The 70,524-nt window shown below is 47.4% G+C and overlaps 3 protein-coding genes and 1 long non-coding RNA gene across 5 annotated transcripts in view; 2 read left to right on the forward strand and 2 right to left on the reverse strand.

The window, feature by feature from the left end:
- The first annotated feature begins 3,616 nt into the window (after nucleotides 1-3,616).
- Nucleotides 3,617-24,639, forward strand: ube2m (ubiquitin conjugating enzyme E2 M). The gene is made up of 6 exons (XM_048521653.2): nucleotides 3,617-3,858; nucleotides 12,616-12,710; nucleotides 16,259-16,297; nucleotides 17,361-17,464; nucleotides 20,717-20,780; nucleotides 23,844-24,639. The coding sequence occupies exons 1-6, from the start codon at nucleotides 3,750-3,752 to the stop codon at nucleotides 23,982-23,984; spliced, it is 552 nt and encodes a 183-aa protein (XP_048377610.1). The 5' UTR covers nucleotides 3,617-3,749; the 3' UTR covers nucleotides 23,985-24,639.
- A 5,097-nt stretch (nucleotides 24,640-29,736) lies between these two features.
- Nucleotides 29,737-43,854, forward strand: chmp2a (charged multivesicular body protein 2A). 2 transcript variants are annotated; one of them, XM_048520971.2, is made up of 6 exons: nucleotides 29,737-29,858; nucleotides 34,853-35,034; nucleotides 37,350-37,529; nucleotides 40,146-40,276; nucleotides 40,812-40,873; nucleotides 42,753-43,853. In XM_048520971.2, exons 2-6 carry the CDS (start codon nucleotides 34,867-34,869, stop codon nucleotides 42,869-42,871), a joined length of 660 nt encoding a protein of 219 aa, XP_048376928.1. In that variant the 5' UTR covers nucleotides 29,737-29,858; nucleotides 34,853-34,866; the 3' UTR covers nucleotides 42,872-43,853. The 2 variants fall into 2 exon arrangements, with proteins under 2 accessions (XP_048376928.1, XP_048376929.1); XM_048520972.2 differs by having other exon boundaries at nucleotides 29,738-29,858; nucleotides 34,858-35,034; nucleotides 42,753-43,854.
- A 3,514-nt stretch (nucleotides 43,855-47,368) lies between these two features.
- On the reverse strand, nucleotides 47,369-61,665 carry LOC125447255 (uncharacterized). Its single transcript, XR_007246523.2, has 3 exons — nucleotides 61,447-61,665; nucleotides 52,490-52,587; nucleotides 47,369-47,595 (listed from the first exon to the last, which is right to left on the reverse strand). It is a non-coding gene; the product is annotated as an uncharacterized LOC125447255 (long non-coding RNA).
- A 6,394-nt stretch (nucleotides 61,666-68,059) lies between these two features.
- The window catches only part of LOC125447099 (ferritin heavy chain A-like), a 2,662-nt gene continuing 197 nt past the window's right edge, over nucleotides 68,060-70,524 (reverse strand). The window contains exons 2-4 of the mRNA XM_048521217.1: nucleotides 69,110-69,256; nucleotides 68,841-68,966; nucleotides 68,060-68,215 (exon numbers count right to left, since the gene is read on the reverse strand). Of these exons, the coding sequence (XP_048377174.1) occupies nucleotides 68,060-68,215; nucleotides 68,841-68,966; nucleotides 69,110-69,256 (429 nt within the window). The remainder of the gene's footprint in view (nucleotides 68,216-68,840; nucleotides 68,967-69,109; nucleotides 69,257-70,524) is intronic.

Genomic DNA, 70,524 nt, shown 5'->3' on the forward strand with positions numbered 1-70,524 from the left:
ATGTACTCATCTAAATGTCTTTTAAACATTGTAACTATATCCACATCCACCATTTCCTAGAATCATCAAGTCATACAGCATTGAAACAGACCCTCCGGCCCAACCAGTCCAGGCCGAACATATCCCGAACTAAACTAGCCCCACCTGCCTGTTCCTGGCTCATATCCCTAAAAACCTTTCCTATTCATGTATCCATCCAAATGTCTTTTAAACATTGTAATTGTACCATGCATCCACACTTCCTCAGGAAGTTTATTCCACACGCAAACCACACAGCACGTAAAACGTTCGCCTCATGTCTTTTTGAAATCTCTCTCCTCTCACTTTAAAAATGTGCCCCTTAGTCTTGAAATTCCCAATCCTAGGGAAAAGACAACTCCATCAACTCTATCTATACCTCTCATTATTTTATAAACTTCTATAAGTTCACCTCTCAACACCCTACGTTCCAGTGAAAAATGTCTAAGCCTATCCAGCATTTCTTGTAAACAGCTTGATAATATCGTTCCTATAACTGGGCAACCCGAACTGGACACTGTATTTCAGAAGAGGCCTCACCAAAGTCCTGTACAATCCGAGCATAACGTCCTAACTCCTATGCTGAAATGACTGAGCAATGAAGACTAGCATGCCAAGTGCCTTTTTAACCATCCTCTCTATATGTGACACAAACGTTAAAGAATTATGTACCTGCACTCTAGGCCTGTCTGTTCTACAACACTACCCAAGGCCCTACCTGTGTTTGTTGTACCAAAATGCAATACCTTACATTTATCCAGATTGAACTCCATCTGCCATTTCTCAACCCATTAACCCACTTGAACAAGATCCATTTGTAATCTTAGAAAACATTCTTCACTGTCTACGATGCCACCAATGTTGGCGTCATCTGTAAACTTACTAACCATGCCTTCCATATTCTCATTCAAATCATTTATATAAATGACAAACAAAAGAGAACCCAGAACTGATCCCTGTGGAACAGTGCTGGTCAAAGACCTCCAGTCTGAAAAACAACCCTCCCACCATCACCCTCAGTCTCTTGCTGTTCAGCCAATTTTGTATCCAATTGGCAAGATCACCCTGAATCCCATGTGATCGTGCTTGACCACTTAGTATGCCATGTGGAACCTTGTTAAAGGTGTTACTTAAGCCCAAGTAAACAATGTGTACTGCTCTTCTCTCATCAATCTTCTTAGTTATTTCATCCAAAAAACTCAATAAAGTTTGTGACACATGATTTTCCTTGCACAAAACCATGCTATTACTATTCATTCCTTGCCTCTCCAAATGCACATAAATCCATATAACTCAGTTAGCTCAGTTGGCTGAACAGCTGTTTAATAATGTAGATTGATACCAACTGTGTGGTTTCAGTTCACATATGGACTGAAGCTACCATGAAGCGTCCTCCCTTGCCTGGGGCATGGTGATCCTTAGTTTAAAATATCACCAATCTTGTCTCTCTCGAATGAAAGAGTGGGACTGTGGTGACAACTTTTCCACCCACTCAACCCGAACCCCACCCCACGTCTGTTATCAGCATAAATACCTCTACCCACCTGTGGCTTTCTCTGCTGAAGAAGGATCACTGGACTGAAAATATAACTCTGCTTCACTCTCCACAGATGTTGCCAGACCTGCTGAGTTTCTCTAGCAATTCTGGTTTTGTTTCAGATTTCTAGTATCCACAGGTCTTTGTTAAATATAGGCCAGGACTGGTGATGTCTCCCTTGCTCTCCTTTGAGATAAGGGAAATGGAAGCTTTGACATTTATCTGAGAGGGCAAGAGATGGCATCTGCAACCTTCATTGTTAATGTGGGTATTTATGCTTAAGTCTCTGGAGTGGAACGCACATTTCTTTGACTCAGGGATGAGTATGCTCCCAGCATGGTACATCTGCTATAGAATAAGGAAAAGAAAATGTCTACACACACAAACATAAATGTGAATTGCTTTGTCACGCGACTGACCTAACTGACAGATAATCCCATTATCACGTTGTTTGTGCCTGCTGTGTTTCCCACATGGCAACAAGTGTCTATGCTTTAAAAAGAACTTTAAATCGCCTATATAACAAAGCGTGAAGCTGGATGAACGCAGCAGGCCAAGCAGCATCTCAGGAGCACAAAAGCTGATGCTTTGGGCCTAGACCCTTCATCAGGGCTCTGATGAAGGGTCTAGGCCTGAAACGTCACTTTTGGACCCCTGAGATGCTGCTTGGCCTGCTGTGTTCATCCAGCTTCACACTTTGTTACCTTGGATTCTCCAGCATCTGCAGTTCCCATTATCACTTTAAATCGCCTGTGATGTGTCTGGAGCCTCGTGAGCCATTCAAGCCCCTTAAGTGTGTCACTCACTGTCTCTTGTGTCACCATCCACAGAATGTGTCGCTTATTGCGAAATGTGTCTCTCATTTCCCACCTCTGTGCGTAACCCATCTTGTAAGCGTTATAAGTTCTGAGAAAGGATCACCGGACCCGAAATGTTAACTTTGTTTTCTCCGTCACAGATGCTGCCAGACTCGCTGAGCTTTTCCAGCAGCTTTGTTTTTGTTCCTGATTTACTTTCGGTTTTTATTTTGCAAGTGTTTCACCCATTGCCCCCCATCATGTGATGCCCATCTCCCCTTGTATGGCACCCATTTTCCCCCCATCGTGTGACACCCATCTCCCCTTGTGTTATAGCCATCTCTCCTTCTCCTGCACTGCTCAAGGTGCAGTTGTGTAAGAACCGAAAGAACTGTGGATGCTGTAAATCAGGAACAAAAACAGAAATTGCTGGAAAAGCTCTGCAGGCCTGGCACCATCTGTGAAGGAAGAGACAGAGTTAATGTTTTGGGTCCGGTGACCCTTCCTCGTGCGAACTGTTCATCCACTTCACCAACCACTTCCATCCCAACCTAAAGTACTTAGGTTTTTGTGCAATGATAATGGGAACTGCAGATGCTGGAGAATCCAAGATAACAAAAGTGAGGAGCTGGATGAACACAGCAGGCCAAGCAGCATCTCAGGAGCACAAAAGCTGACGTTTCGGGCCTAGACCTATCTAGGTTTTTGTGCAGTGGTGTTGCCGTGTGAAATGAGCAGGAACTTGAGCATTCAACACAGTGCGCCAAACTGCAGGAGATCCGCCTCTCCCATTCAGCCCCGCCCCATTCACTCGACCACGCCCATGTCACTCACCTGGCCACGCCCCCTCAAATCAGTCCCGCCCATTTGCAACCTGCCGCGCCCCCTTTTCGGCCCCTAGACTTTGAATAGTCTCCTCCCCCATCATTCAGCTCCGCCCCTCCTGCACCGGCGCCCTCACCTCTAAATTCCGCCTTGTCACTTAGCCACGCCCACCTATTGTGACCCGCTTCACGTTTTCTCGCTCCGCCCCCCCAATGTATCCATACTCACACAACTGACCCCGCCCATATCCTTCAGATCAGCCCTCTCCCATGTAGCCCCGCCCCATTCTTTAGTTCCGCCCAGTCACATGTAGCCGCGCCCACGCCGGTAACAGCGCCCGCGTCCTCTAGACCCGCCCCCAACGCTATTAGGCCCCGCCCCAACGCCTTAGCCGCACCCATTCCCTTGGCTCCGCCCAAGCCCGCTAACCATCCACGGGCTGACCCCGCCCCCTTGCCCTCTGACCCGTTCCGCTCCCACGCTGCCCCGCGCTCTGCTCCCTGCCCGAGCGGCGGCTCCGTGTCTCCCTCCGACCCTCAGCCTGAGTCCCGAGGCCCCGCCGCCGCCGCATCATGATCAAGCTCTTCTCGCTCAAGCAGCAGAAGAAGGAAGAGGACGCCGCCGGAGCCGCCAAGACCGGCACCAAGAAGGCGTCGGCCGCGCAGCTCCGCATTCAGAAAGGTAACGGGAGGCCGGGGGCTCGGCGAAGCCAGGGCCCAGGGGAGGGTGAAGGGATCGGCGGGCCAGGCCTCTCTGAGGCACCGGGGCAAGGGGTACTGTTGTCGGCGGGGGTTGGAGACCGGCCTCTGACCCACAAGGAAGGCCTGGAAGCAGCTAGGCCTTAAATGGAGCCTGGGATCCGATTCGACCGGCTTGCTTCATGTGGAGAGGGCTCTGCTCCGAGGTCAGGACTGCGAGAGACCCCAGGATTGCCGGCGGGCAGAGACAGAGGAGAGGATCTGGGTGCTGGGCTCCTCAGAACGCCCTTCCCCAGGGTTGGGTGCAGTTGCCCCCACCCCTTTCCTCCCCTCATTATGGCCTGACTGTGGGGTGAGGAGAGGGTGTCAGGGATTTCCCCCAGGTTCAGTGGGCTCCTGATGAAAGCACTGATCTGCCAGGGTGAGGCAGCTACAGCCAACTGCTTCCTAACTGCCTGGTAACTGGTACCAGTTCTGGTCTTTGACCACCGTGTTGCCGTCTCTTGAGGGGAACCGCAGTTGCAATCTGTCACCTCAGCCCATCCGTCACCCCCTCCCTTCGACACTGATATAATCCCTACCCTCTCAATGCCTCCACTCTTGTAATCTGCCACCGACACCAATTCCAGGGTTACCATTCCTTGGACTCCTGAACCGGTTGTCCCAGCACCCAAGAAGTTTGAAATTTGCCAACAAAATATCAGGTTTCTTCTCCAAAGCGTTAAGACAAAGAAGGATATGTAGTCCCATACTTGCAATGCTAGTTTGAAATTGGGGCTAGATGGAGTTTTATTAAAATCACAAAACATCAGTTGCAGAAGGTGGTTTTCACACATTGGCAAGTTGATGACTATGCTTGAATGGGATGGCCTGTGGGGGCAAGGAAGAAGTTGGAGGTTCTCCAAACATAGTTGTTAGAGTGTGCTGCGCTGCACTCTGGGGAATATTTTATGTTATCATTTAAGAGGAAGCTGGGGAAGCCTTTGAAAGGCTGCAATATAAAATATTTCAAGGGAAAGTAACTACATAGCTCCTGTTGAAGTGCTCTTATTGACTCGAAGGCAAAGTGCTGTAATTTCTAGATTTTATTTGGCCTGTACACTTGGAATGTACTGCTGCTGACATCCATCCACATTGGAAATCTCCTCACATAACCAGTCATCCATTTCTAATCTTTGACAAAAGGTGGCGGCAGTAGCTGGTACTCCAGCTAGCCATTCATCATGCCCACTCATGGACAGGCATTGGATTTCTGAATGCTGTTTCACTTTCTTTCCTAAGCCTTTATCCAGCTGATCAGTCATTGGTTTTGACCCAAGGTTGACAGGGATAGGTTGGGGGATGTGTCTGGGTCAGATGCAGTTCGGACGGTTGATATGGACTCGTTGGTCCAAACGGCCTGATTCCACAGTGTGGGGATTCTATGAAAATGTGAATGCCATCCCCAAAATAACTGCTGCTCTGCAGAATTCTGTCATTACCTGAGCCCCACGTATTTTTGGATTGTGTAAGGGGACACATGTTGGGAAATGCTTTATCCAGTGTCAACGATTTACAGATCACTGGACCATGGAATGCTCTGACCCAGACGGCAGTGGAGGCCAACTCTCTGGACAGTTTCAAGAAAGAGATAGATAGAGCTCTTAAAGGTAGTGGAATCAAGGGTTATGGAGATAAGATAGGAACAGGATACTGATTGTGGGTGATTGGCCATGAATGGTCGTGCTGGCTCGAAGGACCAAAGGGCCTACTCCAGCACCTGTTGTCTATCATGATAGGGGCAGGAGGAACGGACCATTACTCACAAGAGGACCTAAGGTAGGGAAATCCTGAGGTTGTATTGATCAGATAAGGAGAAAGAAAGGGGAACTGACCAAATACAAAGAGAGTACAGGTGCTCTTTCTACATAAATATGTTTTTAGAATATTTGTCAGTTCTCCAAAATGTTTTGAAAGATTTATATTGGAAAATGAGCACTGTTCAGTCAATTTCAAGGTTACTTTATTTTCTAAATATCTAATAATTTGAGTGCCACAAGTTAGAAAGCACTATATGTGAGGGGTGTTCTTTATGGTGTTGGCCTCTTATTTAAGGGAAGAAGTAAATATGTTGGAGACAGTTAAGGTGAGGTTTAGCAGACTGATACCTGATGAGCGGGTTATCTGTAGGTTGGACAGACAGGGCCTGTTTTCACTAGTTTAGAAGGGGTGACTTGATTGAAATGTGTAAGGTTCTGAATGGTCTTGATAAGATGGACTTGGAAAAGCTGTTTCCTCTTGTGGGTGAAGCCAGAGCTTGGGGACCCTGTTGCACAAAGATGAGGGATTTATTGTTTTCTGAGAGTTGTGTAACTTTGCCTCAGCGGACAATGTAGTTTGGATCACTGAATATTTTTAAGGCAGAGGTAGATAAATTCTTGATAGCTTTTGATTCAAATGACCATGAGGAGCAGATGAGAATGTGGAATTCAAAAAGCAAACAAATCAGCCATAATGTTATTGATTGGTAGAGCGAGGTCAAGGGGCTGAATGGCCATTTCTGCTCCAATTTTGTATGTCCGTATGGAGGATCTTTTCGTCTTTAAAAAAAGCGTTCTGATTGCTTTTAGGTACTAGCAGCTGATTATTGTTGAGGACCCTATTGTGTCAATCGTCCTTGCACTTCCTCTCTCTCGACTAATGTGAATTCTGTTCCCAGCAGCTGGTCAGCTCTTCCCCATCTGCCTGTCTGCCTGAGGTTATCACCCCTTCAAAGAGCAGATGTGTGCTTATTTCTCCTCCCATCCAACAGCAGTTGTGAGTTCCAGTCTTGTGCTGAGACCAGCTGGCAGCAAAGTTCCTAACCAGTGCGTGCCCTAACTCCATTGTCCATCTGTGAGGTATGACCAGCTCCCTAGACCCAGAGGGGTGTTCACCATAATCGTATTACGTTAAGGTACCTTGAACAGTTTGTGGCTGCCTGGGTTTGTCATCGCTTGATCAAGGTGTGAATGTCCAGCTCTGTTCCTGCAACGGTCGCTGACTAATTTAGTGGACTGGAACCGATACATTATTCCTGTGGAACACTTGCTATGTCTCCTGAGACTGAGCACTCTCCCAGCGGTAACAGATTTGTCATAACCCGCTTCAGCAGTTTCAAGCTGCCGAAAGTCTCCTCTGGATACACATCTTGAAATCAAATCTAGTTTCCTCAGTGGCCCATTTGGATAGTGTAAAATTCAGAAGAGTCACTGCAAACATTTGATATTTAGTTCACGATACGATGGAACAAAAGCTGATCCTTGCTGGAGAAATTCAGTAAGTCTGGCAGTATCTCTGAAGAAGTCATACTGAGCTCAACAAGTTAACTTCGTTTCTCTCCACAGAAGTTGCCAGACCTACTGAGTTTGTCCAACAATTTCAGTTCCATAGTTCCTGCATCCGCAATATTAATTTGTTTTCCTAACATTATGATGGTTTGGGTTGTTCGGCAAAATGGAGCCACTTATTGGCTCTCTGCTGGTCCATCTTCTTGAAGAAAGTTAGTAAACAAAGAACTGATTTAAAATTCTCAAACTGGCACTGTGACTCTCGATCTTGTCTTTCCTGGCTGCAGGCCTCTGCATTAATAGTATTGTGACATAATCCATTCTTAAATTAATGGCGTAGTGTTACGTAGGCCGGAGGTTGGCACTGTGCCCTGTGCATTATTGTATGCAAGTCAAATACTTGTTAAGTCAGGGTTTTGGTGAGGAGACCTCCAGCCAGCATTGGATAAAGGAACAGGTGCAGGCCATTTGGCCCCTTGAGCCCCTGTTTTTCCATTCATCTGGGTGATAGCTGATCTTCTACCTCATTGCAATTTTCCTGTGCTATCCTCACACCCCTTAATGTCTTTAAAATCTGGAAATCTATTCATGCCTCTCTCGAAGACACTGAGTGACTGGGATTCCTCAGAGGGGCTTTTAGTTTTTATTCTGCAATTCATTCTGCTGTGGAATTGGCTTATCGTCTGACTTGCAGTTTCACCCTGAAATTATAATTAGAGAGTTGGTTCAGGAGTATTGGAAGAGTGTAGTGTGAATTTTTGTTTAAAAACTATCTGGATCAATGGGCAATAAAGAAACTGGGAACAACTCATATAGATCTTCAACTCTGGTTGCTAGGCAGGCATATGAGGGAGACAGGAATTGAGGTTAAATTTGGATGAGGAAGTATGGGATGGTGGATCATAACACTGACATGAATTGGTTATGTTGCGGATCCTGTGTATTCAGATAACATTTTGGACATGAGATCCTGAGTTTGGCTTGCTGCAAGTCACCATTATACTCACTTTGAGAAGGAGCTCAGTCATTAGTGTTGCCTTGTGTGAGAATGTCGCGTAAGGTCTGGAAGGATAACTTACTTTGTTGCATTCCATTTTCTTTACGCTCACATTTCTTTAAATATTTCTTTTCCAGATATCTATCCATTTTCCCTCTGAGATTTATTTGGGGATTTTCTGTCCTTCACCATTTCTGCTGGAGCATTTCACATCTGAACAGAGCCCTCTCTACATAAAAGCCTATTTCCTAACCACTTCCTTGTGGGAGCAGATTTAAATTATCAAATCACCAAACTTGTAAAGGCACTTTCCTGACCAAGTTTATTGCAAGAATTGACTGATCATTAGGTCATACTACCATCACGCATAAACCGAAGGAACAGACATTAAAATGTTTGTGGAAGGCTTTTGAAATACATATTCCCCTCTTGCTGTCTGCAACCGTTCCCTGTCTGCTCTGTGTTGTTGTTGAATGGGTGAACTTTTCACACCAGGTTTGATTAACTGCCTTCGCCTCTGGAGCATTTTTCTGTGATGTTTTTGAGCATCTGCCATCCAACATTTTTGAGAAAAGGTGTAACTTCAATGCAGTGGGGTGCTTTTAGCTCTAATCAAACAGTAAATGACTCCAGTGCGGCGATCAGGCGAGTGCAAAATTTCAGACAGTGATCTGATTAAATAATGGTGTTTCAGTGAAGAATGTTAACTAGAATGTTTTGAGATCTCCTAGTGCCTCTTAAATACTGCTGTAGGATCAAAAAGCATTTTGTGTCAATCACAGTAACAAGTAGATGGTCTCTGTTTAACACCTGGGACTGAAAAATCTTCTCTCTGCCGGTTTCTCACCAGTCTGGTGACATAATACAGGTTTTACTGGCTCAGTTCTGTACTGGAGCAACATCTTAGTCTATATATAATCATATCCTCGAGTGCTGATAAATGACACAATCTCTGACAGTGAGGTGCAAGAGGCCAGAATCCGAGGTATGCAGAGATCCCAGAGGATTGTAGGGTTCAGCATTAGAGTTTGTTTTGAAGTCTTGAGCTGTTGCCAAACCCACATGTCCTATTATAGGAAGGATATTATTAAACTGGAGAGGATTGAGACAAGATTTAACAGCATGCTGCTGAGAATGGAGGTTTGACGTATAAATAAAGGCTGGAAAGACGAGGACATTTTTCACTGGAGCGTAGGAGATTGAGGGGTGACCTTACTGAGTTGTTAAATCATGAAATGCACGGTTAAATTGAATGACAAATGTCTTCTCCATAGGATGGGTGAGTTCAAAGCTCATGGGCATATTTTTAAAGTTTTTAAAGTTTTAAAGAGGACATATGGGGCAACTACTTTGATGCAGAGAGTGGTTTGTGTGTGGAATGAACTGCCAGAGGAAGTGACAGATTCAGGTACAGTTACAACGTTTAAAAGACACTTAGTTAACCACATGAATAGGAAAAGTTTGGAGGGATATGGTCCAGAAGCAGGCAGCTGGGACTAGTTTAGTTTGGGAACATGGTTGTTTATCATGGACTGGTTCGACTGAACTGTCCATTTCCATGCTGTATGAGTCTAAGTGATGGATGAACATGATTTGGAGGAGGTGAGTTCGATTCTGGAGATAACAGTGCGGTCAAAGGTTTCAGTGCCTAGAGTGGAGACTCCCCTCATACTGTGTACTTTATTGTACTCACTTGGGTTCTGGACAGACCTGTTGCCTTGCTGAGGAATCAGGGATGGACCAGAGTGTTGCAATTTTAGTTTCAAAAGTTAGTGACGAAGTTGAATAGACCTGTACATAGAAAGTTCAGCCAACTTGAGGCCTGGTGAGCACTGTAAAGACAATGTATTCAAGTCAATCCGGAAAATATAAGAAAGTTTGTTTAATAGAACATTGGTTTTTTAAAAAAGTTTTTATTGAAGTTTTGGAATTGTGCATTGGACTTATGAAAGAGAACAGGATTTTCAAATGAAAACCAGTGGAAACATGGATCTTCTCCTGTAGTTATCTTCTAACCAACTTGTTCAGAGATTCCATTATACACCTCAACAGCAGGGTGGGACTTGAGCCCAGGGCTCCTTGCTCAGAGATAGGGACACTATCACTGGGTCACAAGAGCATGAGAAATACAAGATTGTGTTCAATTCAAATTTCACCATATTCTATTGCCATGACACATGTCACGGAACATTGGCCCGGGGGTCTGGATTGCCACTATGCCACTGTCTACCCAATGGATCTTCCATCGTACACTTTATGTGGTTGCAGTGTTGACCTTGATGTGTGTGCCACTTGACTTTTTGTTCCTACCAGTGGTATGATTTCTGCCATAACGTTGCCTTGGCTAGTGGCAGTGTTGTGGTTTCATTAATGAGCTAATAGGCCAGGTTCTGTCAATTCAAATCACACTTTAGCAAGTTGTGGGTTTGAACTTTACTTTTGAAACAAAGGAAAGAAATCAATTTAAAGAACAGGCCTGTGAAAGGGACAAAGTTTTCTTATTTGCAGCTGGGCAGCTAGCTCTGGAGCATCAGAGGGCAATCAAAAGCTAACCAGGTCACTGTGGGGCTGTGGTCACAAATGGAGCCAAACCAGATAAACACGGCAAGAGTTCCTCCCCTAAAGGACAGTTAGTGAACCGATTTCTTTTTAAATGAGTTGTCAGACTGTTTATAGTTACTTGTATCGACCTGTTCTTTTTAAATCGATTTCTTTGTTTTCGAAGTTAAATTGCAAGTCAATTTATTTGAGACGTTGTACCCCAACTGTGATGTATAGCGAAGTAGAAGAAGGCTTTCTAAGGTAACAAACGGATCTTGCTCAATTTGGTCAATGGGCTGAAAAATGGCAGACGGGGTTCAATCTGGATAAATGCGAGGTTTTGCATTTTGGTACAATAAACAAGGGTAGGGCTTATACAATTAATGGTAGGGCCTTGGGTAGTGTTGTAGAACAGAGGGATCTACGGGGTCAGGTATATAATTCTTCTTCTGGAATACTGTGTCCAGTTCAGATTGCCTAGTTATAGGAAGGATATTATTAAGCTGCAGAGGGTTGAGAAGAGACTTACCAGGATGTTGCTGTGTATGGAAGGTTTGAGTTAAAAAGAAATGCTGGAGCATAAGAGGTTGAGAGGTGACCTTATAGAAGTTTGTAAAATAATGAGACATATAGATAGGATTAATGGTAGATGTCCTTTCCCCTAGGATTGGGAATTTCAAGACTAGGGGACACGTTTGTAAGGTGAGGAGTGGGAGATTTTAAAAAAAAAAGACATGAGGGACAAATGTTTTACACAGAGAGTGGTTCACAAGTGGAGTGAACTTCTTGAGGAATTGGTGTTTGCAGTTACAATATTTGAAAGCCATTCGGATGGATAGGAAAGGTTTATAGGGAAATGGGCCAGGAACAGGCAGGTGGGACTATTTCAGTTTGGGATAATGTTTGGCATAGACTGTTTGGACCAAACGTGTCTGTTTCTGTGCTGTATGACCCTATGAGGGGAACTTTGCAAATGATTGATTGGGAAATTTCTGTGTTGCTGTTCGATTTCTTGAGTCAGAATCTGCTACTTTCCGTGCCTTAGAAAATGCAAATTTACTTTGGCAGTGGTGGGGGGAGTGGTTGCTCAAAATTTGAAAGGAAAACAGAAATTGCTGGAAGTACTCTGCAGGCCAGCCGATGTCTGTGGAAATGGTGGTTATTTCCACCATATTCTGTTCCTAGATTCCACTGCCTGATCTGTGCTTTTTCTCCCTCTATCCCCTATCCGTAAGGCACACAAGAGTGAGATGGAATACTGTTGCTTGCCTGGATGGGTGCAGCTCGAACAACACCATCCAGGATAAAGCAGCCTGCATGATTGGCACCAAGTCCACCACCTTCAAGGATCGCTCCCTTCACCACTGACACGCTGGAAGCTGCATGTACTGTTTGCAAGCTATAATACGGTAGTGCATCAGGCCCCCCTCAATAGCACCTTCCAAACCTGCCACCCCTACTATCTCCTGAGATGCTGCTTGGCCTGCTGTGTTCATCCAGCTCCACACTTTGTTATCTTGGATTCTCCAGCATCTGCAGTTCCCATTATCTCTCACCCCTACTATCTTGAAGGCTAAGAGCAGCAGATTCCACTGCCTGCCAGTTCCCTTTCAGACCACTCACCATCCAGACTTGGTACTATATGCCCTTTCCTTGGCTAAGGTAGGTCAGAATCCCGGACGTCCTCACCTAACAGCATGGGCAGTGTTCCTACATCCCAGAGACTGCAGCGGGTCAGGAAGGCAGCTCACCATCACCTTGTCAGCCTCAATTAGCGATAGGGAACAAATACTGGCCTAGTCAATGAGGCTTTGTGTCTAATGAAAAAAATTAATATATCTGTTGATACTCTGGTTGTTCACTGGATTCTCCCTTCTGATTTTTTTTTATCCAGATATAAATGAGTTGAATTTACCTAAAACCTGTGAGATAGTTTTCCCAGATCCTGATGACCTCCTCAACTTCAAACTCATCATCTGTCCAGATGAAGTAAGTGATGAGCAGAAGTTTATTATCAACCTGACTGAGAGTTTTGAATGTCTTTGTTTTAAAAAGTGCGCGATGTTTTCAATGAACTATTGGTGTTTGATGGTAGAAACCAAGGTTCTTGGTTCTTGAACCAGACTGATCAATAAGAGGACTGGGGAAGACCAGATTTGCCAAGCACTGTAGACTCAAACATGCCCATTCTGGTGTATCACAACATTAGTTCTCAGATCCCGGAATTTGCCAGCTCCCACTCCTAGTGTTCTGACAAAGGGTCACAGTTTCTCCCTCAGTAGGTGCTGCCAGATCTGTTATGTTTCTCCAGCACCGTCTTTGTCCCAATCCTGGTCCGACAATGAGCGGTTCAGGAAATTGGGGCTGATATTCTCTGAAATTTAGAAGAATGAGAAGTGACCTCATGTTCTGAAGTTGCATGGTAGGGTAGCTGCTGAGAGGGTGCCTACACTGGTTGGGAAGTCTAAAACCACAGGGCACAGTCCCAGTATAAAGGGCCGTGTTGAGGGGAATCTGTTCACTGATTCAGTTCACTCAGGGGACAGTGGATGTTCTGTTGAAAAAATGTATTTAAAGTGGGAATTGGATTAGGGAAGCAGGCAGGAAAGTGGAGTTGATGCTCAGGATCAGTCATAGAGTCACTGAGTTGTAGATCATGGAAACTGACCTTTCGGTCCAACGCGTCCATGCTGATCAGATATGCTAAACTGATTTAGCTTCATTTGCCAGCATTTGACCCATATCTCTGAACCCTTCCTATTCATAAACCCACCCTGACACCTTTTAAATGCTGTAATTGTACCAGCCTCTTCCACTTCCTCTAGCAGCTCATTCCGTACATACACCACCCTCGGTGTGAAAAAGCTGCCCATTAGATCCCTTTTAAATCCTTCCCCTCTCACCTGGAACCTATGCCCCCTAATTTTGGACTCCCCTACCCTGGAAAAAAGGTCTTGACTATATACCCATCCATGCCCCTCATGATTTTATGAACCTCTCAGTCTCCCCTCAATCTCTGACACTCCAGGCATATAAAGTCCTAGCTTAGTCAGCCTCTCCAACTAGCTCACCCCCCGCCAGTCCTGGCAACATCTTTTCTGAACCCTTTCAAGTTTAACATCTTTCCTATAGTAGGGAGACCGGAATTTAAAGTTATTGAGTATGTTGAAGGCTGTTCTACACAGGTTAATGATCCATAAGGGGATTGTATCAGGCAGAAAAGTGGATCAGTCATGACCGTATTGAATGGTAGGGCAGGTTTGAATGGGCTGAGTGGTCTGCTTCCCCTGTTACTTGTGTTGAAATAAAGGCTAACAAAGAGCCACAGTTAGTGGGAAAGAAGGGGATTCAATCAAAGTTCCAGCTATTGATTCCTTCCCAGTTACCCCTCCTGCTGAGTGTGTGTAGACATAGGTACACAGGCTTTGAGTAGGCTAGTTACAATTCCCTCCACTGTTACATTGTGTTGAGAGTTCTGTTTTTTGGATGCGACACTAAAGGGGCCCACTGTAGTGTGGCCGTGGAAGAGCCTTAGGGATGGACAGGGCGACTGTTGGTGGAAGATTGTGTTTTTGACACCCAGGAACAGTAAAACCTCAAAGAAATTGAAGCAAAGAATGATGAAAAACCTACCTAGCTATCTTTGCAACTTACAGAATAGTGAGAGGGCAGGATGCAGTGGACGTGGAGAAAATATTTCTACCAGTATCAGAGAGACTAGGATCCAAGACACAGCCTCGGAGTGAAGGGGCAACATTTTGGAGCTGCGACGATCGGGAGTTTCTTCAGCCAGAGTGTAGTGACTCTGTGGAACTCATTGTCACAGATGATTACGGAGGCCAAGTCATTGAGTGTATTTAAGACAGAAATAGGTTTTTGATTAGTAAGGGGATCAAAGGTTTTGGTGAGAAGGCAGGAGAATGGAGTTGAGAAACATATCAGCCACGATTAAATGTGGAGCAGACTTAATGGGCCAAATGGGCTAATTCTGCCTCAATAACTTATGATCTAAGCGGGGGGAAAAGACCTGTAAATAAAATAGAAGTTTTAAAATATAATTTTGCATATTGGCTTTATATTTGACATGTGTATGCACATTTTTAAAAGCGAGGCGAGCATATTTGTTTAGAATTTATCCTTAGATAGTTAGTTTCAGCAGACACCATCTTGATGGAATGTATAGCCAGATGGAAAATGTCAGGAGGCAGGTTTCTATCGGGAGTGGGAAGTGAACAGGTTTATGGTGAGATTGTGGATGAGCTTCAGTATTTCTCATAGATTTCACTGTCTGGTTCCTAATAATTTTTCAAGAATAGTTCCATGTGAATTAGGCTTCCTGGGGAATTCACTTTGAGTTTTGAATTATGAAATGACAAATCTGGAAACAGCAACATGCTATGTACAGCAAGACTCTCCTGTCCCCAACACGTTTACCCATTCTTCTCGTTGTTACCTCCAGTACTTTCTGAATGAATCAGGAATTCAATCTCTGTTATTAACTGCGAGGGAGGTTTGGTTAATTGTGACTAGATCCAGTGGGAATAAAGGAGCAATTTGGTTTGTTGGAATTCCATATCTGGGAGAGTTTGCTGACTGCTAAGTGGGGAAGGATTTGGAGTCTGGGACGAGAAGACATATCCTAAGCCTTGGAGTCAGATCTTTCAGGTGAAATTATGAAACACAGCGACAAACATAAGATGACTAATGTTTGAGTCCCTTCTGCAAATGGGACCTGCTGCTGGGCCAGTTCATTTTAAACCCTGAATGTTATGGATTTTTGTTACACTGAAGATATATGCCAGAGGCTCAGATGGATAAGACAGAGAATAGCTGTGGCCTCAGTGGATGGTTGAATAGGTACAAGGGACCAAGTGGCCTCCTCTTCTTTAGTGCAATGTTGTCCAGCGATGGCGAGGTGGAATTGTTTTGGATTAGTGAGGTTCTGTTTGTCTAGGATCATCAGAAGGAGACCCTTTGGTCTGTTGAGTAATATCTACTCTTTCGAAGGGTTGTCTACTTCATTCTATTTCTCTGCCGTTTACCAGAGGACTACAGATCAACCCTTTGTATGTGTTTATTTAACTTTCTGTTGAAAGGCATCTTTGAATCTGCTTCCACCAGGCCGCAGACAATGCATTCTATATCAGAGCAACACACAGTCCCTCAGTTCCTCTCTTCTGCTCCCGCCACCCGCTCTCGCTGTCAGGCGTGCACTCTCCCGACCCTCTGATGCCCTCAGTGTGTGTTCAATTATTTTAAATCTCCGCACTCTGGTAGACTTGAAACAAACGAAGAAGGACTTTGATCCCATTTTATGGGAAGGTGTTTTGTTCCACTGGGATTCAACACAATCAGAACATGTGGAATTGTGTACATTGACAGTCTGTGATGGTTATGAGTGGGAAAAGATTTAATACTTGTCTTGTGTCTGAGTGGATTTGGTCCACAAGTCTGGGAGAACACTTACCAGAGGTCTTTATTAACTACAGTTGGCAAATATATCTTGTTTAAAAACTTCTTGTTCTTTTTGCTTCCAGGGGTTCTATAAAGGAGGGAAATTTGTGTTTAGCTTTAAGGTAAGTGGAGGGTATCTGTACTGTTGCACGAGAATTGCACATTTTGAACATCTAAACTGCATCCCTGAGTTTTAAAAGTACACCTTTAAGGCCGTTTGTGACAATGGATGAAGCTCGATTTCAGGAATTGCTCACTAAGTGTTCCTTTACCTTCAGTGGGATTTGCGTTGTGCATTTGTTGCCAATTTAGACAGAAGTCTGCATAAATTTGAGCAGGCCAGCCAAAACACATGCCAGCTGATAACCTCCTCCTGAACCCCTCAGGCAAGTTGCCGTGTAGATTTGTACATCACCAGAATAAAGAATCCTCAACATGCTTGGATGTGTTGGGTAAATGTTTAGACACTGCTGTTGCTTGCAGTTACTCCTGCCAGGAGACCTGTTATGGTGTGTCACTAGTGTCTCTCTTGCATTGACCTCGCGCATCTACTGGAGATTTTCCGTAACCGTTCTGTGACATAAATCATTCAGCTACACCTAAGGTGTAGTCAGATGCACTGTGATTACATGCACATAGATTGGTGAGACCACATCTCGAGTATTGTGTGCCTTTTCGTCTCCTGAATTAAGGTATTAAAATCTTTCACAGGACATTGGTAATGCTGGCTTGGCAGTTCAGAGCACATTTGCACATTTGATTTCTGGGACAATGTGGATTAAGTGTCTTTCCTCATGGAGGAGTCAAGAACTGGAGGGCACAGTTTCAAAATGAAAGGTGTCCAATTTAAATGAATCGTAGAAGTATTCTTATAAAAAGGAGTCCATTCTACCCATCAGGTCTCTGCTCGTTCTCTGTGGAGTAATGTAGTCAATCTCGTTCCCTCAGAAATGAGGAATTGCTTCACCAAGGGTGGAGAATTGTTCAAATTCTGTATCCCTGAGAACTCTGTAGCCTGGGTCATTGAATATATGCAAGGTTGAGTCTGACAGATCCTTGAACCTTTGGGCAGTTGAGGGTTATGGGGAACAGACAGGAAAGTGTGCGGAGCGGAGGTGAGTGGCAGAGCAGACGCAAGGGGCTAATACTGTTCCTCATTCCCATTGCGTGCGTCTGTTTTTGCAGGTTGGACAAGGTTATCCTCACGACCCTCCGAAGGTGAAATGTGAAACTATGGTGTATCACCCAAACATCGATCTAGAAGGAAATGTTTGCCTAAACATCCTCAGGTAGGTCACGGTTGGATTGGAAGGCCTGCAAAGCTACATGCACGCTTGGAATTGTTTCTCAGACTTCGATAAGCTGTTATTGTATGTTTGAATCATGAGTTTTTCTTAACTGTGGCTTATTATGCTTGTGTGGTTTATGGTTGTGGTGTGCTGAGGCAGTGCCATTAATACAACAAATTGAGGAGATTGATCAATGGTTTCTGGTTTGGGACCCAGATAATATCTACAAAATGGGTGGCTTCCTGAGTAGTTCTTGGGTGGGTTTCCTGACTGAGGTGGTGTCTGGAAACTAGTCATTATGACACAGATGGAGGCCATTCAGCCCATTGAGCCCATGCTGGCACTTTGAAGTTCAGTATACTGCAGCACATCCATTTAATTCCTCTTAAGTATCCATTCAATTTCTTTTTGAAATCATTGCCTTCCACCAGCATCAGTTCTAGATTATTATGATTTTCTTCACTGAAAGAAAGATCATAGCGAGTTTTGAGAAGATTTGTAGCTCAGGTTGAGGTTCTGGATGTGAGTTTGCTCGCTGAGCTGGAAGGTTAGTTTTCAGACGTTTCGTCACCATTCTAGGTAACATCATCAGTGAGCCTCCGACGAAGCGCTGGTGTTATGTCCCGCTTTCTATTTATATATATAATAAATAGAAAGCGGGACATAACACCAGCGCTTCGTCGGAGGCTCACTGATGATGTTACCTAGAATGGTGACGAAACGTCTGAAAACTAACCTTCCAGCTCAGCGAGCAAACTCACATCCAGAAAGATCATCTTCACATGTTCTCAGAACCTCTTGCTGCAAACCTTAAGCCTGTGTTTCTCCTCCTCCTACAATTAGCTAATAGGGATAGTTGTTCTTTGTCCACTGTATCAAGACCTGACGTAATCTTGTACAAGATAATAAAATGTAAGGCTGGATGAACACAGCAGGCCCAGCAGCATCTCAGGAGCACAAAAGCTGACGTTTCGGGCCTAGACCCGTAATCTTGTACAGTTTTGACTCCAGTCAATATCCTTTGTTGCAAGGAAAAGTTACTCGGCAGTTGCATTTTAGTCTGGCCGCTGGAATCACGTTGCTATTTGAATTAAAACCCAAAATGCAAATGGAAAGAAGCAATATCATTTTAAATGAAAAGAAACGTTGAGCAACTTCTGAAAGACAGACAGGAGAAATCAATGTATCTGAAATCTGTATCCATGATATTTAATCTAAAGACTTATTTTGTGGATGTGAATTTGGTCAGAGATACAGAGAAACATCAAATAATAAATTTTAGAATGTGGGCAGAATGACGGGTGACAAAACATGCTAGGTTGTACTCTCGACTCAGCTTTAAATGGGGTAGGAACTGAGAGATCTGGGACTGCATGTATATGGATCTTTTGGAAGTGGAATTGTTGGTGTTGAGAAAAGAAATTTGATACAATTAATGAAGGATGAACTGTTTCCACTGGCAAAACATTGGCAAAGGAGCCAGTGGTAAATTATTTTACACAGCGATTTGTGAACTGAATATGGAACATGACCAGACCATGAAATATGAATATGGAACATGACTGGGAGGGGCAATGTAGACAGATTTACGATGGATTCTTGAAGGGGTAAAATATATTGGGTTTTGGGGGAAAGAGGAGTGTTCCAGTACTGATTGGATAGCTTGATCACAGAACAGCCACAGATCTACTCGGCCGAGTGTCCACCTCTGATTTATTATCCAGTGGTTCTGTTCTGTATTGAAGCAGTGCCTAGGATGATCCAAAGATTGGACTTGCTCCTCCTTTAGTCGAGTGGAAACTGTTGGTTTTGTGGGATCAGTGCAGTATTAAATGCAGGAGTGATATTTCTGTTCTTTTTGAGAAGGCGTGTCCTGGATCGCAGGCTCTGGATTTGCTATTATTGCTTATGGCTTTGCCTCTGACTAGATCTAAGTAGTTCACAGACAGTCCAGAGCCTCTGAAACATTGTGAAGGGAGCAATGGGAAATTAGCATTTGATGCTGATTAGTACAGTGAATAAAAATCCATCATTAGGTGGGAGTCTGTTGGAGAAATACCTCCTTCCCCTTAATAGTGTTTGTGATTTTGTTTTCTCCCCTGGTTTTCTCATGCCTGAAACCAGTCAGTGAAGCACAATGATGTTAAAGGTGGGGTGATCATCCATTAACCCGTTGAAAGGCAGAGCAAGCAGGAGGGGGCAAATGGCCTCCTCTTGTTCGTGTTTCCAAAAGTCACTCAGTCGGAATCTGCTCAAACCATTTCATTTAGAAAAAGAATTGTTAGACATGACTCTTATCTTTCTTGGAGTATTTTAGGTATTCACCAGGCAATTTGAACTTTTTAAGCTGTACAGAATCCAACTCCAGAAACTCATTTAAAACAAAAGCTAAAAGCTGTGAATGCTGGAAGTACCAGCAGTTCAAGCAGCATCTGTTGAGGGAGAAGCCGGACCTGACATTTCAGAATGATAACCCGAATGACAACATGAGAAATTAAAATTTTGGGAAGAATATGAAGATTTTGGAGAGAGCGTTGAATGATTCACAACAACAGTTCCAAAGATGAGGAACTTCAATTATGAAGATAGACTGGAGAGTTTGGGGCAATTTTCAACTTTTCCATAAAGGTTTATGGGAAATCTGATAGAGATGTTCAAGATCATGTGTGGTCTGCACAGAGTAAGTAGGGAGGAACAATGTTCCTGTTGTTGGAGGGATCAATAAAGAGCGGGCATAGATTTAATGTAATTGGCACAGGAGGTAACAGAGGAACCATTTTCACACAGAGTGTGATCAGGATCTGGAATGTACTGTCTGAGAGTAAGGTGCAGGCAGTTTCAATTGAGTTATTATCTGAAAAGGCAGACTGAGCAGGGTTACACACAGCACAGGGAGTGGCATGAGGTGAATTGTTTCTTAAGAGGGCCAGAGCATACACCCCGGGCAGGATGGCTGCCTTCTGAGCTGGAACAGTTCTGTGATTCTGTTGTTGGCAAGCAGAGAGCTGAGGGTAGGAGGAGAAAAGAGGAAGGCCTCTGACTCTGGGCAGGATAGGAGTGATTAATTTGCAGAAGTGGTAATTGTGTGGGGCATGTAACTCTGTTCTGTGCACTCAAAGTGGAGGAAGGTGAGGTTTACTCACTCAACTACTGTTTATTGAGCAAGAAAGGATTATGTGTTGCTGCTATTCATAAGGTAATGATAATTGTACAAGATATTTGCTGAATTGTCTTTCTGTTTTCTTTGTACAGAGAGGACTGGAAACCTGTATTAACAATAAACTCTATAATTTATGGGCTGCAGTACCTTTTTTTGGTAAGTGGACAAACTGCTAGGAACTTATTTTGGAGTGGAGAAGCCACATTGGCTAATCATGGTTTTGCAAACTTAGGTGTGTCCAAGCAAAAGTTTGCGAGGGCGGCGAGGTGGCTCAGCGACAAACACTGCTACCTCACAGCACCAGAGACCTGGGTTCAATCCCACTCTCAGGTGACTGTGTGGAGTTTGCACATTCTCCCCCGTGTCTGTGTGGGTTTCCTTCAGGTGTTCCAGTTTCCTTCCACACTCTAAAGATATGCAGGCTAGCTGGGTTAGCCATGGGAAAAGCAGGGTTACAGGGATAGGTTGGGGATGGGTCTGTGTTGGATGCTGTTTGGAGGGGCAGTGTGGACTTGTTGGACTGAATGGCTGTTTCCGCTCTGTGGGGATTCTTTGATTCTATAAGTTGCAGCTGTGGTCGCTTTGAATGTTTATCATGGGGCCTCGTGGGTCATGTATCAATATTTTCTTAAACTAGGGGTCTCTGTTTAAAAGTAAAGGGTTTGTCAGTTTAAAAAGGTGTAATTCTTTTCTGTAGGAGTGTCATAGGGCTTTGGAATCCACTTCCTCAAAGGCAGTGGAGGCAGAGCCTTTGAATTTTTTTAAGGCAGAGGTAAATCCTTGGTATGCAAGGGCATGCAAGGTTATTTTGGGATAGTCAAGATTGTGGAATTTTTCTTTTAATTTCAGAAATGGACTTTATTCATATATCATCTACAAGTTGCTGGTCAAGTCAAAGTTTGCTGTATTTACATTCCTTTAAGGAAAACAAGGGAGTCTTGAATCTTAACAGACCCTTGCTATATTTTGAGACAGTAAGGACCGCAGATGCAGGAAGCTTGAGTCAATAAATGTGGAGCTGGAAAGGTACAGCCGGTCTGACAGCATCCAAGGAGCAGGAAAGTCAGCGTTTTTGGCTGGAACCCTTCTTAGGTCCTCATGCTCTCTGACCAGCTCCGCATTTATTAACCCTTGCTATACTTTGGCAGAAGGACCTTAGACAGTACTGTGGGGTTGACATTACAGTCAATCCACCATGATCTTATTGAATGATGGAACAGGCTTAAGGATCCTAACTTAAATGCTCCTAACTTAAATGTTCCCAATGACTGCATACCTGAACACCACCCTGTGCTATGACGTGGGATCTATTCACCAGATTGGGAATAGCGCTAAGCCCTCTCCAACCTCCTCGTCCAATATCAATAATGAAGACAGATCAGTAATAAGATATATAAGTACGCGTAGAATAAGTTGGCTGCTTTTCACAGATCTGATTCCCAGGGTTTGGGAACCTCAGGTTGAACGCTCGTTGCTGTGCACAAGTGGTTTGTCTTTCCTTGGCTGAATCTGTTAAAAGATTTGTTCTTGATACACCTACTGACTTTTCGCTGAATTAAAATTTTTAAAATTTTTGTATTAAATCCGATATCTGCCTCCCCAACTCCTTGTGTCATTCTGTGATGTGGTCATGCTTGCAGTGGCAGATGTCTGCCACTGGGTGGAGCTTCCTGTGGTCTAGAAGCACCTTTTAAAACAGGCAACATCAGCTAACAACGTGATAACCATTTGTATTAACCTACAGTTCTCAGTATAGTTTTTTCTCAGTGGTTTGTTAATTTCAGGCTATAGTAGCTTGTGGCTTAAAACACATTTATTTCTGTGATTCTATAATTGAGGGGCATCCTCAGCTCCTTTGGCAATGCTTCCCCTCTGAGTTGCAAGGCCCTGTTTTCAACTCCAACACTCGAGTTCAGAGACCCAGGCTGACGTTCGAGTTCCATACTGAGGGAGCAATGCACTGTCGGAGCCGTCGACTTCTAGATGACAGCTAAACTGAGTCCCCAGTGGCTGCTCAGATGGTTGTAAAAGATCCCAGCTGTCTATTTTGAAGAAGATAGGCTGAATGGCCTCTTGCATCATAACAATTCTGCAAAGAGCAGGGCATTTCTCCTCTTGTTGTCCTGGCCAGTAGTTATCCCTCGATTAACATGTTTAAAAACACATTACAATCTATGGAAGCTTCCTGTGAGCATTCTGGCTTCCACATTCCAATACCATCACAGTGACTACACTATAAAAGTACCTCATTGGCTCTAAAGTACTATGATAGAGCTGGCTGATCATGAAAGTTTGGTATGAATGTAACTTTTTCTCTGCACAGTAGATGTTCATGCTAACGTGCTTCAGTTTGATAATGTGCCTGTGCAGCACTTAGAGATGTCCTAGTGCATTAAAGAGAATATGTAAATAGAAATTGTTTGGGATCTTTACTGCTAGAGAGCTAAATAACACAAATAATTTCCAGGAGACAAGTAGAAAACTAATTAACATAAGTTTTTATTTTGAAAAAAAGGCCAAGATACACCTTTATGTTTGACATGGTCCTGAAAACAGAATCACACCCTTCCCCTAGTCAGTGCAGAGTCTTATTTATCAGATAAGAGGAAGAAAATTCCAACATTTTGGGCACATAGTCACATCACTTGGTAGGTTAATTGCATTCATCGCATGCTTTTGCGGTGAGGACTGTAAATGAAATGTTACTGGTATGATCGGTGAAGATTTTTATAGTGACTTTCACAACTCAAGGAATGAAGTTCGTTCAAAATGTAATCATTGTTACAGTGTAAGGAATGCAGCTGCTAATTTTCACACAGCAAGTTTCCCCACAGAGCAGTGTGATATGACTGGGTAATATTGTTTGGCAGTGCTGATTCTGCAGTAAATATTGGATCATTTCCTTCCTGTTTGAAGTAATCACCCCCCACCTCCCACTGGGGTAGGATTTTATAAACTTGAGCTGGCGGTAGCTCGGTTTTACACCCCTTCTGAAAGGCGACACTTCAACAGTGCGGCACCGAAGTGTCGACTTAAATTTCTATGTTCACGTCCTGAGTAGCTGCACTGTACAGACGGGAGGGAAGAGCATTAAACTAGAACTGATCCTGCAAAAGTGAGTTGTTGATTCTGCCCTGACTTGTCGTGCGCGAAGCCACCAGTAAATTTAAGCATGTGTCTCTTTTTGTCTGCTTTCTTCTCTCCCTGTCTGGCTCCCAGGAACCTAACCCTGAGGACCCCCTGAACAAGGAAGCAGCAGAAGTCCTTCAGAACAACAGACGTCTCTTTGAACAGAACGTGCAGCGGTCCATGCGGGGAGGTTACATTGGCTCCACTTACTTTGAGCGATGCCTTAAATAGGGACTCAGAGAGCACAAACTGAGGCCACACAGAGAGAGAGAGAGGAAAAAAAATCTGACATACTTCAATATATAAAAACTTTACAAAATACTCGACCGAAAGCAGGAGGGCCATAGAGAGAATGAAGGGGCGGTTTCCACTTACGCCTCTCAGCATATTGCCACAGGAAGGAAATCTCCGAATTGGAATTTTAAAAATAAAAAGAGGACTGCTTGATTGTCGTACTAGCTCTAGAGCATGCCAGGAAGTTTGAAATAGTTTTGGTTCTCTCCTTCCTCAGCCCCTCCCCCACCAGCCATCCCAACAACCCCTCTCTCCCCCCCCCCCCCCCGATTCAATTAAATTTATTGTAAGTGTATTTCACTTGAGGAGTGCTACCGTCTTTATGTTAATAAAATTTTTTTAAATGTCTGTGGAATATTTTTGCCCCACCCTGCTCCCTCATTCCCTTTCCCATCGCCCCCACCCCCCACCCAAGTCCCTTCGCCTTCGCTGTTGGTGAAAATGCACAGGATGTGCCAGAGGAGGAAGTTACCAATTGGATCTGGAGAGACAGAGAGAGACGTTACTGTAACGCTGCATCTAATCTGTTTTGAATGTTTTGCCTGTTCATTAAGTTGTATAGATTTTTTTTTAAATGAAAAGTTCCCTCCCATATTGTTTCTGTGGTAGGTTATTTCCTCAACTGTGTAATAGAATGTCAAACAATGCACTCCATACACGAACCGCTGGAGGTTACCTGCTCCTGCTCTTCACTTCTCGCTAGAGTATTGGTTGCATTCATATCGTAGCACCTCAAGACTCAGCTGTTGTATCCTTCCCAGCTGCCTGGCCGAAAATCCAAACAATCATTCTGCTAGCTCCCTTTGTGGAGTGCATGTTTATGCAATGTAACTGCAGAACAGGGCTGTCTCTTTGGAAATGACTGCTGGTAAATCCGCACATACTTGTCACATGTGCTGGTCATGATCCCACCTGCTTCCGTGTCACCAAGTCATTCTGATGTTGGTGTACTCGTAATTGTTTAAACGAAAAATAGCTCATGGTTCATTTTTAACTTCAGATTTCACCCACCCTGTGATGTTTAATTTTTACTGACCACGCTTTATTTCAAAATAATGAAATCAAACGCAGTTACATTAAGAATCCCTTAAATGTAACCTACTCGCCTTTTATTCTTCTTGGTAGTAGCAAGAACTTTCCCCTCAATAAAGAACACTTTATGTTTCCTCGGCTCCTCCCCGATTTAAAAGCAAGATTCCGTCCAATGTTTGAGTCTGATGCCTGTGAATCCAATCTCTGGTGGAACTGCTTGGGGAAAGTTACAATTAACCTTGAGATTTTGTTTTTAGCTGGGCAAGAGGAGAGGAATCAGCATTGCTGCACTGTGGAAGTGGGCTTTGGGATTGTCAGCATGGCGCTGGTAAGGATGGAGTTTGCCTATTGAGGGTGAACATCCCGGTGTCTCTTGCAGAAAGTCATGAGGAACGATACCTGCAGCTCTGTACTTTGAGGTGTGTCACTTATCAAACACTTTGGGGGAGAAGAAGTGTTGCTTTATGGTTCCTGTAATTTTTACTGTGAGCATTTTCAGCAGTGCCTGGGTACAGAATCTGTTATATGAGCAGATTATAAGGTGTGATTAAGAAGATGGGATATACTTGTGGCAATAATTATATCCTGGTAAATATGAACACAGTGGTAATATATGCATGTGTGGCCCTCCTTGTGTGAGAAATTTCTTCAACTTTCTACAGCTGGCGTTACCTTCGGAAATCCCTGGGCGCAAATGGGATGGGAGCTGGGTTCACTCTGTGCAGTTTTTGACCCATTAGATTGATATAGACCCATGCTTACTGTCACTTGGAATGAAGCAATTTTGCAGTTTGGGTTTTTTTTAAAAAAAAATTTTCAATTCAGCTCATCACCAGCACTTGCAATCTTATGATTACGAATAAAGAAAACTTACCCACTATGCAATATTTTGAGTGATGCATCTGACCATCCCAAGCATATTGGTGCTCAGATATTGTCAGACTTGCGTGTGGATGATCTTATTCTGTTTGCCAGTAAGGATCTCGTTTTGACCAACAATGGGTGCCTATTTCACCCTGAAGAATGGGAGTCTGTGAATGTTGTCAGTACTAAACCTAGCATTGATGCATCAGGAGCAAAGGATCCACTCTATTAGTGTCTCCTAATGTGAAGGAACCTGATCCTATGGCTTAGTTTTCGTATAACCATAATAAATTGAAACCTTTGATGACCTGCCTCAGTAAATTTTCCTATTGTGTGTAATGAATGTGGTGGCACTGAAAGGAGATAATGACTAAAAAACCAGGAATTTATGAGAAATACTCACTGACCTGAAATGTTAACTTTTCTCCGCAGATGCTGAGAATGTCAAGCACTGTTTTTAAATTTTAGAGTTACATGAACTGAAGCCAGTTAACCTGAATATCGACTGGGGGGGGGGTGAAGCAGTTTATGGTAGTGCCCCTATCTCCGGCCCTGAAGGCCTGGGTTCACATCCCACTTACTCTAGTAGTATGTTATAACATCTCAGGACCAGTGGATTAGACAGAAGGTGCTGCAAATCAAATATTGACATGGCCAAGACCAATCAGGGAGGTAACAGTGAGGTGATAATATCATTGGGCTAGTGATTCAGGGCCTGTGATAATATTCTGGGATGTGTGTTCAAATCTCACCATGACAAATAGTGAAATTTGAATTCTAAAGGTATGAATGTGATTGTTTAACCACTTCTGTAAAATCCTATCACAAGTATCCTTGGGGGACTTACTTGGGACTTCGGACCTAGTGATTGACTCTTGGGCAATTAGGAATGGGCAATAAATGCAGTGACATCCACAGGCCTTGAACAGACAAAAACAAAACAATTGGTATAATATTCAGGATATTCTGAGGTATCTAACCTTCAGTTCAAAAAATAAATTGCCTGGAAATGAGGTGGAGGCAGGTTCAGTTGAAGTGTTTGAGAGGGCATTGGATTACTATTTGGGTAGAAACAGTGTACTGGATATGGGGGGAAAAGGCAGGAAATTGGCATTAGGGGATAGAGCTAGTGCAGATATGATGAGGAAAGCACCATCTTCTTGCACTCTAACAGTTCGGTGAATTGACGATCTACTATTGGTGTGCTGCTGGAATCTCAGATACAGCTTAGGGGCTGTCTTGTTTCCCTATTTGTCACGTAGCTATTGCCCTTTAATCAAATAATCTTCATCCCAACTCTCAAATTTATTGGCCCTCAGAGCAGTCAACCTCCATTGCATTGCACCGTGATGTGGTCCCTGCCCCCAGTGAAACAGCAGTGCTCTGCACATGTGTACTCTCCCATTGGATCTTGCTGTGGAGGTGCTGGTTTGGACTGGGGTGGACAAAGTCAGAATTCACACCAAGCCAGGCTATGGTCCAAAAGGTTTATTTGAAATCACAGGCTCTTGGAGCGCTGCTGCATTGTCAGGTGCACAGAGAGAGATGACAGAGACAGAGAGTTCAAAAGATCATAACTCTGGTGTGATTGGAGTGTCATATAATAAGTCTCTGCAGATGATCAAGAGTGTTAGATAGTGAGTAAAGTGTCAACAGCTGAACTACCAGCAAAGGGATGAATTATAATCCAATTATGTGAGGCAGAGAGGTAATTACAAAAAAATAAAAATAAGCTGGTGCTGAAGACAAATTAAATGACTGGAATATCTTGATATGCATAAGAGTTGCATGCTGAGGGTCTAACCAATGTAATAAGTAATGAAAACCGTACAAACTCATTTAGATAGAGAGATCATAACAGTGTACCAAGGTGATGCTGTCAAAACAGGACCGAAAGGAAGATTTTAGAGATACAGAACAGTGTGGTTTGGTCACATGCAGTACAGTATGAACCCCAGGTTACGGTTGAAGCTGTTTGCATGGATCCCGAACTTGGCTATCAGTTTCTGCTCAGCGATTCTGCATTATTGTGAATCGCGAAGTCTGAATGCCCTTGACTGCCGAGGTGTACCTCTACTGGGAGGGAACATTCCTGTCTGGCAATTATTGCACAGTGTCCATTCATCCTTGCCATAGCATATGCATGGTCTCGCCAATATACGAAGCCTCGGGGTATCTTTGCCTGAAGGTATGAGATAGACATTGGCCGAGTCACGTGAGTATCTGCCGAGTACGTGGTGGGTGGCGTTCCCACGTGTGATGATAGTGTCCGCGTGAATGATCTGACAGGTCTTGCAGAGGTTGCCATGATCTGGTTGTGTGGTGTTGTGGTCGATGTTGTCCACAAGGCTGGGCAGTTTGCTGTGAGCAATGGTCTGTTTAAGGTTTGGCAGTTGTTTGAAGATGAGGAGTCTTGGGGAAGATCCTGGTGAGAAGCTCATCGTCATTGATGACATGTTGAAGGTTGCAAAGAACATGGCGTAGTTTCTCTGCTCCAGGGAAGCACTGGGCGACGAAGGGTAGTCTATCAGTTGTTTCCTGTGTCTGTCTTCTGAGGAGGCTGTTGCAGTTTTTTTGCAGTGGCATGTCAAAATGGGCAATTGATGAGTTCAGCATCATATGTTGTTCTTATGAGGGTGTGCTTCAAAACCTTTCAGAGTCTGTCGCATTCCTCCTTATCTGAGCAAATCCTATGCATGCGCAGGGTTTGTCTGAAGGGGATAGACAAAGGCATTCAGCCTCTGATCTTCAGGTGAGTGTCCTCCAAGGCGGTCTTTGGGATGTACAATAACACAGAATCACTGAGTAGAGACAGATACCCAAGTTCTGTACCCATGATGAGGGCCTCAGCCGTGATCTTGGGTTCATGTCACGGTACATGTGACCACAACGCATTGTTCTGTATCTGTAAAATATTCCTTACAGTCCTGTTTTGACTGCATCATCTTGATACATTATTTTATCTCTACCTTAATTAGTTTGTACAGTTCTGAATTGATTACTACGCTGTTTAGACCCTTGGCGTGCAACTCTTATACCATGGAGCAACACAGTGGCTCAGTGGTTAACACTGCTGCCTCACAGCACCAGGGACTCGGGTTCGATTCCAGCCTTTGGTGACTGTCTGTGTGGAGTTTGCACGTTCTCCCCCGTGTCTGCGTGGGTTTGCCCCGGTTTTCTCCCAAATTCCAAGATGTGCACATTAGTTCTGTTGGCCAGCCTAAATTGTCTACAGTGGGAAATGCAGGGATAAAGTACGGGGGTTAGGCCTGGGTAGGACGCTCTTCAGAGGGTCAGTGTGGACACAATGGGCTGAATGGCCTGCTCCCATACTGTACGGACTCTATCATGTTATTTCCAGTTCTTTAGTTTGACCGCAGCACCCACTTTTTTTTTGTAATTATCTCTTGCCTCACATAATCAGATTATAGGGCTTCCCTTCACTGGTTATTCAATTGTTGACACTTTACTAGCTGTCTAACACTCTTGGCCAGCTGTAGAGACTTATTATGTCACACAAATTGTATGAGCCTCTGTACCTGTGTGCACTGTTCACTCTCTGCACCTGACAGAGGAGCAGTGCTGTGATAGTCTGTGATTTCAAATAAACCGATTGGACCAGAGCCTGGGGGCGTCGTGTGACTTCTGATTGGATCTGGCTGGCAGATATTTGCATCTTCAGTGCGCCTGCGCGATGCGTTTGCCTCCTGCATCGGAGGTGCGCCTGCGCGGAGCCAGTGGCTTTATTTTTGGGATGAAGTGCGTCTGCGCACTGCGGCCGCCGCTACGTAAGTGGCGATGGCGTCATCCGGCAGTTTTCAATTGGCCGGCGACGTGGGTGACGTAGGCAGACAACAACAGGAACCGCAGGCCGCGGCAGCGCGTACCGTCAGCTCAGAGGCCCCGAGGCTCCAGGTCTGTCCGGGCCGGGGGGAGGCGGGCGCGGGGAGTCCGTCTGTCCGTCACCTCGGGACCCGGGCCCAAACCGTCACCCGCCCACTGCTGACTGACCCCTCCCCCACCACCGCTCTTACCCTAACTCCTCCCCCCAACTCTCCTGACTCAGTCCAAACACCCCCACCGCCCCACCCCACCCCCCTCTCCCTCTCCCCCACCCCCCCCTCTCTCCTCTCCCCCACCCCCCCTCTCCCTCTCCCCCACCCCCTCCCTCCCTCTCCCCCACCCCCTCTCCCTCTCCCCACCCCCCCCTCTCCTCTCCCCCACCCCCCCTCTCCCTCTCCCCCACCCCCCCCTCTCCCTCTCCCCCACGCCCCTCCCTCCCTCTCCCCCACCCCCTCTCCCTCTCCCACCCCCCCTCTCCTCTCCCCACCCCCCTCTCCCTCTCCCCACCCCCCCTCTCCCTCTCCCCCACCCCCCCCTCTCCCTCTCCCCCACCCCCCCTCTCCCTCTCCCCACCACCCCCCCTCTCCCTCTCCCCCACCCCCCCCCACTCCCTCTCCCTCACCCCCCCACTCCCTCTCCCTCTCCCCCCACTCCCTCTCCTCTCCCCACCCCCCACTCCCTCTCCCTCTCCCCCCCACTCCCTCTCCCTCTCCCCCCACTCCCTCTCCCTCTCCCTCTCCCCTCTCCCTCTCCCTCTCCCCCCCCACTCCCTCTCCCCCACCCCCCCCACTCCCTCTCCCCCACCCCCCCCACTCCCTCTCCCTCTCCCCCCACTCCCTCTCCCTCTCCCCCCCACTCCCTCTCCCCCACCCCCCCACTCCCTCTCCCTCTCCCCACCCCCCCACTCCCTCTCCCCCACCCCCCCACTCCCTCTCCCCCACCCCCCCTCTCCCTCTCCCCCACCCCCCCACTCCCTCTCCCCCACCCCCCACTCCCTCTCTCTCTCCCCCCCCACTCCCTCTCCCTCTCCCCCACCCCCCCCACTCCCTCTCCCTCTCCCTCTCCCCCACCCCCCCTCTCCCTCTCCCCACCCCCCCTCTCCCTCTCCCCCACCCCCCACTCCCTCTCCCCCACCCCCCCACTCCCTCTCCCCACCCCCCCACTCCCTCTCCCCAGCCCCCCCTCTCCCTCTCCCCCACCCCCCTCCCTCTCCCCCACTCCCTCTCCCTCTCTCCCCACTCCCTCTCCTCTCCCCCACCCCCCCCACTCCCTCTCCCTCTCCCCCCCCACTCCCTCTCCCTCTCCCCACCCCCCCCACTCCCTCTCCCCCACCCCCCCACTCCCTCTCCCCCACCCCCCCACTCCCTCTCCCCCACCCCCCCCACTCCCTCTCCCCCACCCCCCCCCACTCCCTCTCCCTCACCCCCCCCAACTCCCTCTTCCCTCACCCCCCAACTCCCTCTCCTCACCCCCCCAACTCCCTCTCCCTCACCCCCCCACTCCCTCTCCCTCAACCCCCCACTCCCTCTCCCTCTCCCCCCCCCACTCCTCTCCCTCTCCCCCCCCCCCACTCCCTCTCCCTCTCCCCCCCACTCCTTCTCCCTCTCCCCCCCCACTCCCACTTCCTCTCCTCTCCCCCACCCCCCCCCCCACCCGCTCTCCCCCACCCGCTCTCCCCCACCCCCCACCCGCTCTCCCCCCACCCCCCCACTCCCTCTCCCTCTCCCCCACCCCCACACTCCTCTCCCCCACCCCCACACTCCCTCTCCTCTCCCCCACCCCCCCACTCCCTCTCCCCCCCACTCCCTCTCCTCTCCCCCACCCCCCACTCCCTCCCCCACCCCCCACCCTCTCCCTTCCCTCTCCCTCTCCCCCACCCCCCACTCCCTCTCCCCCACCCCCCACTCCCTCTCCCCACCCCCCCATTCCCTCTCCCCCACCCCCCCATTCCCTCTCCCCCACCCCCCCATTCCCTCTCCCCCACCCCCCACTCCCTCTCCCCCTCCCCCCACTCCCTCTCCTCTCCCCCCCCACTCCCTCTCCCTCTCCCTCTCCCCCCCACTCCGCTCGTCCGCGCTCTCCCCCCCACTCCCTCTCCTCTCCCCCACCCCTCCCACTCCCTCTCCCCCACCCCTCCCACTCCCTCTCCCCACCCCCTCCCACTCCCTCTCACCCACCCTCCCACTCCCTCTCCCCCACCCTCCCACTCCCTCTCACCCACCCTCCACTCCCTCTCCCCCACCCTCTCCACGCCCTCTCCCCCACCCCCCCACTCCCTCTCCCCCACCCCCCCACTCCCTCTCCCCACCCCCCCACTCCCTCTCCCCCACCTCCCCCACTCCCTCTCCCTCTCCCCCACACTCCCACTCCCTCTCCCCCACCCCCCCCACTCCCTCTCCCCCCCCTCTCCCCCACCCCCTCCCCCACCCCCTCTCCCCCACCCCCTCTCCCCCACCCCCTCTCCCCCACCCCCTCTCCCCCACCCCCTCTCCCCACCCCCTCTCCCCCACCCCCCCACCCCCTCTCCCCCACCCCCCCACCCCCTCTCCCCCACCCCCCCACCCCCTCTCCCCCACCACCTCTCCCCCACCCCTCGTCCCCCACCCCCCCACTCCCTCTCCCCCACCCCCCCACTCCCTCTCCCCCACCCCCCCCACTCCCTCTCCCTCTCCCCCCCCACTCCCTCTCCCCTCTCCCCCCCACTCCCTCTCCCTCTCCCCCCACTCCCTCTCCCTCTCCCCCCCCACTCCCTCTCCCTCTCCCCCCCCCACTCCCACTCCCTCTCCCGCCCCCCCACTCCCTCTCCCGCCCCCCCCACTCCCTCTCCCTCCCCCCCACTCCCTCTCCCTCTCCCCCCCCCCACTCCCCCTCTCCCCCCCCCACTCCCTCTCCCTCTCCCCCCCCCCCACTCCCTCTCCCTCTCCCCCCCCCCCACTCCCTCTCCCTCTCCCCCCCCCCACTCCGTCTCCCTCTCCCCCCCCCCACTCCGTCTCCCTCCCCCCCCCCCACTCCGACTCCCTCTCCCCCCCCCACTCCTCTCCCTCTCCCCCCCCACTCCCTCTCCCTCTCCCCCCCCACTCCCTCACCCTCTCCCCCCCCCACTCCCTCACCCTCTCCCCCCCCACTCCCTCTCCCTCTCCTCCCCCCCCCACTCCCTCTCCCTCTCCTCCCCCCCCCACTCCCTCTCCCTCTCCTCCCCCCCCCACTCCCTCTCCCTCTCCTCCCCCCCCACTCCTCTCCCTCTCCTCCCCCCCCACTCCCTCTCCCTCTCCTCCCCCCCCCACTCCCTCTCCCTCTCCTCCCCCCCCCACTCCCTCCCCCTCTCCTCCCCCCCCCACTCCCTCTCCCTCTCCCCCCCCCCACTCCCTCTCCCTCTCCCCCCCCCACTCCCTCTCCCTCTCCCCCCCCACTCCCTCTCCCCCCCCCCCACTCCCTCTCCCTCTCCCCCCACCCACTCCCTCTCCCTCTCCCCCCCACTCCTCTCCCTCTCCCCCCTCCACTCCCCCCCCACTCCCCCTCCCTCTCCCCCCCCCACTCCCCCCCACTCCCTCTCCCCCACCCCCCCACTCCCTCTCCCTCTCCCCCACCCCCCCACTCCCTCTCCCCCACCCCCCCCACTCCCTCTCCCCCTCCCCCACCCCCCCACTCCCTCTCCCTCTCCCCCACCCCCCCACTCCCTCTCCTCTCCCCCACCCCCCCACTCCCTTTCCCTCTCCCCCACCCCCCCACTCCCTCTCCCTCTCCCCCCCCCCCACTCCCTCTCCCTCTCCCCCCCCCCACTCCCTCTCCCTCTCCCCCCCCCCACTCCCTCTCCCTCTCCCCCCTCCGCTCCCTCTCCCTCTCCCCCCCCACTCCCCCCCCACTCCCTCTCCCCCCACCCCCCCCACTCCCTCTCCCTCTCCCCCACCCCCCCACTCCCTCTCCCCCACCCCCCCACTCCCTCTCCCCCTCCCCCACCCCCCCACTCCCTCTCCCTCTCCCCCACCCCCCCACTCCCTCTCCCTCTCCCCCACCCCCCCACTCCCTCTCCCTCTCCCCCACCCCCCCACTCCCTCTCCCTCTCCCCCCACCCCCCCACTCCCTCTCCCTCTCCCCCACCCCCCCACTCCCTCTCCCTCTCCCCCACCCCCCCCCCTCCCTCTCCCTCTCCCCCACCCCCCCACTCCCTCTCCCTCTCTCCCCCCCCACTCCCTCTCCCTCTCTCCCCCCCCCACTCCCTCTCCCTCTCCCCCCCACTCCCTCTCCCTCTCCCCCCCCCCACTCCCTCTCCCTCTCCCCCCTCCACTCCCTCTCCCTCTCCCCCTCCACTCCCTCTCCCGCTCCCCCACCCCCCCCACTCCCTCTCCCCCACCCCCCCCACTCCCTCTCCCCCACCCCCCCCACTCCCTCTCCCCCACCCCCCCCACTCCCTCTCCCCCACCCCCCCCTCTCCTCTCCCCTCCCCCACCCCCCCCACTCCCTCTCCCTCTCCCTCTCCCCCACCCCCCCTCCCTCTGACCTGTGGAAGCTGTCGAAAGGAGTCAGATTTGTTTATTGTGAGATCAATCGTGATAAAGTTGGGTAGTACTAATGTGGGCTCAGCACAGTTTCAAGAAAGAGCAGATGCGTTCCGTCTGATAAACTGAAAATATATGCTCTTCAACTAACATCTTTCTTTTTAATTAAAAACAGAACTCTGCGGAAGGATTACTTGACTCGAAACATTAACTCTGATTTCTCTCCACATTTGCTGACAGACATGTTGAGCTTTTCCTGAAATTTCTGTTTTTGTTTCTGGTTTTTCTTTTGGCTTTTACTTTCTTAAAAAAAGTTAACATGGTAATGACCAGAATCTGTGGGAGCTTGCTGTGCACGTATTGGGACCTTTGTTTCGTACAGTAGGTTGTTAGCTGTAAAAGTGCTACGGAAGGTTCTGTTTTCTCCCATTCCTTGTGTTTGACTAATGTTTCCTGCCATTGGGCTGAGGTACTGACAGTCCACTGGCATCTTCACAGCAGAAGGCTGTGTGAGAGCAGTGGTTTTTAACTCTGAGAGTTTCCTGGTTAATAGTATTGACTTTTCCTTAGCACAGTGAATCACCATGAATGCCATATTTGGGAGGAGAAAGACCCCGGAGGAGATGCTGCGGCAAAACCAGCGAGCTCTGAATCGAGCCATGAGGGAGCTGGACCGCGAGAAGATGAAACTGGAACAGCAGGAGAAGAAAATCATTGCAGATATCAAGAAAATGGCAAAACAAGGACAGATGGTATGTGTGCAAAGAGGAATTCTTGTGTAGGGTTGATTTTGCTGATGGAAACGTAAATGCTTTTGTAGTGTTCTGTTTTGTTGTGAACATGTCTTGGTGGTAATGGTTGTCGACATAATCATTTAATTTAAGAAAAATCATAAGATGTCTCTCCGTGACTCCCTTGTCTGCTCCACACTCCCCTCCAACCCCACCACACCCGGCACCTTCCCCTGCAACCGCAGGAAGTGCTACACCTGCCCCCACACCTCCTCCCTCACCTCCTCCCTCACCCCCATCCCAAGCCTCAAGATGACTTTGCACATTAAGTAGATGTTCACCTGCACATCCACCAGTGTGGTATACTGCATCTGCCGTACACGGTGTGGCCCCCTCTACATTGGGGAAACCAAGTGGAGGCTTGGAGACTGCTTTGTGGAACACCTACGCTCGATTTGCAGTGAACAACTGCACCTCCTAGTCGCGAACCATTTTAACTCCCCCTCCCATTTCTTAGATGACATGTCCATCCTTGGCCGCCTGCAGTGCCACAATGATGCCACCTGAAGGCTGCAGAAAGAGCAACTCATATTCCGCTTGGGAACCCTGCAGCCCCATGGTATCAGTGTGGATTTCACAAGCTTCAAAATCTCTCCGTCCCCCACTGCATCCCAAACCAGCCCAGCTCATCCCAGCCTCCCTAACCTGTTCTTCCTCTCACCTATCCCCTCCTCCCACCTCAAGCCGCACTTCCATTTCCCACCTACTAACCTCATCCCACCTCCTTGACCTGTCCGTCCTCCCCGGACTGACGTATCCCCTCCCTACCTCCCCACCTATACTCTCCTCTCCACCTATCTTCTCTTCTGTCCATCTTTGGACCGCCTCCCCCTCTCTCCCTATTTATTTCAGAATCCTCTCCCCATCCCCCTCTCTGATGAAACGTCAGCTTTTGTGCTCCTGAGATGCTGCTTGCCCTGCTGTGTTCATCCAGCTCCACACTTTACCTTATCTAAGATGTGGGTGTTGCTGGGTGGGCCAGCATTTACTGCCCATCCCTAGTATCCCTTGAAAATGTGCCTTCTTGAACCACTGCAGGCCGTATGCTGTAAGTACCTTCACAGTGCCATTTCAGGACTCTCAGCCAGCAACACTGAAGGGAGGGCAAGCCTGGGTGAGGAGTTGTTTGAGGAGGAACTTGTAGGGGCAGGTATTCTCATGTATCTGCTGCCCTAGTCCTTCTGGAAGTAGAGGGTCACGGATTTGGAACGTGCTATAGTACTGGATGTTGTTAATCCTGTGGGATTATACAAGAAGGGACTGGCGTGGGGAATTTTCCCTTCTGATGATGCTGGTTATGCTAAAAAATTACTGCTTCCTTAGATAAGTGAACTGAGTCCCAACTGAGTAGAGTGCTGTTCTTTGCCCCCTTTAGAAGTTGTAAGTAGTGTAAGTTTGTGAATTTAATGCTGCAATTTTCTTGTTACTCTTTGTGTATTGCTGGCCAGACCATTATTTGTTGTCCAATTGTCAACAGTCCTTGAACTGAGTGGTTTGCCATTCAGAAAGCTGTTCAGGCCCTGCTAATTGCTGTGGTCAGTTGCACACAGGTCAGTGGACATTAGTGAGCCAGGTGGCAACAATTGCCAGTTGTTATCCAGTAAACTGTGGCAGGGCTGTTTGAGACTATGTGGATCTAGGACACAGGTAGTTGTTATTTGCTAAATGGATTGTTGGGGGAGGACTTCAATGTGTGTAAATATTCAAGAAGCAAGTAACCAGTGGAGGAGTTGGTGGTGTGAGACTTGGAATAGAACTCTAACAAGTACAGTTAGTGGAATTTAGGCCACAGTCAGATCGAGACTGAAGCATTGTGTGAATTATTACAGGAGCTGTAATGATGATGTGCAAGGTATGTACACTACAGAAAATTTAACAGGCTGGGGTCCCTTTACCTGGTGACCTTTGAGAGTCTGAAAGGGACTGAGGCCGTCAGAGTAAAATAATCATAAAAAAAATCCGTATCAAGAGAAGCATCTTTCCCCCGAGAGCAGAATGTGAAACTCACCACCACAGGCAGTAAAAGTGAGGTGGATGGCAGAGTTGCATTTAAGGGGAAGCTGGGTAAGGTCACCAAGGGTGAAAGGAGTATTAAGATATGTGAATAGATTGAGGAAATAGTAGGTTGGAGGAGGGCTGAAATGGAGCACCAACCCCAGCATAGACCCACTGGGCTGAAAGGCCTGTCCTGGTGCAGTTTAAACCTGTCTGCCTCCTTTGTTACAATGAGTCATTCAAGACTTTGCTCAATGAGTTTTTCTTCTACCAACCACTAGGATGCAGTTAAAATAATGGCGAAAGACTTGGTGCGAACGCGACGCTACGTGAAGAAATTCATCATGATGAAGGCGAACATCCAAGCTGTGTCCCTGAAGATTCAGACGTTAAAGTCCAACAACACCATGGCTCAGGCCATGAAGGGTGTCTCCAAGGCCATGGCCACCATGAACCAGCAGGTGAGGTGGCCACCTGTACTTTTCTATACTGCTGCAGCAGGCAGCTTTGCATATGTGTTCAGTTTTCTCCTCCATTGTATTATAGAGAAGCAAATTTGGCAAATTTGAGCTGGTAATGGTTGTACACCATTTGTTTCTCGCAGAAAAGAAATTCCATCGTGGGAACATGAATGTTGTGGAAATTGTGGGCTGACTAAAATGATATGCAGATGCGGGTTGGGACAGAAGGGGAAAGGAGAGAGAGAGAGAGAGAGATATGCAGGGAGGGAAGGAGGTGTAGACACAGTACTGGAATGTTTAGATTTGTGCAACTCAAGGGTTTATGAAAACAATCGGTTCGTGGGATCGGATTGTCGTTGGCTAGGCTGGCCTTTCTTGTTCGTTATGAATTTTCTAAAGGACAGTTAAGAGTTAACGGCGTTGCTGTGGGTCTGGAGTCACATGTAGACCAGACTAGATAGTAACGGTAGATTTCCATCCCTAAAGGGCATGCGTGAACCAGATGGGTCCTTAATGACGATCAAACGTAGCTACCCCGTTTTGCTTTCCAGTATGTTTTTGCTCCATTCACATTTCACCGTCTGCCGTGGTGGGAATTAACCCATTTCCCCAGACTGTTGAAACAAAAGCACCAGACTGTTGAAACAAAAGCAAAATACTATGAATGCTGGAAAACTGACGTTAAAAAACAAAGTGATGGAGTAACTCAGCAGATCTGGCAGCGACTGTGGTGAGAGAAACAGAGAGCATTTCAAGTACTGTTCCAAAGAAGAATCGTCGGACTCAGTTTTCACTCTGTTTCTCTAAGACACAGATGTTGCTGAGTTTCCCCTCTTTAGTTTGATTTCCCTGGGATTCTGGCTTATGAGGCCAGTGGCGTTTACGCTGTGCCAGTGGCGTTTACGCAGACAAGAATTACATGGATGCAAACGATTGAAATGTCTTGCCTGGAATGAGTGCTGAAAAATGCTGGAAGTAAAGATTTACCAGCATTTGTGACAGAAAAGCCGAGTTACAGCAGTGTTTCCCAAACCTTTCCCACCATGACCCAGTTCGATGCCCGAAGATTTTCATAATCCCTCAATGAGAGCAGTGGAGATGGGAGCTCAGCGATAGGCCAGATCTGCCTACAAGAGGAGGTGTGCACTCAGTCAGAGCTTCATGGTGGTAGTCATTCTGCTTTGGAACTTGCAACCCCAAAATTTCAACACTTGGTTTCCTGACCCCCACTTTGGGAAACCCTGGGTTAATGACTGAAATGAAAACTCCACATCAGTTGCATCCATGTTGTTCAATTATTTTCTGCGTGCAGATGCTGCCGGGGAGATGGCCTCGTGGTAGTATCACTAGACTATTGATCCCGAGACCCAGGTAAAGTTCTGGGGACTTGAGTTCAAATCCCACCACGGCAGATGGTGGAATTTGAATTCAATTTAAAAAATAAAAACAGGATGTGACTGTTGAATGTATTGTTGCATTGGTCTCAGTCACTTTTTGGATTAAATTCAAATCCTGCAGACACTATAAATCTGCAGCTAAACATGAAAAAGTTCAAACGAAACCTTAGCAGGTGATTGGGAGCAATTCTGCTTGGAAATGTATTGACCCGAAACATTAAGAATGAGGAGCAACAGTAGGTAATTCAGTCCTCGAACCTGCTCCACCATTTATTACGATTGTGGGTTATCACACCTCGGCCTCAACTCTTTCCTGCCCGTTCTCCATAACTATTATTAATTAAAAATATCTTCCCCCTTAAGCTTACATAGCCTGCCAGAGTCCACTACAGTGTAGTGAATTCCACAGATTCACAACCCTCTGAGAGAATTAATTTCTCCTCATCTCTGTTTTTAATCAGCTGTGTCTAAGCCTAAAACTATGATCCACATTCCAGGTTTTCCCACGTGAGGAAGCATCCTCTCTACGTCTACTTTGCCAATCCCTTTCAGCATCTTATATTCTTCAAGCACTGTCTCTCTCCATGTGGCTGCCTGACCGACTGAGTTATAGCATCATAATCATGCAGCATGGAAACAGATCCTTCTGTCCAACCAGTCCATAATCCCAAACTAAACTAGTCCCATTTGTCTGCTCCTGGCTCATCCCTCCAAACTTTTCTTAATCATGTACTTTTCTAAGTGTTTTTTAAACATTGTAACCATACCTGCATCCCTTGGGAAGTTCATTCCACATTCCACACCCTCTATGTAAAAGAAAAACTGTCTGTCTCATGCTTTTATTAAATTACTCTTGTCTCACCTTAAAAATATGCCCCTTGGTCTTGAACTCCCCTGCCCTAGAGAATAGACACCTACTATTAACCCCAACTGTTCTCTGCCTCCTATGCTCCAGTGAAAAATGTGTTTCATCATCAAAAAGCTCGCCTGTCTTTTCAGTATCCAGTATGTTCAGCTTTTTTGCTTTGCCTGAAAGGTCAGGTGCTACAATTGTGACAGTATCTTCAAAGCTTAAAAGTTTTTATTTTACTGTGAGGGGCTTTTGCGACAGTGCGTAGTCTAAACTGTGTCACCAGATATTTTGACTGAATGAGAGAGGTGTTGGGTACCTGGGTGCTTTATCACTTGCAGCTACTGAGCTGTATCCCTCATTTTGCAGTTGAAACTGCCTCAGATTCAGAAGATCATGATGGAGTTTGAGAAGCAGTCAGAAATTATGGACATGAAAGAGGAAATGATGAATGATGCTATCGATGATGCCATGGGCGATGAAGACGATGAGGAAGAGAGGTTGGTGAAGGGTGTCTCACAGGGGAATGAGGTCTGGAAAGTTAGGAACAGACCATTCAGCCCCTCGAGCCTATCCGAGCATTCACATTATTTGTGTGTGTGTGTGTGTGTGTGTGTGTCCAGTCACCAACTGTGCCAGAATCCTGGAGCTTTTGTTCACATCCCAATCTGGTTAAAGAGTTTAAAGTGACTCAAGGATTTGATATGCTAGGTTGGGAGAAAACATTTCCTCTGATGTGTGGGCCTAGACCAAAGGACAAATGCCTTAAGGTTTGAGCCAAGCTGATGTCAGGGAGTAGTGCTTCAAGCTGAGGGGAATGGAAATCCAAAACTACTACATGAAGTGTTGTCAGGTATGAGATGTGATCATTTCCCCCGACTCTTCTCTGGCTTTCTGTTCCGTGAAAGAGAAACCCAAATCTTGAACTAATGACCTTCAGCCCCTGATTGGCTGACCTGCTTCTGGTCAATATGAAGAGAATATAGCAGTGTATCTTTTGTTGGGCAGTGGACTGATTCTGTTTTGTCTTTACAGCGATGCCATTGTGTCTCAAGTGCTAGATGAACTTGGTTTGAACCTGACTGACGAACTGTCCAGTAAGTATCTTAATAATTGGCAAGAGGTTGTGTTTTTCATATGTTGCTCGATAACACGTTAGAGTAGCGCTGTCGAGACAAGTGAACCATTTCTGAGAAGATGCTGATTTCCTGTGTTTGTGTGTTAAAGGATGTCACTGACAGTCATTGAGATTGTCTGACTCTCTGTGCATCATTTACTGACAGTAATACAGCAGCCTTGAAGGAGCAAATAACATTTGCTCAGGGTTCGTGTGTGACACTGGGTCTTTGAGGAGGAAAATCTTGTATTTGCAGAACACTGTTCCTGGCCTTTGGATACCCCAAAGCCTTTTACGGTCAATGAAGTACGTTTTTAAGGGTAACTTGCTGTTCTGACAGAAGAAATACAACAGTCAGGTGCACAGCAAGCTTCCAGAAATGGATGGTTCATTTGAAATCGGTGGAGAGATACTGGGGAGAACTGCTCTTCTCAGAATAATTATGGGTTGTTTTACATCCTCCTGAGGGGCCATTTGGCACCTCTGACAGCACAGCACATTCTCAGTATGTGCATTAATAATATCATCCTGAACTGTAGGCACAGCTGTCTGGAGGGTATCCTAAACCCCACGGATTGACATCTCAGATGCGTGTATTATCTAACGAGTTGCCTGTGCGTTGACCTACCTCTTCTTATCTCCATATCCCTCGGTAATCTCATTCTTCCTTTTCTCTGTACTGTTCCTCCAGCCTCTCACTGTGGAGACATCTATACTTCTCTCGTTCTTGTCTTTGTAGGCTTTAACATTGACAGTTCTGTCCTTAGCTGCCTGGGCCTTAAACCCAGGATTCCCTCCTTGAATTCCCCTCCATTTTTCTTCCTTCCTTTAAAACCTTCCTTAATACCTGCCACTTGAACAAGGTTTTGGTTATCTGCCCTTATCTTTCCTTACGTGTCTGTTAAGTTTATTATTTTATATGATGATAGAACCACAGGCCAGCTGTAGCTCAGTAGGTCGCACTTTCACCTCCCAACCACAAGGCCCACTCCCAGGCCTTGGGTGCACAAAACAAAGGCTGTCACTCCAGTGCAGTACTGAGGGGGCGCTGTTTTGTGCAATTTAACGCAGCCGATCCATCGAGCCTGCACTTCTTTGGACTGTGGGAGGAAACTGAAGCACCCAGGGAGAAGTCACTCGGAGATAATGGAGAGAATGTGCAAACTCCACACAGACAGTTACCTGAGGCTGGAATGGAACCTGAGGTCCCTGGTGCTGTGAGGCTGCAGTGCTAACCACTGAGCCACCGTGTCACTCCAGAATTGTCACTTCATTATTTCTGCAGGGCTTCAACTGATCACCTTTAATCTGCCTCCATTCCTTACTGACCATTCATAGAATCCCTACAGTGCAGGAAGAGGCCATTCGGTCCAGTTGAGTACACCGACCCTCTGAAGAGCATCTGACCTAGATGCAGCACTCCCCCATCATATCCCTGTAACCCTCAAAGTTGAAGCCATTCTTGGTATGTCGATTGACTTGTCTAGAGCTTCCCAGAGGGAACGTGCTTTCCTGTCTGATTGCTCTGTCTCTCTAATTGCTTGCTTTGTAATTGCTCGCTCTCTCGCTCATCTTCTCCATGAATAAATGTAGAGATGCAGCCTCCAGGGGAAAAGAATTCCTTAACCCTCGAAGCGTTCTCCTCAACTCCGTCTTAAAACGGGGCCCGTTAGGGGAAATGTAGACGTTAGTCTGCGGTGCAGGTAAGAGTCGAGCAGAGGCAGAATGCGCTGCTACTGAGTTGCCTGGCTGGGCGCTCTGCCCTGTTGTGTTTTCGAGGCACTGTGTAAATACAGGTTGGCTCAGATGCACCAAATGTGTTATGTCAGATCTCTCATTCTCCTGTTGTTCACCGACAGACCTTCCGAGCACCGGAGCGTCACTCAGTGTTGCTACTGGGAAAAAAGCAGAGCCTGTGGTCCTGGAAGATGCAGATGCCGACTTGGAAAAACGGCTTAAAAACCTCCGTAAAGACTGAGGGAGTCGAAGATTTTTTCCTTTTTCTTTTTGTTCATATTTTAAACTGGGGGTTGGGGAAGGAGGAATACTACCCAGTCTATATAGAGAAATGGTGATTTAGTTATCTTTTTCATTTTGTTTTATGGAATGATTGCCCAGCTGTGCAGCTGGATTCTGCAGGATCTCCTCTACCCTGTGCCGGTGTCTGAAAGCACAGGTTGGCAGTGCCGCTAACGTAGCGAGCAAAACCCAGACTGGCCAATACGGCTGGTGATACAGGGCAATCTGCTGTTAAATACAGTTAAAGTTTTGTTTGCAAGCACTTTTCTTCTTCTTTTTCGTCCTCCCCTCCGTTGTATTGTTTCTTGATGCCCCTCTGCTGCTTGGCTTTGATAACCACCAAAGTGGCAGAGCATAAGGTTCTGACCTTTAACCCCACACAGGCCTCCTGCCCTTGGGGAGTATTTAAACTGGCAGTGGAGGTATATCAGAAGATAACATAACTGTGTACGTACATGGGATTGCCTTTAATTTTATTTGAGGCACGGTGCCACGATGTCCCTATTGGGAAGGGAATCTGATTACCGTGATGTTTTGCCAGGCCCTGTGGAAACGGCAAAGCCCCAGTGACTCACTGACAAACCGCGGGCTGCTTCACATTCGCACTAATAAGCCTGGTCCCTGGTGTAGATTTCGTGTTCTGCCCATGTGCTTGTAACGCCACAGTGACACTGTAAACCTCAGCTCCTGCAACAGTGCCTTCTTCCCTGAAGGTGGCGTTACCTGTCACGGTGTGGTGAATCCAGGAGTACAGCTCCTACCAGCCATAGCTTGTTCAAATTGCTGGGCAACAGTTGGGCACTCTTCCTCTTCTTTACCCCCCCCCCCCCCCCCCCCCCAACTACCCCCAAACCATTTTTAAAAATGTTTATTCCTTAAGATTTGTATATAACAGAGTGTGCAGTAAGCCCAGAGCATGTTTGCAGTTTGGTGCCGTTCTATGCATTGCTGTGATCAGGTTGTCACTGTTCGAGTTTTCAGGTTGTCACTGTTCGAGTTTATAGTGGGATGCGCCAATGTAAACGTATCACAGTAATTATACCCTCCTGTAACAGTGTCACCTTTGGTCAGATACAATAGTTGCCGTATGACATTGGTGATTTCCAATGTTGGACTTGACATGGGAGTATTGACCATATAAATGGCAGGGTAGAATATTTGTATTTGAATTAGGCCTCGCTATCCTGGTCTAATTATGCCCCGTTCTTAAACTGCACATTCACCCACTTGGTTGTAACATCACTGCAGCTTGACTTGTATTGAATGGAAGAATGTCATGCTGCACTACCTGCAAAAATGATTTATTTTCTTCATTATCGGTCAGCTGGGTGGTTAGATCGGTGTCTGAGCTTGACTGCCTCTGAAATGCTGCCTTTTCATTATGCCAGAGCTGGGACTTCCTCTGTCTGATGTTCAATGCAACAACTGCCCTGTCCCATGAGTGCTTGCTGTGAAAATCTGGGGGCCCCTACTGTCCTCAGCAGAAAGACTGGCCTGAGCTCCCTGGAGTATGGGACTGCAGCAAATGCATAGCACCTTTTTATTATTGACAAACCAACTGAACAGGGTGTAATCCGAAGGAGTTGTTGCTGTCTGTGGCTAGTGTCAGGGAGTTGACTGGTCTCCTGGACACTTTCCTGAATCATCTCACCATACTGTGGAGTGCATTCTGTATTCCATTTGCTCTTTATACTTTAAGCCCTGCAAAAGCAGGTGGCATGAATGGGTTTTCAGAGTAGTTCGTCCTGACTGTGCTGTTTGAATGGGCAGTATAACCTGCAGGCAGAGGTGTTGGGGAGGAAATATGCTATTTGGCTTCAGCTTTAATCTGTAAATTGACATTGAACTGAACCAGTTTAGGGGAAAGGTTGCTTGTCATGTCCCAGGACCCATAAAGCAATGGACGACCTTCCCTCTATGCCTGCACAAGGCATCAGTTATAGCTGTATTTTAAGAGTTCGGACTGTAAAGTGTTAATGGTTGGTTGAGTGAATGAGAACAGTACAATGCCACGGCGCCCCCCCCCCCCCCTCACTTCGAGTTGTACAGTAGAGTACCTAAGGGAGAATTGTGGGCAGGGAGGCACTGTAGGAAGTCTGTAGCCAGTGACTGAAGCACATAGCTAGTCCCTCAAATCTCAGCTAATGTGAAGAGGACAGTTACGTGCTGATGGGCCTCGTACACTGAGTTGATTGTAATGTGTGGGAGTGCACCTGCTTCCAGCTATAACCCTGCATTTCTCTTTTAATAATGAAACCTCGCAAGATGCCTTCTGTATAAATGGCTGCTTTTTGTAAAATGCACTTTTTGTAAAACTCCGTGTACTGTTAATAGTGCCAGTCGATATGACTATTGTATTCACCGTTATCACAAGCTGGAAGGTGGGGCAAAGTGCACTACATTACTTCTTGTAGGGTGCTTTTCTATTGGGGAAGTTTTCTTTTTGTTTGTTTAGGCACAATCCTACTTTTCCTTTGGTCACAATAAATTATACAGCGTTTAGTCATTTCTGAAATTTTATAGAATCTTTCTTTGGATGTTAATTGTTTGAAATTATAATTAGGACCCAGAAAGTCCACTCTACCACTGAAGAGGGAGGAATGAGAAATATGGGAAGTGTGGGGCTCTGGGGAGTGATAGAGAACAAAGAGATCTATGGATACAGGTTCATACTCCTTGAAAATGAGTGGTGAGGAAGACTTTCAGCATGCTAGCTTTCATCAGTCAGAGCATTGAGTATTGGAGTTGGGACATTCTGTTGCACCTGTACAAGACGTTGGTGAGGCCACATTTGGAATACTGTATGCAGTTCTGGACATCCTACCTTAAAAAGGAGATTAAACTAGAAAGAGTGCAGAAAAGATTTACTAGGATACTACCTGGACTGCAAAGTTTAAATTATAAGGAGAGGCTGGATAGGCTGAGGTTTTTTCCCTGGACTGTAGGAGACCGAGGGGTGACCTTATCGAGTTCTGTTAAATCATGAAAGGCATAGATAAGGTGGATGGCCATCAACCTTTCTCCATGGCAGGGGAATCGAAAACTAGAGGGCATAGGTTTACGGTGAGAAGGGAGAGATACAAAAGGGTCCAGAGGGTCTGGAATGGACTACCAGAGGTAATCATGGAATGCCTACAATTTTGTCATCAAGAAACATTTGGACAGGCACATGGATGGGATAGGAATGGAGTGAAATGGACCAAACTCGGGCAAGTGAGACTAGTTTAATTATGAAGACTGGGCATCGTGGACAAATTGGGCCAAAGGGCCCATTTCCATGCTGTGACCTTCTGTGCCTATATGAACTGGAAGAGGAGTGGGTGAACAGTATTGGGTTGGGTCTGAGAAGATAATAGCATTGGTGCAAATTAGGAAGTCACTGTACCTAAAAATAAATTGGTTCAATTGCCTGTGCATATTTTGGAAGTTGCTGGAGCGATATCGGATGTATATTGAATTAGTGGTGACCATTTTTCACTGCCTGGGCTGTGTGAGAGACTTGGTCTCGGCTTAACTCTGTCTCAGCGCTGAACGATGAGCGCTCGACCAGACAAACTGGTGGGTTTGAGGGTTGGTGCGGATTTGATCTGCCGTATGACCTGCAGGGATTCTGACTCTGAAATGTTCCAAATCACAAGGAATTGTGCTAAACACAATGTTGCCGTTAATGAAAGGGAGCAAGATGAAAACCTCTTCACACTCATCACCTGAGCAGTTGTGAATGGGCAACAAGTGCCTTGCCAGCAATAGCCATGTCCTACTGGGGGAAGAAAAGTTAAAATGAAAGACAGCAAGCCATCTGGAATCTACAGAATAGAATCTGCAGTGTGGAAACAGGTCAATTGGCCCAGCAAGTCCACACTGACCCTCAGCAGACCATCCCACCCACCTATCCTATCCCTGCATTTTCCATGACTAATGCACCTAACCTACGCATCCCTGAACATCATTGCTAATATCGCCTCGCCAATCCACCTGAACTGCTCACCTTTGGACAATGGGAGGAAACCAGAGCACCCAGGAACAAAAAACCCTGCAGAGAACCTGTGAACTCCAGCCAGTTTCCAGAGGCTGGAATCAGACTGGGGTCCCTGGTGCTGTAAGGCAGCAGTGCTAAGCACTGGGCTACCGTGATGCCCGATATCCCTTGTTTGTGCAGTGAAATGTTACAATCGTGTTAATGAAACTGGATGCACAGCCACCAGTGAAAGGAAAGAAATTGCTGACCTATGGGGAAAGGATGAAGGGAGTTGAAATGCTCAGGCTGAAGGGCAAGTTGCTGTAACTGTTCAATGTCCCTTGCCTGTACTGGGGTTGGGCTGAGAATAGGAGGGGCTAGTCTGTCGCCAAGCGAATCCACTTCCCCTGCATTTATCCTGCTCCTAAAAATAAAATTTCAGTCGCTCGAGACCTGCATGACACAACAGCATTCATCCCAGATTTATACAGCTATTACTGCAGTGTTTTAATACTTTTATAACATTAAAAATTATTTACCCAAGCAATGTTAGTTCACAACAAAACAAGAGTAGTGACTGATTGTTTGAATCCAATACTGATCGGCGGAGGCTTCATCAGAGGTTCTGTAAAGAATGGCGATTGGTCAGCACCCTCAGTGGATCTCCTTGTTGCACATTCGCTGAATCTTCAAGTCATGATGGTTGGTCTATATCGGAGGAGGATCTGAAAGACAAGGAGCAGGAGGAGATCTGTGAAACTGATGCATAGGGGAGACCCCATGTCGGAGCAGAAGGGTCAACTGCTTGGGGCTGGTCTTGTGCAAGTTTGGCTTTTCTCCAGCTTCAGGCACTCGCTATTCTCTGGGCTGCTGTGATGTCTGGCTTGTTTTGAGGAGGGAGAAAATTGAGGAATTTTTGTTTTACTCAACTTCTGATTTTACTTATTTCAACATTTTCTCCTGTATTCTTTGCTACTTTCTATTTGGAATGCTGATTTAGGGAGGGCCTTAAGGGTGATTCAGCTCTCACAGTGAGCCATGCAGACCCAGGGCTCACATCCTGCAGATAGGCCCGAAGAGGAAACATGATCTACCCCTGCTGTTATTTTTCATGTAGTTGATGTGAAGGCCTTACAGATATTGATTCCAGGGGTGAAGCGCCCCAATTGTATCTGGAAATCTGCAAAGCTGGGGTCGGTTTGCGTCAGGAAGAGAGGGTTGAATAGAGATTGGGTAGAGGCAGACAGGATCATGTAGGCCCTGGACAGAGGAGATCGAGAGGAATAATTCCTGTTGATGGTAGGATTGAGAAGTCGAGGGTATGTGTGAGGTGGTTGACAAAAGTACTGAACGCAACAAGTTTTGATTTAACCTATTTTTCTAATCAACATGTTCAGAAATGTTATAAAACATCTCTGGAGCAGGTGGAACTTGAACCTGGGTCTCCTGCTACAGGGTAGGGATGTTACCAATGGCTGATTAGGGCTGACACCAATGGGTAATTAGGACTTAGAATTTGCTGCCTGGGAGAGTGGTGGATGCAGATTTTTTCACAGCAGGTGAAGCGAAATAGATCAGCACCAAAGAGATTAGTGAGAAAAACAAAGGAGTGAAATTAGTTAAATTGTTCAAACAGTCAATGAGAGGCATAGATAGAGTTGATAGCCAGAGACTATTTCCCAGGGCAGAAATGGCTAACATGAGGGGTCATAGTTTTAAGCTGGTTGGTGGAAAGTATAGAGGGGATGTCAGAGGCGGGTTCTTTACACAGAGAGTTGTGAGAGCATGGAATGCGTTGCCAGCAGCAGTTGTGGAAGCAAGGTCATGGGGTCATTTAAGAGACTCCTGGACATGCATATGGTCACAGAAATTTGAGGGTGCATACATGAGGATCAATGGTCGGCACAACATTGTGGGCTGAAGGGCCTGTTCCGTGCTGTACTGTTCTATGTTCTATGTTCTAGTCGGCACAGACTTGATGGGCTGAATGACCTGTTTCCGTGCAGTGACTGTCCTATTCAATGTTAAGAGCCCGTTGCATTACACTTTATCTTGGCTGGTTTAGAGTTCAAAGCCTCTTAAAAATTCCATGAGTGTTGGCATAAATTGGTTGCTCCACCAAGGACGGGAGAGCCGTGTGGCTCAGGGCAGCAGGTGGTTGGGTATTCCGGCCCACTAGTGTAGGTTAGCGTACACACATGCCTTAGTTCATGCATAGAAATGAAAATTCAAGAAGTGGTGATAAAGATTCAAGCCGAAATTGGAATTATGAAGATTTAATCGTTTATCATTAAAAAAAAATTGATTTTTGGAAAACTGCGTTTAATTCTGGTCTTGTTTAAGATTCCTGTTGTGGCTCTCGGAGCAAGATACTGATATCAAAGTTTAAAAATTTAAATGATTCTTCACATGAATGGGTACAGAGTGGGAGATGATAGGGTTAGATGGAGGGACCAAGGAATGCAGTTGAAGAGGTTGGAGGCTCTTGGAGGGAAGCTGAAAGCCCCAGAATGTGGGGTCTTGCCTTCTCTGCCACTAAGAGGGGGATGGGATACATACCAGGAAGTGGACTGGAAGTGGAGACGGTGAAACAGTATTGGGTTGAGACTGAGGAGCTAATCATATTGTTGCAAGTTAGAAAGTTACCTAAAGATAAATTAGTTCAATTGCACATGAATATTTTGGAAGTTACCAATTAAGAAAATGTGTGTTTGTTAATGAACTCCTATTGACTCCACCTCTCGTGCCAAGGAATGCTGGAGAGTGATATCAGATAAATGTTGAGCTACTGGTAATCATGTCCCACTGCCTGGGCTGTGAATCTGGCTCGGTCTCAGCTTAGCTCTGCTGAATGAGGACTGCTCAAGGAGACAAACTGATCAAGCATTGCACTGCACAAATGGGTCTAGGCCTGAAACGTCAGCTTTTGTGCCCCTAAGATGCTGCTTGGCCTGCTGTGTTCATCCAGCTTCACACTTTGTTATATCTCCCAAATTGAATTTTGGTTGGGTGTAAAATATTCTGTCCTGGCTACTGTTAAACGCGAAATGTAGGATAAGAAGAGCACATTAATTTTCATCATTGTAGTGCCATCACCCTAGTCTAATTGGTTAGTTATTTCTGGACGTATTGTTTTGCTCAGCGTGCATAACTTGTTTGTTGCAAGCAGTAATTGTGAACTGTTTATGAAGTTTTAGGATTCAGCATAGCTCTATATGTAAATGCAAGACCTTCTATCACAAGTAGTTGGGAAGATTAACAATGGACTCCCTCCCGTGCTTAAGGTCAAGGGGGAAGAGGATGGACCTTACAATTGGAAATGTGTCAGACCTAGCGTCGCTCCAGTGAAAGACCCTTGGAAGTTCAGAGCTGGGATTTGATGGATCCTTCATGAGCTGTCGATTATACAACAAAATCCAAATCAGAATGAAACAGCTCGATGTGACTGTTCTGCTGTGGTTTAATTACCAAGCAGAAGGTTTGTCAGTGAGTAGGTGGCAATGGGAAATGGGACTGAGGAACTCTGGAAGAAGCTCCCGCGAGGAGTTGAGAGATGCAAGTACATGGGCAGTCAGCAGCCAAGTGGTATTATCACTCAGCTAATGTTGCGGATAGCCTGGTTCGGATCCCACCACGGCAGACGGAATTTGAATTCGATGAAAATCTGGAATTAAGAATCTAATGCTGACTATTAATCCGTTGCCGATTGTCAGAAAAGTCCATCTGGTTCGCTAGTGTCCTTTAGGGAAGGAAACTGCCATCCTCAGCTGGTCTGGGCTACATGTAACTCCAGACCAACAGTGATGTGGTTGAGTATTAACTACCCTCTGGATGATAAGGGATGGACAATAAATGTTGGCCTTGCGAGTGATGTCCATGTCTCATGAATGAATTAAAAGCAAAGGGAGGTTTTAATTGAGTACTTATATTTTGTTTTAAGTTGATGGAGAGAGACCAACACTAGTCCTTGGTGTTTGGTACATTCAACCTCGGTCAGACTGAGTTGTTGCGGGTACAAACGCTTTCACTTGCATATCGTAGTCTGCAGCCAGGAACAGTGCAGGTGGAGAACTTCAGCTGTCACTCCATCATACAGATTACCAAAACACTCTCCCTCTCATCTCCTCTCTGTGGTGTGTTGGAAGGGTTTACAAGTTGATGCTCAGCTTATGTTATGAACAGTTATGAACATGCCTTTCTGCCCATCAGGAAGTGGGACTTAAAGCTGCTACTTCAGTCTCAGACACAGGGACACTGTCCATCGTGCCAAGAGCCGCCCCCAGTTTAAATCCACTGGCAGGAAGTGTCCTTTTCTGGATGAAAGGGGTTGGTCTGAATTGAGTTTAGACATGGGCTTCGTCTGTGTGAATGAAGTAGGAACAGGAAGAGGCCACTCGGCCTTCGCTATTCTAGAAGATCATATCCGATCCAATTACTCCACATCTTGCCTACCCCCAATAACTCTTCACCCTTTGCTAATCAAAATATATCTAACTCTGCCTTAAAAATAGACCAAGACTTTGCTTTCCCTGCCTTTTAATGAAGAGAATGCCAAAGACTGATGACCTTCTGAGAAAAATACTTTTCCTAATCTTTGCTTTAAATGGGTGACCCCTTATTTTTCAGCGATGAAAGCTTCAGGACTGTCCCACAAGGAGAAACATCCTCTTTACAACCATCCAAGTTTCTTACACCTTTCAAAAAGTTTCTTCTGAACGCTAATAAGTACAGGCCCAACCTGCTCAAACTCTTCTCAGAATGGAAGGAGATTTATCAGTAGTTTTCACAAAGAATTGCATACCCAAAGAGAGAAGTAAAAGTACAGAGTTCTGTGGATAAAAGCCACTCTGGCAAGAACAAGGCAAGCTCTTTCAAACAAAGCAGTATAATAAGGATGGCCCGAATGGTTTCCCTCCGTGCTGTGCTATTCTACAAAAATGTTGATCAGATGGGTGGGTGTTTCTGGCTGTGGAAATGGAGAGTGAAGGGGGCGGAGGGGGATTAGTGAGGAGGGTACTCTCCTCATACAGTCACACAGCACCAGTCGGTCCAACCAGTCCATGCCAACCGTGTTTCCAACCAAACCACTCCTACCTGCCTGCGCTTCGCCTGTATCCCTCCAACCATTTATTATTCATGTATTTATCCAAATGTCCTTTAAACGTTGTAACTATACCCACCTCTACCACTTTCTCTGGGAAATCATGCCGCACATGGGCGACTGTGTAAAAAATTACCCCGCATGTCCTTTTTAAAAGTTTCCTCCCTCACCCTAAAAATATACCCCCTTAGTTTAGAACTCCCCCACCCTGGGGAAAATCCCCTATCTGTGCCCCTCATGATTTTATAAATCTCCATAAAGCCACCCCTCAATCTCCTACACATCAATGTAAAACATCCCACGTTGGGTAAGGAGATTGGAAAGAAACAGTAACTTTCAGAAACGGGCAGAAGTAGGAAAACGAGGCCATGAAACACCACGCTGTTGAGCCTGAAGTTCTGGTTTCAAATCCCACTCCATGCCTTGATGACTAAGGAAGGGAACAGCTAAGCATCAATATGTAAATCCTACTCATGGCCACCAACACTGGCACTGAAAACCTATCGCATGACACTCACCAGTCAGCTATTGTTAAACTTTAAGTCCTAATGCTTTCATGCAGTTTTTGTAGGCCTGGGTTGCTTCTTTACATTTCTCTTCACCTTTGTCTGCAATGCTGTAAGCCATTAGAAAAGAAAGTTAGAAAGGATATTCACAATTGTTTGGAAAATGCAACTGATTCTCAAACTCCAGCGTTGGCCCAACCCTCAGTTTGAAACTTGGATAATTATCTGAAGAGGAAAGAAATTTCAGGGGTTTGGGGAAAGAGCTAGGGAATGGGTCTTTTTGTAGAGGGCAACTACACACACACACACACACACACACACATAAACACACACAGACACATAAACACACACACACACAGACACACACACACACACACACACAAACACACACACACACACACACACAATCTATAATTCTAAGCGTTTGCTTTCTATACACTGCTTCCAGTGTCAGGGATGGAACTCAATCTACAAAAAGGGCAAAAATTGTTTATACAATTATTCAGACACATATTCCCTTCCCCTGAGATGCTGCTGGGCCTGCTGTGTTCATCCAGCTCCACACTTTGTTGTCTTGGATTCTCCAGCATCTGCAGTTCCCATTATCTCTGATGCAGTTTAATACACCAGCCTGTTTCCTGGCCAATCTCTCTGCTTCCAGCTTGCTGCACTGTTCCAGCAAAGCTCAATGCGACCTGGAAGAACAACACCTCATTTTCTGCTTGGGCATCCTGCAGCCCTCCGGACTCAATATTGAGTTCAATAATTTTAGGGCCTGAATTGTTCCATGTCCTAGCCCGTACCCCACACGCCAGGCCTTGTTATCACATAGCCTGCCATTACATATCACCTATTGTTAGTCACTAACTGTCTCCATTAACAACTATTCACTCTCCCAGCCACATCATTGCACACTCCTTTGTCAGTCCAACTGATCTTCTCTCTCGTTTACTCCTTTCCTCCACCGTATCTTCTGCATATACACTGACACTTTCCCAGCTGCTAGCAGCTCTGAGGAAGGGTCACCCGAAACATTAACTCTAATTTCTCCTCCACAGATGCTGCCAGACCTGCTGCGCTTTTCCGGTGGCTTCTGGTTTTGTTTCTGTTTCAAAAACTATTTATTTAGATTGACAGAAATATGGGATCGAGGGGATGGAAATGAGAGTACGGAAATGTCGGGAACATAGGAATTAAGAGCAGGAGTTGATCATGCAGCTCCTCAAACCTGGTCCATCATTCAATAAGATCATGGTTAACCTGATTGAGACCTCAACTCCGTATTTCCACCTCTTCCAAAGACTTTTGACCTCCTTGTTCATCAAAAATCTATCTACCTTTGTCATAAAAATATTCAGTGACTGACTCCAACACTCCTTGGGTCAGAGAATTCTGAACACACTTAACACTCTTGAAGAAAAGAAATTCTCATCTCTCCTTCCATTTAAACCATGACCCCTACTTCAAGTCTCTCCCATGAGGGACAAGATCATTTCGAGATCCACCCTTTCAAGTCCCCTGAGGGCCCTGTGCATAAACATAAGATCAATGGAGTGAGCAATATTTCTGTAATTTTTTAGACATATACTGAAGCACCATGGTAGTGTCCCTACCTGTGAGCCCGGGTATAAGTCCCACCTGCCCCAGACATCTCTGAACAGGAGACAGTCACGTGCTGATGCTTTCCTATGTAGAAAGCTGCACAAAGATATGTGGGTCTGGGGCACTTCAACTTAAACTGACCCAAAAATAGATGTGCAATCAGGAGCTCACAGGCCAGTTTGGCAAATGTTAAATCCTGTGACCTGTAGTAGCTGCCTGAAAAGGACATGCCTGGGGAGAGTGAAATGTTTGTTCAAAGCATTGACTGCAAGCCAGAGATGGTCACCTTAATTGAATGCAGAAGACTAGATCCTGGGAAATGCAGAATTGGGGCACAGGCACTATCTTAAAATTAGATCTCAGCTCTTCAAGAGTGACATCTGGAAATTTTCAGGACAGATTCTTTGTTGGAAAATGCCGACAAGGGTTTTTGTTTTATTTACTCATGGGACATGGACATCACTGGCTGTGCCCAGCATTTATTGCCATCCCTAGTTGCCCCTTGAGGAGGTGGGGTGAGTTGCCTTCTTGAACCGCTGTAGTCCATGTGCCGTAAATAGGACCCACAATGCCCTTAGGGAGACAATTCCAGGGTTTTGACCCCACGACATTGAAAGAGCACCAATACATTTCCAAGTCAGGATGGTGAGTGGCTTGGAGAGGAACTTGCAGGGGGTGGTGTTCACATGTATCTGTTGCCCTTGTCCTTCCAGATAGAGGTGGTTATGAGTTTGGAAGGTGCTGCCTAAGGACCCTGGGTATATTTCTGTAGTGCATCTTATAGATAGTACACACTGCAGCTACTGATCTTCGGTGGTGGAGAGAGTGGATGTTTTTCTGGATGTGGTGCCAATCAAGCAGCTGCTTTGTTTTGGATATAGAAACAAAGGAATGTTGGCACTGATATACGAATCAGCCACATTCTTGTGAAATAATGGGACAGGTTCAAGAGGCTGACTGGCTCCCAAAATAAAACCAGACAGTGCAGGCGGAATTCAGCAGACCTAGAAGAATCTGTGGAGAGACAAATAGAATTAATGCTTTGAGTCTGAGATGACTCCTTTGGAACTTCATTTGTTTTAAGCTCAGCTCTTCAGTAACCTCAGTATTTTGTCTTAATTTAGCTAAATGGTCTCCTCCTGTTTCCAAGTCTTGTGTTTTTCCTATGTATAATACAGAAATGATTTAAAGGCAGGTGAATCAGTGTTTCAGGAGCACAAAAGCTGATGTTTCGGGCCTAGACCCTTCATCAGCGAGGGGGATGGGGAGAGGGAACTGGAATAAATAGGGAGAGAGGGGGAGGCGGACCGAAGATGGAGAGTAAAGAAGATAGGTGGAGAGAGTATAGGTGGGGAGGTAGGGAGGGGATGGGTCAGTCCAGGGAAGACGGACAGGTCAAGGAGGTGGGATGAGGTTAGTAGGTAGATGGGGGTGCGGCTTGGGGTGGGAGGAAGGGATGGGTGAGAGGAAGAACCGGTTAGGGAGGCAGAGACAGGTTGGACTGGTTTTGGGATGCAGTGGGTGGGGAGGAAGAGCTGGGCTGGTTTAGGGATGCAGTAGGGGAAGGGGAGATTTTGAAACTGGTGAAGTCCACATTGATACCATTAGGCTGCAGGGTTCCCAAGCGGAATATGAGTTGCTGTTCCTGCAACCTTCGGGTGGCATCATTGTGGCACTGCAGGAGGCCCATGATGGACATGTCATCTAGAGAATGGGAGGGGGAGTGGAAATGGTTTGCGACTGGGAGGTGCAGTTGTTTGTTGCGAACTGAGCGGAGATGTTCTGCAAAGCGGTCTCCAAGCCTCCGCTTGGTTTCCCCAATGTAGAGGAAGCCGCACCAGGTACAGTGGATGCAGTATACCACATTGGCAGACTCCTGCACTGTCACAATGATGCCACCCGAAGGTTGCAGGAACAGCAACTCATATTCCGCCTGGGAACCCTGCAGCCTAATGGTATCAATGTGGACTTCACCAGTTTCAAAATCTCCCCTTCCCCCACTGCATCCCTAAACCAGCCCAGTTCGTCCCCTCCCCCCACTGCACCACACAACCAGCCCAGCTCTTCCACTCCACCCACTGCATCCCAAAACCAGTCCAACCTGTCTCTGCCTCCCTAACCGGTTCTTCCTCTCACCCATCCCTTCTTCCCACCCCAAGCCGCACCCCCATCTACCTACTAACCTCATCCCACCTCCTTGACCTGTCCGTCTTCCCTGGACTGACCTCTCCCCTCCCTACCTCCCCACCTATACTCTCTCCACCTATCTTCTTTACTCTCCATCTTCGGTCTGCCTCCCCCTCTCTCCCTATTTATTCCAGTTCCCTCTCCCCATCCCCCTCTCTGATGAAGGGTCTAGGCCTGAAACGTCAGCTTTTGTGCTCCTGAGATGCTGCTTGGCCTGCTGTGTTCATCCAGCCTCACATTTTATTATCTTGGAATTCTCCAGCATCTGCAGTTCCCATTATCTCTGAATCAGTGTTTCTTTTCTTCTGAAGAAGAGACATGTCAGACTCAAAACATTAAACTCTGTTTCGGACCGCACAGTCCCCCTGAGTTTCTCCAGCATTCTGTGTTTGTTTCGGATTTCTTGGCTGTCTGAAAAGGGAGAGTGTAATGTTTGTCGAAAGCATTTAGCACAAGCCAGATATGGCCATTCAGAGAGAGTCACCCAGTTTATGCATCGTTTTCCCCAATGTAGAGGAACATAGAACATAGAACATTACAGCACAGTACAGGCCCTTCGGCCCTTGATGTTGTGCCGACCTGTCACACCGACCTCAAGCCCATCTAACCTACACTATTCCACGTACGTCCATATGCTTATCCAATGACGACTTAAATGGACCTAAAGTTGGCGAATCTACTACCGTTGCAGGCAAAGCGTCCCATTCCCTTACTACTCTCTGAGTAAAGAAACCACCTCTGACATCTGTCCTATATCTTTCACCCCTCAATTTAAAGCTATGCCCCCTCGTGCTCGCCGTCACCATCTCAGGAAAAAGGCTCTCCCTATCCACTCTATCTAACCCTCTGATTATTTTATATGTTTCAATTAAGTCACCTCTCAACCTTCTTCTCTCTAATGAAAACAGCCTCAAGCCCCTCAGCCTTTCCTTGTAATACCTTCCCTCCATACCAGGCAACATCCTAGTAAATCTCCTCTGCACCCTTTCCAAAGCTTCCACATCCTTCTTATAATGCGGTGACCAGAACTGTACACAATACTCCAAGTGCGGCCGCAGCAGGGTTTTGTACAGCTGCAGCATAAATCACATTGTGAGCAGCAAATGCAGTGGACTAGATTCCGAGTATTTAGATTTTGTTCTGATGGTTGTGTCCTTCAGTCAAGTGAGAGATGTCTGTTAAATGAATGTACACATGTGCAGTCCATGTGAGTGCATGTGTGAGGCAATGAGAACAGATTTAGCTGGTCAGCAAGTCTAGGAGCAGGGATCTGAAGTGCAGCAGCAATGATGTACAGAGCTTCATACTGCATCCAAATCTTGGTAAACTGAGCATTTCAACCAGAGAGAACATTCGATTCCTCAGCGATAGTACCACTCAAGTTGATAGCTAGCCTAAAATCAGACTCCACAGTGTTCCCAGACTGTGTGCAGCAGTGAAGAAGCACATTATTCTCTTGTAAAGACAGAATTTGCACAAAAATGTGCCTATCAGGGTGGGTGTAGCACCCAAACATCCAGCACTAATGGTCGATCAAGCCTCAGTACACAAGCACAATGAGACACAGCGGCATCCAGCTGTGAAATGCTTCAAAATTCCTCCCTAGTTCCACAGTTACACAGGCGCTGAGTCAGCCCGTGAACCTGACAGTTCAAGTTATCCATCCCTGTGACACAGCCCTCAATCCTTGCCCTGGGGCTGGCCTTGTCTGATAAACAGACAAAACCACCTTCAGCTTGAATTAGAGCACTGAATTGGACATTAAGATAATACCAGGAATTGCACGCAATGAAATTAATGACAAACAGGTTGGCTGTCCCTGGTTATTCCTGATCTTTATCTGGCACCCTCCCCTGGGTTTACTCCTCCCACCCCTCCAAATTGCCACACTCAAAATTCCATGCTGGCAGTCATCCAACTCTTTATCCAAATGCCCGGTTCTAGAATGTGACGGTCGGCAACCTATTCAGCTCTGGAAGGCATCAACCGCAAGGAAGACGATGAGGAAACAAATTACTGCACATTTGCTTACTACCACACCATCATCTTCCTGTCTCACCCTGGTCAATATTTCTTCCCTCTGCCAAAACTGCCAAGCACATTTTTTTAACTTGGCTGCTGCTGAGTTGGATGTTGCTGTCCTCCAGTTGGCCGCTGCATTTCGCTCCAGAGCACTGGGGTTGGGGGGGTGGGGTGGGGGCGTTGGGGGTGTGGGGCTATACTTCAGATGTGGCTGACTATGTAGCATGTTGGAGCAGTCAGAAGATCTGAGAGTACTAATGTCAGTGTTTCAGGATACAATTTGCTGAGCAAGCATCTTTTTCCTGGCCCAGGATTCTGTTTGCCCTGCCTAACCAGAGGGCATAGAACCAACAGTCTCCTTATAGGCAACCAGTTTGTTCACAGCAACATAGAAAATAGTAGCGGGAGTAGGCCATTCACCCCTTCAAATCTATTCTGCCATTCAATATGATCATGGCTGATCATCCAACTCAGTCCCCTGTTCCTGCTTTCTCCCCATATCCTTTGATCCCTTTAAACCCAACTTTCAAAGGGCCTGTACTGCGCTGTAATATTCTATGTTCTAAGTTCTATGTTCTGTATCTAACTCATTTTTGGAAGCATTCAATGTTTTGGCCTCAAATGCTTTCTGTGGCAGAGAATTCCACAGGACCCCACCCTCTGGGTGAAGGTATTTCTCTTCATCTCAGCCCTAAATGGCCTCCTCCTTTTGCCTTTGACTGCACGCCCCCCCGCCCCACCTGCCTCCCCGGGCATTGGGAACATTCTTCCTTCATTTATCCTGTTTATCCCACTGAGAATTTTGTAGATTTCCAGAAAAGCTCCTTCCACCCTTATCTTCTAAACTCTTGTGGATATAGTCCTAACCAATCCAATATCCATTTGTACGTCAGTCTTGCAGTTCCCTGTTAAGCCGCGAATAAAACAAAGAACTGCAGATGCTGGAAATCTGAAATAAACACAGAAATCGCTGGAGAAACTCAGCAGGTCTGGCAGCGTCTGTGAAAAGCGAGCACAGTTAACATTTTGAGACCAGTGACTGCTCTTCGAGGGTCACTGGACCTGAAACATGAACACTGTTTCTCTCTCCACTGATGCTGCCAGACCTGCTGAGTTTCTCCAGCGACTTCTGTGTTTATTTTGGGTAAAACTCTTGTTGCTGTCCCTCCATAGCCTGGACACCCTTCCTCAGAGAAGGAGACCAAAACCACACACATAAATATATCAAAATAATTTGGTTCTTTACTACTCAAGAAAAGTGAGAGTCTTCTTCAGCCGTTCTATCTGATGCTTCCACAGATGCTAGGGTGAATCTCAACTCCTCCTCCTCCCTCCCCAATTCACTGAGGAACTAATCTTCTCTGTTACATATTGTAATATTTGTTCAGCTATGCATAAAATTATTGCCTCCTTACAGCAGCGCTGAAGAAGGGTTGCTGGACCCGAAACAAACACAGAATTTGCTGGAGAAACTCAGCAGGTGTGGCAGCATCTGTGGAGAGAGAAACCATGTCAACGTTTCAGGTCCAGTGACCCTCGAAGAACAGTAACCAGTCTCAAAATGTTAACTGTGTTTCTGTCTTCACAGATGCTGCCAGACCTGTTGAGTTTCTCAGGCAATTTCTGTTTCTGATTTCCTGCATCTGCAGTTCTTTTTTTAAAATTGCCTCCTTAAAATAGTATTATGCTTCCATGCTTATTAGTTAGTCCCCTTATCCTGCCCATTGCTTTCTCTATGTCTTAGAAGTATCCTGCCTTCTCCTATACAAAGTCCTCTCCTTTCAGCATTTTTTCAAGGCTGGAGTTTTCCATGCCCTGTTCCTGACTCAATGTGAGACCTTCTAATTCTCCTCTGTGCTGATCTAAAACGGACACACTGCTTCATTCGGCTTCTACTTGAAATTAAAAGTAAACTTTTACTTCCGAAAATTAGACATTGACCCTCCGAAGTGAGAAGTACATGAGGCTGCATGGTCTCTTTGTCCACTGTATTGATTCTGTGATTCTGCAAAAGGCCAGTATGGAAGTGATATGCTGAACGGCCTCTTTCTGTGCTACAGTGTTTCTGTGATTCTGCAAATATTGAAGCGAAATGTGCCCCTGGGTCGACATTTCTTGTTTCCGTCTTGAGAACCATTCTAATTCTTCATCACATGAAAACAACAACGGCTTGCCTTTGTACAGCACCTTCAAGGTAGCAAAATATACCAACGATGCTTCACTGGAGCATATTCAACCATGAGGAGGATTCAGAAGCCCGACAGGTAGGGTGGGGAGTTTGGGTCGGATGTTTAAGGAGTGTCTCCGAGAGACAGTCTCAGAGATCTTCAGGTTGAAGGGAGGGAATTCTTGAGTTACTGCCCAGGAGGCTGAGTGCACAGCCACAGATGGTGTGTTCAAGGTGGCATAATTTCTATAGTCCGTTAGAACAGAAGGTCAGCTGCAATGTGGTACTGACTGTCATGGCCGACTCTGGCTGTCATAGGCAACTCTGGCTGTCATGGGCGACTCTGGCTGTCATGGCTGACACCGACTGTCATGGCTGACACCAACTTCATGCTGACACTGACTGTCATGGCCGACACAGACTGTCATGGTCAACACCGGCTGTCATGGTTGACACCGACTGTCATGGCTGACATCAACTTCATGCTGACACTGACTGTCATGGCCGATACAGACTGTCATGGCCGATACAGACTGTCATCGTCAACACCGACTGTCATGGCCGACGCCGACTGTCATGGCCGACGCTGACTGTCATGGCCGACTGTCATGGCTGACACCAACTTCATGCTGACACAGACTGTCATGGCTGACGCTGACTGTCTCTACATTACCCATATTTGTTATGGATAGTAATCATAGGGAACTCATCGAGACTCCCTCCTCCTGCACTGAGTAAACAGAGTAACCTTGCAGTCACCCTTGCAGGGAGAACAGGGGATGGGAGAGCCGGAATTCCATGGAAATGGTTAACTTGCGTTGTGCATGAGCTGCCTGACTTCCCACGCAGACGCACTGGAAAGCGAATGACCAATGCAGCCACGCACTTGGTAAATTGAAGCAAGACGCCACATTTTACTGTGAGGCTCGCACACCACCCATAAAATTACAATCAGACAGGAATGTGTCTCAAAGCTCCTTGTCAGGCTCACCATTTCTCCATGGCTGTTCTCAGCTCCAAGCACGGGGTTTTGGACAACCCAGCTGTGTCCGTATCCTTTTCTGTGATGAGCACGTTCCCCTGATCCTTGCTTTCTGACATGGCAAGGCTCCTCCAAATAGCCGACTCTTGCTCTCTCTCTCTCTGTTTCTCCGCGTCTCTCCTTCTCCCTCTACTGCGCTCGCTCCCCTGTCTCCCCTCCCCCCCTCGACTATCCTCTAAAGCTGAAGGGTGGAAGATAATTTTTTTGTCAAGTGATGCCTGCGAGGGCGAGGTCAGCCAGTAGGGTAGGAGAGATAACGTGACAGAGTCGACAAAAATGCAGCTTGTTTTAGCTCTGAGTCGTGGCCAACTGAACCGTTAGCAACGTGTGGCGCGACTTAACCATCTGAGGACTGAGTGGTTTTGAAGTTTGAAGCTGATTGCCTCCCACAGAGCTTTCCATTTAATTGACAGTTCTGCCAAGTCTGAGAGATCTTGTGCCCCCCAACTGCTCCTAAAGCCTGGAGCTCAGGCTGACACTTTGAGGGAGTGCTGTACTGTCAGAGGTGCTATCCTCCAGTCAAGTTACTACACCGAGCCCCCATCTGCTCTCTCTGATGGACTGAGTGGCCACCTGAGCCTGGGTGAGAGTTGGAGTGCTCAGGCCAACGTTTATCTCACGTCATTAGAAAAAAGACATTTGTTTCATTTATGTCATATCTTCTAGTGGGATTGTGCTGTGCACAGTGGATGCTAAGTGTTTCCTAAGTTACAATGAGTGGCTGCCAAACACTTTGGGCTGTTCTGAATTGGGGGTCTGGGTCGGGGAGGTGACAAAAATATAAGTCCTTCGTTTTAAATCTTTCTCCCGCAATTTTCCCCTTCAAATCACTGGCTGTGTCTGCAGTAGGTGCACTGGCCAATCTCTGAAACCCTAGCCACAAAACAGTCTACTCTGTGCACAGCTTGTGATGAAAATAGCTTGGGCTGTTAGATCGAGAGAGTGCTGTGAGAAAGGAAAAACAGCCCCCATCCCAACCCCTGTCCCTACAGTGGACTCCGAAGGATTTCAACAGGGGTAACTAAAGTGTGATCGATAGAAAACCCCTGAACCTTTTAACCCTCACTTGGAAGGCACCAAATGGCCCAGCTCTACCTCACAGAGGCAGGCCATTCGGCCCAACTGCCTGCTATCTCTCACTCACGCCTCTTCCGACGCGATTTTGAAAATCTTCTTTCCTGGGATGTAGGAGCCACTGGCAAGTTGCACAGTGAATGTTGCCCGTCCCTCGTTGCCCATGCACAGTGTGGCTTGCTAGGGCTATTTCAGAGGGCATTTAAGAGTCGACCACATTGCTGTGGGCCTGGAGTCATGCGTAAGCCAAATCAGGTCAGGCTGCAGATTTCCTTCCCTGGAGGACATGATTGAACCGGATGGTTTTTTAAAAAATAATAACAGCTGGCGACAGTTTGCATGGCGATCACTGTTGAGAGTAACGCTACGTTCCTCATTATTTGTTTTCATTGCCTTGAAGTTGGTGGTGAGACTTGAACCCCTGTTAGCCCACACCTCTGGATATTTGATCCAGTAACACGAGTGTTGCTAAATCAACCGACATTTATTGCCCATTCCAAATTGCCCCTCGATACGATAGCGATGAGCTGCAATCTTGAACTACTGCAGTCACTGTGGTGTTGGCACATCTACGGCTTCTTATTGCCAGGGTATGAACCTTCAGATCCTGAAGGAATGTTTGAAAGAATAGATAGTAGAATATCTGGGCTGTTATATTAGATGACCCCTTTGGAGGAGAGCAGTTGGTTTGGGGTTCTTGGCTTCACAGGTAAATTGAAATTCTTATTAATAGTGGCGGTATTCAGAGTGAGAAAGGGACTTCACCTTTTCTTAACCTGAAGTGCAAGGGTGTTTAGTGGCTGTTCTGAAGCTGTGATCTTCACAGTACAACAGTACACCAGGCCCCTATTCAACTTGGACCAGGGGGTCGCGGTCAGTTTTTAAAACCCTTGATTTTGAGAGTCCCCGTCGGGTGTTCAGCCTCTTGCTTTTTGTATTTCTGATTGGAGTTTAATTCATCCTGTACAGGTCTGTCATTTCATGGCTCCATTCATGATTATGCCAGTCGCTCACTGAATTCACATCTGCAGTCTGCTTTTCTCAGCATGCACATCAGAATTAGAAAGTTTTATGCCTCCATAGGTAGCTTCTGGGGCTCTGATCCATTGTCATGACATACCTGTTTGAAAAGTGTCTACTATGAAGGCAGATCAAAGAACATAACAAGTAGCAACATCAGTACAGTCCTTGAGTGCCAGGTTTTAACCCGAGACCACAGTTACTTACTTGATAGCATTGGCCTGAACAAATTTTTTCATGACCTTCGAGTTCAGTGCATGGATATTTTCCAGTTTGCGTTATCACTGGGGATACTAGCTCTACAAGACCTTTCAGTTCTAAACCCAACTATTTTCCCTTCTCTGCCCAAATGCTGTTGTCTGAAATACAAATTTGTTTATGCATTCCCACATAGTCACCTCAACCCTCACCCCCTGCCCCAGCAGCAGATAATTTTTATTCCATTATGTGAAACCTCCAGAAATACATAAATCAGCCAGGAGATACTGACTGGAATGACTGGCTTCAGTCAGTTCAATGATTTATTTCAGCTCAGACAGGTTCTGGTTTATTGATGGTCGTGAATGGATATCCTTGTGGTCAGGTGATTACAGCAGCCATCGCAAGTTAATGTTTTTCTCCTTAAAAATGAAGGGGCAGGTTAAGCCTTGAAAAATACCAAGCATTAAAACCAGATGGATGTTAAGACTCAGAGATAATGGGAACTGCAGATGCTGGAGAATCCGAGATAACAAGGCGTGGAGCTGGATGAACACAGCAGGCCCAGCAGCATCAGAGGAGCAGGAAAGCTGATGTTTCGGGCCTAGACCCTTCATCAGAAAAGGGGAAGGGAGACGCAGACCGAAGATGGATAGAGGAGAAGATAGGTGGAGAGGAGAGTATGGGAGGGAGGGAGAAGGGGAGGGATAAGGGGTAAGTCATTCTGGGAAGGACAAGTCAGTCTGGAAAGGACAGACAGGTCAAGGGGGCAGGATGAGGTTAGTAGGTAGGAAATTTAGGGGCAGCTTGGAGGTGGGAGGTGGGGATAGGTGAGAGGAAGAACAGGGTAGGGAGGCAGGGATGAGCTGGGCTGGTTTTGTGATGCAGTAGGGGAAAAGGGGAGATTGTGAAGCCCAACATTGTTGCCATTGGGCTGCAGGGTTCCCAAGCAGAATGAGTTTATACAGGAGTTGCTGTTCCTGCAACCTACAGGAGGCACCACTGTGGCATGGCAGGAGGCCCATGATGGACATGTCATCTAAGGAATGGGAGGGGGGCGGGGGGGAAGGAAAGAAGTGGGAAGTGGAGTTAAAATGGTTCGTGACTAGGAGGTGCAGTTGTTTATTGCAAACCGAGCAGAGGTGTTCTGCAAAGCAGTCCTCAAGCCTCTGTTTGGTTTCCCCAATGTAGAGGAAGCTGCAGTGGGTAGGGCTGATGCAGTATACCACACTGGCAGATGTGCAGGTGAACAGCTGTGTGATATGGGGGGGGGGGGGGGAAAGAGCGCGAGGCGGGGGGGGGAGAGCGCGAGGCGGGGGGGGGAGAGCGCGAGAGGGGGGGGGGGGAAGAGCGCGAGAGGGGGGGGGGGGAAGAGCGCGAGAGGGGGGGGGGGAAGAGCGCGAGAGGGGGGGGGGAAGAGCGCGAGAGGGGGGGGGGGAGAAGAGCGCGAGGGGGGGGGGGAGAAGAGCGCGAGAGGGGGGGGGGAGAAGAGCGCGAGAGGGGGGGGGGAGAAGAGCGCGAGAGGGGGGGGGGAGAAGAGCGCGGGGGGGGGGGAGAAGAGCGCGAGGGGGGGGGGGGAGAAGAGCGCGAGAGGGGGGGGGAAGAGCGAGAGGGGGGGGGGGAAGAGCGCGAGAGGGGGGGGGGGAAGAGCGCGAGAGGGGGGGGGGAAGAGCGCGAGAGGGGGGGGGGAAGAGCGCGAGGGGGGGGGGGGGAAGAGCGCGAGAGGGGGGGGGGAAGAGCGCGAGAGGGGGGGGGGGGAAGAGCGCGAGAGGGGGGGGGGGGAAGAGCGCGAGAGGGGGGGGGGGAAGAGCGCGAGAGGGGGGGGGGGAAGAGCGCGAGAGGGGGGGGGGGAAGAGCGCGAGAGGGGGGGGGGAAGAGCGCGAGAAGGGGGGGGGGAAGAGCGCGAGAAGGGGGGGGGGGAAGAGCGCGAGAAGGGGGGGGGGAAGAGCGCGAGAAGGGGGGGGGGGGGAAGAGCGCGAGAAGGGGGGGGGGAGAAGAGCGAGGGAGGGGGGGGGGAGAAGAGCGAGGGAGGGGGGGGGAGAAGAGCGAGGGAGGGGGGGGGAGAAGAGCGAGGGAGGGGGGGGGGGGAGAAGAGCGAGGGAGGGGGGGGGGAGAAGAGCGAGGGAGGGGGGGGGAGAAGGGGGGGCGGAGAGCGAGGGAGGGGGGGGAGAAGAGCGAGGGGGGGGGGGAGAAGAGCGAGGGGGGGGGGGGAGAAGGGGGGGCGGAGAGCGAGGGAGGGGGGGGGAGAAGAGCGAGGGAGGGGGGGGGGAGAAGAGCGAGGGAGGGGGGGGGAGAAGAGCGAGGGAGGGGGGGAGAAGAGCGAGAAGGGGGGGGAGAGCGAGAAGGGGGGGCGGAGAGCGAGAGGGGGGGGGGGAAGAGCGAGAAGGGGGGGGGGGGAGAGGGAGGGGGGGGGGAGAAGAGCGAGGGAGGGGGGGGGAGAAGGGGGGGCGGAGAGCGAGGGAGGGGGGGGGAGAAGAGCGAGGGGGGGGGGGAGAAGAGCGAGGGGGGGGGGGGAGAAGGGGGGGCGGAGAGCGAGGGAGGGGGGGGGAGAAGAGCGAGGGAGGGGGGGGGGAGAAGAGCGAGGGAGGGGGGGGGAGAAGAGCGAGGGAGGGGGGGAGAAGAGCGAGAAGGGGGGGGGAGAGCGAGGGGGGGGGGGGAAGAGCGAGAAGGGGGGGGGGAGAGCGAGAAGGGGGGGGGGAGAGCGAGAAGGGGGGGGGGGAGAGCGAGAAGGGGGGGGGGGAAGAGCGAGAAGGGGTGGGGGGAAGAGCGCGAGAAAGAGGGACGAGTGTCTTGGGTGGTGGTGTAGATGGTGAAAGTGTCAGAAGATGATAGGGTGGTATGTGAGGACTATTGAAAAAAATCAGTCAGGAATCCAAAATCCTCATTTGTAAAAAAGGTTCACCAAATTTAGGGCTGGAGCTCTCATGTTCCTACCCCCCACCGGCCTTAGTCTATTACACAACCCATTGTTTGTAACCAACAGTCCCCATTAATAGCTATTCACCTTCCCAGCCAGAGTGTTAGCCACTGCTTCAATTCTTCTGTCTCAGGAAGCTATCACCACCTATTGTTCACCCCCTTACCCACTCCCCCACCCCATCTTCTGCACATAAACCAACATATTCCTAGCTACTAGCAGCTCACAGGAGGAATGACAACCCAAAACATTAAATGCTTTCCCCTCCACAGGTGCTGTTACTCACACTAAAAAGGAAAATAAACAAAGTTACTTAATTCTGCCACTTTGTCCTAGTATGACCCCATAATTCTTATAGCCAGACACCCTGGCCCTTGTGTGACTGTTCATTTAAGAAGCAAATGGCTGTTGCCAAGTCAGGAAGGCAATTGTAAAAATTACTGTATTTACATATGCACTAGGCTGTACTAAGGCATTAAATAACCTTCAGGTTGTAATATCAGAAACAATTTGTTCACAAAAGGCTCCCACAAAACAGCAACATGAGAATTGAAGATTGACAAGATGCTAGCACAGACACAATGGGCTGAGTGGTCATTAACATAAATAATTATCAAGACAATATTTGAGTAAAGACATCCTCAAATACTTTGCACCATTACTATAGTGGATGATCACTTGAATGGTGTAAAATGAGAGAATGAAAAGGCTCAGCTTTAATTTGGGAGCAATAATTTTTCTTGGGAAACAGGAGACAGTGAAGTGGATTCAGATAGAGGACTCAATCTTCTGCTGGACCTAAAAGTTAAGGATCTGGTTCTTTTGGGGAGTTGGGGGAGAAGCAGAATTTGAATTTACAAAACAGTGGTCTCCTGCCAATCTTGCAGGTGTAAAGCTCAGACTGAACTTGGATTGTTCTGGCAACAAAAATGTTACGAGTGCAGACGAGCACATCCCAACCTGCTCCCCCCACTGGAGCGAGCGAGCGAAGATCTACTTGTTGGAGAGAGAGAGAGACCAGTGGCATTACTGTTTTATTAAAACTGAAGGCAAGGCATGAAAGCTCTTTGGAAAATTTAAAAGAAGTAGATTTCAGTTTGTGGAGCAACTTAAATTTGAAAGTGAGCAAATGTTAGTTTTTAGAGATCCATTTCCTACCTGGCACTCCGATTATGAGCCACTTGAAATTAAAACCATTACTGCAGCATAATCAAAGTTGAACACCTATTAAAACCTACACAGGGAGACAGATTAAGGCATTTCTAAATGTCATTTTATTTCATTCTGAAAAAACATCCAATACAATACACAACTCAGTCAAGCTGATGATATTGCACACGTTCAAGAATAAACCTAGTCACTCTCCCCCAGGGTGAACCTGTCAAACAGGTACTCTCCCATGCCATTGGCAGGGGCTCCCAGTCTCTTCAGGTTGGTGATGTGATCTCCCAGCTTCTTGATCATCTTCATTTGCTCATCCAAGTAGTGCCTCTCCAGGAAGTCACACAGCTGGAGAAAGAATAATATTTAGCCCCATGAGTGTGAGGGATTTTGAGTCAGAACACCCAGTGCCTTTAGACTGGACAAATTTAAACAGAGGTGATAATACGATGTACATTGAAGTTCCACTTTCCAATACAGAGTGCCCTAGTTCTGGGCTTGTAGCTGCCCAAGAGGATTAATACTTGAGGATAAGTAACTTACTTGTTAGGTAGGCAAAACTATTGCCTGTTTGATCAGTTCAACACCAAAAGTGAATGTCTAGATTAACGGGCAAAAGTAGATGTTAGACCCTTAATCCATTTACAACCCAAGTAAAGAAATTGGAACCCACCAGATGGTGCCAAAGTCACAAATATTTGTTTCTTTCTGAAAGGGCAGCTCCTACTTAAGTGCCCATCATGTCTGAACTTAGGAGGAATAGTTTTAGAATTGCAAACTGCCATTATCCAATCTAGACAATAGCCTAGACAACCAGTTCTTAAACCCACTGGGGCTCAATTATTGATTGTCTGTAGTCTCCTACTCTACAAAGGAGTGTTAATACCAGAAAGCAAATAATTCCATGAATATCTTTCATCTGTACTTTAAAATTTACACAAGGGACAAATTAGTGAAGCAGGTAAGAACTCACATGAGGGTCTGTGTTGCCAGAGGCGAGTTTGTGCAGATCCAGCAGACTCTGGTTCACATCCTTCTCCATCTGCAGAGCTCTCTGCATTGCCTCCAGACCATTGCCCCACTCATCCTGCTCTGGCTTCTGAAAACAAAGGCAGTTCCAACCACTAGTTGCTCATCAGCACTACCGCAGAGCAGACCAAAGATCACAGCAAGGAATGCAGATAGGGGCAGGGGGCTGGTGAGGGAGGTGCCAGACTAATTCTCATGTGCACTTAGTCTAACCTTGATGTCCTGCAGGAGGACTCGGCCTCCACGTTTATTCTGGAAAGCCATCAGTTTCTCAGCGTGTTCCCGTTCCTCATGGTACTGCTCCTTGAAGAACTCAGCAAAGTGACGCAGGGCAACATCATCCCGGTCAAAGAAAGAGAACTGCAAAGTAAACAAAGATGATCAAGTCAGGCAGTGCCCACATTAAGATACAGAATCTAATGTTCCTCCTGTTGAGGAATTGGGATCACTACACCACCCCCAAAAAACAGCAAGTTTGAAGGAGTTCAGCAGAAAGTGCTCGAGAATGGCACTGATGCTGCTGGACCTGTCTGATTGCTCTCCAACTGAGCTAGTAGTTTGGCAAACCCATACTTGGTGATATTTCAGACTCAAATGACATTTTTTTTAGGTTTAAAAAGCAGGCTCCTTGGGAAAGGCTCTTGTAGTGCAGGGATAGTGCTCCTAGGCCTAGGCTTAATCCCAGCCTGCCTTAGACATGGGTCAGAGCACCTTTGATCTCATGGGTTACAAATGCATATTAGAAGTTAGGAAGGAGAGCTAATGCTGTTCAGAAATTAAGTTCAAGCAAGAAAAAAACCAAACACCACAACTTCCATCAGTTTAGCAGACCCCAATTCCAGTGGTCTGAAATAACTAATCAAACAGAATCTCCATTAATAGTTTAATATTGTCACTCCCCTGTCACAGGTATGGAACAATGCTTCTATTAGAGAGGGAGCAAACACAAAGCAATATTGTTACCCAGACATTAACTCACTTTAATCCAAAAGGTCTCATTCAGCATTGGAAAGACATCCAATGGATTTATTAGACATTAACTACTCTAATTAGTCAGTTTTCCTAAACTGGTTAGTCAAATTGGTAACATAACCTAGTGTGCTCAGTTTTAGAGAGTTGCTCCAGAATATTACCACACATCCAGGGTAGGTGGGATTTGAACCCAGACAAGCCAAGCAATGAACATTCAGCCACACTAAGGGGCACACAATCACTATGCCAGGAATAGTGATAGTGCCAGTTGTACAGCACAGAAGCAGGCCATTCAGTCCAGCTCATCTATGCTAACATATCCCAAATTAATATAGTCCCCATACAGATTCTGTTTGGGTCATCATAATAACTCCTCTGGTAGCTCATTCCATACAGACATTACCCCTTGCATGAGGGAGGAACACTACAAGTAACATTTAGAGTCTTTCCCTTCTCACTTTTAACCAATATCTTCTAGTTTTTGGACTTAAACCCTCCAACCCCAACAACATACTCATTTTCAAGTTTGTGATCTTTTCACTAGCAAGAATGCTAGACTTACATACTGTTCTGAAACTTGCATAACCTACAGTCTTAAAAGTGAAATCCCAGTTATTTTTAAATCACCTTTAACTCATACATACTCAGGAATAAAA

This window comes from Stegostoma tigrinum, chromosome 38, assembly GCF_030684315.1.
Source record: "Stegostoma tigrinum isolate sSteTig4 chromosome 38, sSteTig4.hap1, whole genome shotgun sequence".
Lineage (NCBI taxonomy): Eukaryota > Metazoa > Chordata > Chondrichthyes > Orectolobiformes > Stegostomatidae > Stegostoma > Stegostoma tigrinum.

Coding starts and splice junctions, on each gene's coding strand:
- chmp2a (XM_048520971.2), top strand. CDS start 34,867: ATGAATGCCATATTTGGGAGGAGAAAGACCCCGGAGGAGATGCTGCGG. Junction 37,530..40,145: donor TGGCCACCATGAACCAGCAG/GTGAGGTGGCCA, acceptor CTCATTTTGCAG/TTGAAACTGCCTCAGATTCA. Junction 40,277..40,811: donor GAAGACGATGAGGAAGAGAG/GTTGGTGAAGGG, acceptor TTGTCTTTACAG/CGATGCCATTGTGTCTCAAG.
- ube2m (XM_048521653.2), top strand. CDS start 3,750: ATGATCAAGCTCTTCTCGCTCAAGCAGCAGAAGAAGGAAGAGGACGCC. Junction 3,859..12,615: donor GCAGCTCCGCATTCAGAAAG/GTAACGGGAGGC, acceptor TTTTTTATCCAG/ATATAAATGAGTTGAATTTA. Junction 17,465..20,716: donor GTTTGCCTAAACATCCTCAG/GTAGGTCACGGT, acceptor TTCTTTGTACAG/AGAGGACTGGAAACCTGTAT.